Raw genomic sequence first — 72,089 nt, 5'->3', positions numbered from 1 at the left:
AATGACATTGGACAATTAAAATGAATTAAAATATTGATTATAACATATGAAACTAAACATTTCTTCAAGATTGCCACTTGATTTCATCTTAAACCTCATTGTATCTCGACGATTACAATCAGCGTTCAAATCTATCTTGATTCTTAAAAACACCTCAATCGAGAGGATAAACCAACCGCACTTCATCTACGGAAGAAAAGATTGATGCATATAGTTATGCACCTGAAAAACCCTCGGAAACTGAGTAAATGTTTGACACGTATCTGTTCTAGTTCCTTTGACATTGTTATTACCGAAGATCATTTTGCAATCCCTTTCCAAAGTAGCTAATTTTGTCACAGCTCCAGCAAGTCAACTCCGACTTTTCATCCGAAACAACTTTATTATAACCGCGATATATATGCGTACTCTTTATTGTTACTGGGGAACCTTTTATATTCCACAATATTACCATCAGCGATTAATCATTCTAAAAACACAATTCTCCTGAAACTACCTCGGTTTGATAACCGATGACCCAGATCAGTTAACTTTGAAAATGCTGACGAAGCAGCATGTTGTAGATGATCTTAATGGCCAAAAGTTTGATGATAAAGAAAGGAGTGTTAGGAACGCTCGATAGAAAATTTAGTACCGAAAAGCGGATTATGCGAAACTATGAAGAAAGCCGTGGACAAATCACAAAGAATAAGTTTGCCTTCAAAGAATCCAAATGATTCGGTGCCTGTTGAAATCGTTAGCAAACATCTTATTTCTCATTCTAAACCTTCACAGACAAATCTTCTTCATCATCCATTGATATTAGAAATTCTAAGATATTCTCGTATGTTCTATTATAAATATCCTCCATATTTTTGGCGATATTTTCACAACTATTCTTATCTGATATCATTTATCTCTCCGTAATATCTGCAACATAAAAGAAACTGTGTTAGTTTCTAAATTCTGAAACCTTCAATTTTAAAATATGAATGTTTTGAAGTAGTGTTGGGAACTGAAGCATGGATTAGTATAATATAATGACACTTGATCAACATCATTATATTACAGTAAGTCATGCTGAGTTTCTAATGAAGCATGATGATTCACAGTACCGTCATCATGTGCCATTTACATGACTCTTACATTCTATCTAATCTCTAAACATATCAAGAGAATATTTTTCTGGATGACTCGGTCTTCTCCAGGGTATTCTGGTAATTTAACAAATCAAAATCGTTCTATTACCATTTTCTTCTTAGAGCATTAGCTATGTTCATTCTAAATTTCATATCTACGAATTCCGGACCATTACTCGCTTGACTCGAAGTCGGGAAGAGAAAACGAAAGCATGAAGCTCCGAAAAATAATGAAGAATATAAACTCCGATAATAACCCCGAAATTACAAACCGTGTATATCGATGCAGATAGCAATATAGAGACACGGGAGAATTAGAAACACTATAAACACAAGAGTATAGTAGAAGTAAATAGATTCTTCTGGTGGTAGATGAAAAAAAAGAATGAAAGATATAAAAGTTAGGAGTATATCAAGAATCAGGACTAGATGGAGCATATTGATGAATGCTTTAAAGTAAGAATCAAGGGAGAAAGAATAGAAGGTGTGAGTCATGGAAAATAAGGAAACGAAGGGGTGAATTTATAGTGAAATATCCGACAGAGCAATCGAAACAGATTATTGCATACAATCAAAGAAGATCCTGATTTCCTTAATCACCAAAGAACCAAATCTTATTACGTAAGATTCTCTTTAAATCCCTTAAATCCCAGAAATCAATCATAACTACGTCATCGGTTAAGACGAATATATTTTACTCGTCTCGCTCTTTTACGATAGTCTCATTTATATTCTTCGCATAATCGAATCGTTTTATCTACATTACTCAATGATGATAAAACTCCATTATCACCTTATATTTGACATGAAAACCTTCTTATTGTTATCCATAACAACCTCTATCAAATTTCGGAGACGAAATTTCTTTAACGGGTAGGTACTGTAATGACCCAGAATTTTCCGACCAAATTATACTTATGAGATTAATATTTACATAAATTAAACCATACCAACATGATAAGCAATCCAAATTGTTGAGACTTGTGTTTTTGAAAAGAGTTTTACACAACGTTTGACCGTCCAATATGACCGATGATATCACGAACTATATAACATACGATAATTATACGTTTGTGTTTATATATGTCATAACCCGACCTTAACCATAAGGACGATTACAATAACATATGATTTCATTGCGAGGTATTGACCTCTATATGCGACATTTTTCAAAAACTGCATTCGTTTTTACAATACAAACCATAGCTTTTATTATAAATACAAGGTTTAAACAACTTAATAATGATTATCGTTTAGCGATAATCTTAGACTTACAAACTTTACATGTGATAATAACAATACGACCTCCAACATATTTTACATTACAAATCCTCCGATATGCAGTTTTATTTTTGACACAAATATGCATACTCAAGATCTTGCTTAAATTCAACATGTTGCAGCGGAAGCTTCTAATTATCACCTGAGAATGAACATGCTTAAAACATCAACATAAAGTTGGTGAGATATAGGTTTAATGCCGGCAGCAATATATATATATAGACCACAAGATTTCATATATAAACATTTTAATAAAAATATTCTAAGTGGTTGAGCACTTGGTAACCATACTTAACATTTAATCACGTCGCATATTCCCTTTATTATGAAATCTTACTACACCGTACCAAGTGTAGTCACGAAACGAAGTACTGTGCAACCGTTGAATACTGGTCATCCAGTCCGGTTGGGGTTGTCAGGCTCGATAGATCTATCAACAGGATTCGCGTTTACAATACCACTGTAAATAGTAGTTACCAAGCTACAGGGAAGTATGCCAGTGGTACAACTCAACGTAGAATATATTTTTCAGTTACTTGTGTCCATATCGTAAAATATAAAATACATGTATTCTAATCCCGAAATATTTAGAGTTTAAAAGTGGGACTATATACTCACTTTTGCCTTGAAGATATATATATTTTGACTTGGTCTCCGGTTGATATCACGAACCTATCCATATATAATATATCAATATATTTTCATTTTAAACAATCGTCACGTATATATACTTATAATACTTTTAATGTCTTCTTAGTCCGTAGTTAGCAATTCAATTTTAATGGTTCATATTTAGGTGTTCAATAAATAAATAAAACCCCCATCGAAATAAATAAAACCCCCATCGTATTTGTATTGGTCGGGATTAATCTTGACCCATGGTACCTATATTGTCAAGAAGACGTATTGCGTACAATCATGGGATCTTATGATTAATCTTCTCGTATAGTTTATGGGTGATCCTGAAATATATAAAATTAAATTATGAGTACATATATATAAAATATCATGTTATTTTAGAAAGATGTGATTTATTTAATTTTTCTCCAATTATTTTCGTGGCTAAACTAGTTTTGGATATCCGATCTTGTTTTAGTCATAGTTTCTTCGTTACAACTCCGTTTTCGTTGGTTCAACTTGCCACTTCCTTGGATCGAGTCCTTCTTTAAGAATATGAACTGTAAATACCTTAGTTTGTATTTGAAATCACAGGTCGTAGGTCAAACTTTGGTGAAACTTATGAAGTTGATCATTTTCCATCATGTAAACAACCTTAAATGATTATTTTTCTAAAAATACTTATACTTTGAGTTAAATCATGAAATTTTTATGTGTTAACATATTCATAGTAAATATCAATTTTCCAGAAAATAAGCCTCCAATTCAAAGTTCAAGATGGTTTTTAATTATCCAACCCAAAACAGCCCCCGGTTGTACTCCGACGACGTAAATTCAGTTTTTAAGGTGTTCTTTGAAAAACCAAGTTTTACCTTGTTAAGTTAGCATATCCTTATGATATATTACAGGTCTTGAAGTATTTTAAAAGTTAAGTTAGAAGGATCTATTTAGTTTGCAAACAAGTTTGAAAACATTCAAACTATGTTCTTGTTGTTAAAATTTTATACCATAAAATAAGATAACTATATATATATGAATCAAATAAGGTTATGAACAAAGTTACTACCTCAAGTTACTTGGACAAGGTTGCTGTAAAAGAGAAGTAAAAACCTAGAATCAAAAGAGTGGTGGAGTTGGATGAAAGATTGGAAGTAAACTTGTGTTCTTGGAAGGATTCTTGAAGTGTTTTTGTAAGGGTTTTCTTATGGTGATTAAGTGATGTTTTTGAAGCTAGATCTTCATGGTTGTGGGCTGAGATGGTTAAGGGTTTTAAGGATCTTGAAAGTGTGTTCCTAACTAGCAAAATGATGTAGCAAAATTGAAAATGGATGGAGTATATATGGTGGTGATGGTGGCGTGAATGATGAAGATCATGGACAAAATTTATGTTGTAATTTTGTGTAATTAGTCATACTATCATACAAAAGTAATTACCTTATACTTAAGGAATGAACAAGAGAGTTACCTTATACATAAGGCATGAAAAAGGGCTGGTTGGTGGTGATTTGATGTGTATATACCAATAGTAAATACGTATAGAAGCTAGGTATGATACGAGTACATATACTCTAAATATACGTATAGAAATCTTGTGAAAACGGAACGAGGATTCAAATATAGTTATCTTTTGTGAATATACTTATATTTTTTTTATGTATTTAAGTCCTTAAAAAGTGATTAAATACATTACATATACGATATATGTATAAACATTATAGGTTATAAGTATTTATATCAAAAAAACGTTACTTAAAGTTATCGTTTTGAAAACTTAAGTTAGTAGTTTCAAAATATACTTATAACTTATTGTTATTAATACAAAATGAGATATTAAAACATCCTTAGATTATGTTAAATATGTATATATACATATATATACACAAACGTATAATTATCATATGTTATATAGTTCGTGATATCATCGGTCAAACTAGACGGTCAAACGTTGTGTAAATCTCTTTTCAAAAACATAAGTCTCAACAATTTGGGTTGCTTATCATGTTGGTAAGGTTTAATTTATGTAAATATTAATCTTATAAGTATAGATCGATCGAAAAAGTCCGGGTCATTACAGTACCTACCCGTTAAATAAATTTCGTCCCGAAATTTTAAAATCGTACCTATTTTGCGTCATCGGGAAACAAATGCGGGTATTTTTGTTTCATTTGATCCTCTCGCTCCCATGTAAACTCGAGACCTCTTCGTGCATTCCAACGAACTTTAACGATCGGTATGTTGCTCTGCTTGAGCCGTTTAACTTCACGGTCCATGATCTCGATTGGTTCTTCTATGAATTGTAGTTTCTCGTCAACTTGAATTTCTTCAAGAGGAATGGTGAGGTCTTCCTTTGCAAGACACTTTTTAAGGTTCGAGACGTGAAATGTATTATGTACTCCGGCGAGTTGTTGCGGTAACTCGAGTCGATAAGCTACCGGTCCGATGCGTTCGATAATTTTGAACGGGCCTACATACCTTGGGTTTAGTTTACCCCTTTTTCCAAAACGTATTACACCTTTCCAAGGTGATACCTTTAGCATAACCATGTCACCGATCTGAAACTCTAATGGTTTCCTTCGGACATCGGCGTAGCTCTTTTGGCGACTACGGGCCGTTCTCAATCTCTCCTTGATTTGTACTATCTTTTCAGTAGTTTCATGTATGATCTCGGGACCAGTTAATTGTCGATCTCCTACTTCATTCCAGCAGATAGGAGATCTACACTTCCTTCCATACAGTGCTTCGAATGGTGCAGCTTTAATGCTCGCATGATAACTATTATTATACGAGAATTCTGCTAACGGTAAATACTTATCCCATCCGTTTCCAAAATCGATCACACATGCCCTGAGCATGTCTTCAAGAGTCTGAATTGTTCTTTCACTCTGCCCGTCAGTTTACGGATGATATGCGCTGCTCATATCTAAACGAGTTCCTAGGGCCTCTTGTAGTGATTGCCAGAACTTTGATGTAAATCTACTATCCCGATCGGATATAATGGAAATAGGTATTCCATGCCTTGAAACAATTTCTTTTATATACAATCGTAATAGTTTCTCCATTCTATCCGTTTCCTTTATAGGCAAGAAATGTGCAGACTTGGTGAGACGATCAACAATCACCCAAATGGTGTCGTATCCCCAGGCAGTCTTTGGTAACTTCGTGATGAAATCCATGGTAATACCGTCCCATTTCCATTCTGGGATTTCTGGTTGTTGAAGTAACCCTGACGGCTTCTGGTGTTCTGCTTTGACTTTGGAACAAGTTAAACATTCCCCAACATATGTTGCAACGTCTGTCTTTAAATTAGGCCACCAATAATGCGTCTTAAGATCTTGATACATCTTTCCAACTCCAGGATGTATCGAGTATCTTGTCTTATGTGCCTCATTCAATATCAACTTCCTTAATCCACCCAACTTCGGTACCCAAATACGATTTGCAAAATATCGAGTTCCATCTTCCCGTATAATGAGTTGCTTCTCATACTTCTTCATTATTTCATTTCCTATATTTTCTTTAGTAAGTGCTTCTCGTTGAGCCTCTTTGATTTGTGAGTTGAGATTCATGTGAATTTTTATGTTCATCGCTCGAACTCGAATTGGTTCTCGTTCCTTTCTGCTTAAAGCATCGGCCACCACGTTCGCCTTCCCGGGATGATAACGAATTTCACAATCATAGTCGTTTATCAGCTCGACCCACCTACGTTGCCTCATGTTCAACTGTTTCTGATCAAAAATATGTTGAAGACTTTTATGATCAGTAAACACAGTGCATCTAACCCCATATAAGTAGTGTCTCCATATCTTCAACGCAAACACGACTGCTCCCAGTTCTAGATCATGCGTCGTATAATTCCGCTCGTGAATCTTCAATTGTCGGGATGCGTATGCAATAACTTTCTTTCGTTGCATAAGAACACAACCAAAACCTTGTCGCGAAGCGTCACAATATATTTCAAAATCATCGTTCCCTTCAAGTAACGATAAAATAGGCGCCGTAGTTAACTTCTTCTTCAGTAATTGAAATGCGTTCTCCTGCTCCGAGGTCCATTCGTATTTCTTCCCTTTTTGCGTTAATGCTGTCAACGGCTTAGCTATTCGGGAAAAATCTTGAATAAACCTTCTATAATAACCGGCTAAACCCAAAAATTGGCGTATCTGCATTGGTGTTTTAGGAGTCTCCCATTTTTCAATGGCCTCAATTTTAGCTGGATCAACCTGAATTCCTTTGCTACTAACAACGTGACCAAGAAATTACACTTCTTTCAACAAGAAAGCACACTTAGAAAATTTAGCGTATAGCTGTTCTTTTCTCAACAACTCTAATATTAACCTTAAATGCTGCTCATGCTCTTGCTCACTCTTGGAATAGATAAGAATGTCATCAATGAAAACAATAACAAACTTATCTAAATATGGACTACAAACTCGATTCATGAGGTCCATGAATACAGCTGGCGCATTCGTCAATCCAAACGGCATGACCAAAAATTCGTAATGACCGTAACGTGTCCGAAAAACAGTTTTCGGTATATCTTCTTCTTTGACGCGTAATTGATGATAGCCCGATCTTAGGTCAATTTTCGAGTAAACACATGATCCTTAGAGTTGATCAAATAAGTCGTCAATTCTCGGTAGTGGATACCGATTTTTGATAGTTAACTTATTTAATTCACGATAATCTATACACATCCTAAAAGATCCATCTTTCTTTTTAACAAATAGAATCGGAGCTCCCCACGGTGAAGTACTTGGTCGTATGAATCCACGATCCAGTAATTCTTTTAACTGACTCTGAAGTTCTTTTAACTCGGACGGTGCAAGTCTATATGGAGCACGGGCACCTGGTGCAGCTCCTGGTACTAAATCTATTTGAAATTCTACAGATCTAAATGGAGGTAATCCCGGCAACTCTTCCGGAAAAACTTCAGGAAAATCTCTTGCCACAGGCACGTCGTTGATGCACTTCTCTCTTTCTTTCTTTTCGACTTTATTAACATGTGCTAGAATAGCATAACATCCCTTTTCTAAACACTTCTTGGCTTTCAAACAGCTAATGAGTTTTAGCTTTGAGTTACCCTTCTCTCCATAAATCATCACCGGCATTTTATCCTTACAAGGAATGCGAATTGCCTTCTTGGCACACACAACTTCAGCTCCTACTTTGGACATCCAGTCCATGCCGACTATTACATCAAAACTTCCTAATTCTACGGGTATCAAGTCAATTTTAAACGTTTCTCCGGCTAAATTTATTTTACAATCACCACAAATTTTATCGGCTTTAATTAGTTTACCATTAGCTAACTCAATCATGTACTTAGCATCTAGAGGTAATGATGAACAATTCAATTTAGTGTAAAAATTTCTACACACGTAACTTCTATCGGCACCAGTATCAAATATAATAGATGCTGATAAGTTATTAATGGTAAACGTACCTGATGATGTAGCGTGAGGGTACGAAATACTATTAAATTTTTAATACAAAATACTACAAAATATGACACAAGTTTTATTAATTTACGGATGGGATATACCTAAACCTTGCTACAACACTATAGGCAGTGTACCTAATCGTAGAGTAGTGTAGTTTTTAGTAAGTCCGGTTCGTTCCACAGGGAGCTGGTGAAGTTAACGCTATATTATTAAGTTTATTTGTAAAAATATATATATAAATAAGTAGTAGTATTATTATAAAATGGGGGTTTTACCGTTTAATGACCGGTTTGTCGATTTTAAGCGTAAAAATAAATGACAAAAATTAAAGTGCGTAAAATAAATTGCGATAAATAAAATGACAGAAAATAAAATTGCGAGTAATAAAATAACAGTAAATAAAGATACGATGAGAAATATAATAAAAGAATTATGCTTATTTAAACTTCCGTAATCATGATGTTTGACGTGTTGATTTTAATTTATTACCATGGGTTAATTGTCCTTTGTCCTGGTTTATTTGATACGTCTATCTGGTTTTTGTCCATAATAGTCCATCGGTCATAAATATAAAGTGCGAGTATCCTCGTCAAATTACCCTTATACCCGAAGTCAAATATTCCAACTGATTAAGGATTTAAACTGTGACGCAGTTATCACTTCTGTCAACAATTACACCAGTTATCACTGTATGTAATCCACCCCTGTTTTAATTAGTTTATGAATATTAATTCATCCACTTGATCAGAATGAATAATCAATTACCCAACCCAATTGATTAATTAAATGATTATAACAGATTCCATATAAACATCACTAAATAGGACAACCATAATCATTATTAATTATTAGGTTAATTAATTTGAAGATAGGTTCGACAGACTCCAATGAGTTGTCACTCAATTAGACAATACCCCCCATCTATTAATAGTCAATAGTCTAATTTCCACAAGTGTCGGTCTTTTGCCCAAACCTTAATTATGGTACAAAGTTCAATAACCCAATTTTAGTAATTAGCCCAACATCATGAGTACTTCATTTTAAATAAGCATAATAACGACTTAGCTACGAGACATTAATGTAAAAAGGTTGAACATAACTTACAATGATTAAAAATAGCGTAGCGTTACACGGACAGAATTTCGACTTACACACTCAAACGATCTCTATCATAAATCTTATTATTATCATAATTTAAAATTAAAATTAAGATTATTGTTATATCTGATTACATTAACATTATGATAGAGAATTATAAATATAGATATTGATATTTGATATAGAAAAATAAGAAAAAAAGATAGAAAGAAAAAAAGATCGAAAAAATATCTTTCATTACATCGTTACATATCGTTCTTTTATAGGAGAAATTATAAATTGAATTTTCATTTACGACCCCTGAACTATGCTCAATTAACAACTTTTTATTATTTAATATTATTCTTATTATGATTTATTTAAATATTATATTTTATTCTTGTGCATAGTTGACTCGTAATTTTTACACCGTTGCGTCGAGCGTTGAGAGTTGGTTCATGTCCCGGTTCCGGATTTTCGAACGTCCTTGCGTACGCTGAGATATTTTGTACTTTGCGTTTCGTAACTTGTACTCTTGTCATTTTTAGACGTTCCTTATCAATAAATTGAACCTTTTTAATTGTATCTTGTACTTTTGAGCTTTTTGGATGTTTTGGTCTTTCAAATCTTCGTTTTTGTCTTTAAATCTTCATTTTCGAGCGATTTGCGTCTTTCGTCTTCGCACTTATTTATTTAACTATTACAACTAAAAATAAGGAAATTACATTTAAAAACTTTACATATTGGAACGATATTGCTACTAAATATATGTTCATTTGGAGCACTATCAAATATCCCCACACTTGAGCGTTGCTTGTCCTCAAGCAATACAGAACTTGAAATAAAAACATACATGAATCACTTTTTTATTCATCACATTTTGTACATCAGTGATTTTGATATAGCGGTATAAACAATGACAGTAATGATGGTTAAAGGTGGGTGTGTCATCCACAGTTGCCTCGGGTTTAGGTCAACGACACTTGCAATCAAATAGCCGATTTACTTTCGGTTTCCAAAGCAAAGTGCACATTTGAAAGGTGGTTTACAGTCCCACATGACTATAAGAATTTAGATCCTTTAAGGAAATTGGATCTTTATGAAAACATTTGATCTTTTGAAAATTCAAGCTAGATTTTACCCTAGACAAGTTTTCTGATTTGATCCATCATCGGTGTTGCAAAATATATTTGTGGATCAATATTTTGGCTAAAACTTTTAGGTTCGTGTAATCCACTGCTATCCCGGTATCGGAAAGCACACATCCAGTTTACTTGTTCCGTATATTACCTTTCGGCAAACTACCGTCCGGTTGTAAAGGAAAGCGATGAACAAGAAACTGTTAAGGCAATGTCCCGTGACATGCAGATGATTATGGTCTTATTAACGTGTCGGATGCTAGAACTATCCTTGGTAGGAGCGATAGTAAAGATCATCCTATGATTTTTCGGTCTGGCACAAGGTCCTGTCTCCGACCATGCTATGCAACCACCGTTCTTACGGTTGACACCCGATTTGGTTCAGGTGACCTAATGAATTCCAGGTGAATTCCTAGGATTTTACGTTCAATGGTAATGAACGCATTGAAAATGGGTTTTCAGAAAACAAATCGGTTTGTATTTTTGATCAAAATATTTTCTCGTTCAAGCTCGAGTTTAGATATCATTGAATTCCATGAGTTTGAATTCTCAATCTTTAAGGTCAATCTCAAGGATTGAGTAATATCAGTCTTAAAAGCTGATTTTTAATCTTTAAGGAGATTATCCTTTCTGGGGATCTGATTCATTAGTCTTATCAAGCTAATTTGCACGGTGCCTCCCCATTGTACGAGATAAATCCTTCTCATGGTTAGGATAAATCTGACCACATGGCGACCCTGTTTGATGCTGAGGTCCGTGGATTTCCTGCTGATTTTAGAGATGACTTTTCTAGATTTTTCGTCAACCTACAGCTGGTCTGGACGACAACTTCATGACCTAAATCAAGAAGCGCGTGTCTTTTTCGGAAGACTTTACTTCCTTCAAATGATGGAATTGATTCATCGTGTAGATCCATCTTTCTTTCAAAAGTATTATAGTAAATCGGGTAAAACTGATTAGTATTATCCAAAACAAAAGTACCTGCAATAATCTTGTACAAAAATATGTGATAGATAGTTTTTAATTGAATAACTTGGTACATTCTCCCCACACTTAGTTTCTTTCTTTGCCTTTTTATTTTCTTTTATTTCATTTTAAATGAATTCAAGCATTTTAGGGTGTTTCTCAATTTATGTCCTTTCCGAGGTAACGATAATTTCGGTATTATCACCTAGTTTTCACCGTTCATAAATATGTATAAACATGATTTTAAATTCATTTAGTTGAAAATTTTTCAAATTTTCACAAAATTTGGCAAATAAACTAAGTGCAAACCCGAGAGAATTTATAACCCTTCCCCACACTTGAGATCATGCAATGCCCTCATTTGCATGAAATCAGACTATAATTATAAATTCATGAGGGTGATTAGCGTAGAAAAGTTATTAAAAATACCGAGTTTGCAAACATATTGTTGTTATCTCACATTTGATATTGTCGTCAAAATTATTAGCTTTTGCTGAACTTAATGCTAGTCTTTGAAAGTGCGCTGTTTTACCCTGTTTTGTACATAACATAAAATACAAACATATATATATATATATTTTTGAAGTTTGGTTTATAACCCCACTTTTCAAAAATTTATAAAGTATAATATTTTTGGCATACTTTAAATCAATAAAATTAAAAATAATGATAACAAAATTTGTCGCCCCGCCCTCGGGTAAAGTAATTTCGGCTCAACGACCTAGTCTTAAATTCACGACAAATTTTAGAAATCATTTTTTAAACTTAATGAATTAAAGTAAATTTTGTTTTTTTAAATCACAATAAAACATAAATTAAAATGCATATTAATTTCAAATAAAACCTAAAAAAAATAAAAATTCAGAATGGAGGGAGAAAACTAGTTCTTTAGTGTCTGCTAGCGGAAAAGACCAATCGAATTCCATTCTCGGAACTACACGAGAACAGAACAACTAACTCTAGATAGCATTTTCTTTTTAGAACATTTGAATCTCCCCACACTTAGGTAGCCGTGGTGTCGAAATTGTGATTAACTTCATCGTCAATTTCTCTTGGTCCATAATCAACTTGCATATCCGTGACTTTTTCTTTAAGCCATTGGTCGGATTCCTGTGTAATATCCACAATTTCAACTAGTTTCTCCTTTTCTTTAGGTGATAGATTGGATACTAAACGGTTACATAACTTAAAGTTCCCCTTGGTTCTAGCATCGCGAATCCGTTTAATAAGTTTCTTCATTGAACTATTAATAACGGGATCATTTAATTTCGTATCAACAACGGGGTTCTTTGTTATCATGTCATCATTAGGTGTTACTTCATTTTCCCCACACTTAGGCGTTTTATTATTGCTAAGCACTACCGTTGGAGTTGGTAAAACAACATGGTTATTACCAATCGTTTTTACTGGTTCAACGGTTTTAGTTGGTGGAGATTTAGACTTTCGAATCATAAAGGTGATAGATTTGTCACCACTTTTAAGTGTCATTCTTCCATTTCCTACATCAAATAACGCCCCGGTGGACGCAAAGAATGGTCGACCTAAAATTAGAGGAACGTTTGGGTCCTCTTCTATGTCAATGACAATGAATTCGACTAGAAACGTTAAATTGCCTACTTGAATGGGTAGGTTGTCAGCAATTCCAACTGGGTGCTTAATGGTTTGATCAAAGAGTCGAACACTCATATCCGTTGGACTTAACTTACCTACACCTAATCTCTTATATAAGGAAAGAGGCATAACACTTACACTCGCACCTAAATCTGCTAGTGCATCATACATGACACAATCACTAAGTAGACAAGGAACAATAAATTCACCCGGATCACCTACCCTAGGTGGAGGTTTTGGTGTAACTGTCTTCACCGGGTTTATATTTACGGCTTTTGTTTCTTGCACTTTCTTATTCTTTTTCTTCTTCTTCTTTCCAGAGGTATCACAATCTTTATTACCTATCACTTGCTCATACTCAACTCCTTTTCTTGGAAACGGGATGGGTGGTTTGTATGGTGCCACCACTGGCTTTACATACTCGGGTGGTGGTGGTGTAACTTCTTCATTGTTACTCTCATCTAAAACCTTCCCATCTTCTGATGCTGGTTTTTCAGAATTCGTTGACACCATATTAACATTCTCATTCCGAGGATTTACTTCAGTATTACTCGGTAGCTTTCCTTGTTCCCTCTCACTCATCATGCTAGCAAGAGTACCTACGTGTTTTTCTAGATTCAAAATGGAAGCTTGTTGAGTTCTTAATGACTGATCAAATCTCTCGTTCGTTTGGGTTTGAGTTTCAATAAATTGTGTTTGAGATTCAACTAGCTTGAATACCACGTCTTCCATATTTGACTTTTTCTCTTCAGTTTGTTGTTGTGGTTTATATAAGCCAGGTCTTTGTTGATTGAAAGTGTTGTTTTGAGTTGGTTGGTTATTCGGACCTTGTTGGTTATACGAGTTATTTTCGGGTCCTTTTGGATTGTAAAGAATGTTTTGATTTCGATTTAAGTTTAGCCTTGGCGGTTGATAATTATTTTGATAATTATTTCCCGGCCTTTGGTTCATATAGGAAACATTCTCTCGTTGTTCCATCGTTGGTTCAATGTGACAATCTTTCAATAAGTGTGGTCCACCGCATTGCTCACAACTGATTCGTATTGCGTGAATATCTTTATTCATCTTTTCCATTCGTCTTTCGAAAGCATCTATTTTTGCGGAAACGGAATCAAAGTCAGGGCTAGAATCGGCTCTAGCCACTTTAGATGATCGAAAGATATCTTTTTCTTGATGCCACTCATGTGAGTGGGAGGCTGTGTTATCAATAATTTTGTAAGCTTCAGTTGCGGTTTTCTTCATAATGGATCCACCAGCGGTTATGTCGATGTCTTTTCGTGTGGCGATGTCTACGCCTTTATAGAAGATTTGTACTATTTGAAAAGTATCTAATCCGTGTTGAGGACATCCTCTCAACATCCTTCCGAATCTTGTCCACGCCTCATATAATGTTTCATTTGGATTTTGCGCGAACGTAACAATTTCTCCTTGAAGTCTCACGGCTTTGGATGCCGGAAAGAATCGTTTAAGAAATTTTTCAACTAAAACATCCCATGTGTCAATCGCCCCTTCAGGTAACGATTCTAACCAATCTTTGGCTTCTCCCTTTAAAGTCCAGGGAAACAACATGAGATAGATCTGCTCATCTTCCACTTCTCGGATTTTGAATAGTGTACAAATTCTTTTAAACGTACGAAGGTGTTCGTTAGGATCTTCATTCGGTGCACCACTGAATTGGCATTGGTTAGTTACCATGTGTAGAATTTGTCCTTTGATTTCATAATCTGACGCATTAACTTCTGGTTTAATAATGGCATGACCTTGGCCCGTGCGTTTAGCCCTCATTCGATCTTCCATACTTAGAGGTTCTAGATTTTCCATGATTGGAAGTGTTGTATCTGAATCACTAGAGGTTTCTGATTTAATGGTTTCTTCCTCAACAATCTCTGTTTGAATGATTGGTGGTTCCGGAGGAATAATTAATGGATCAGGGTCTCGGAATTGTCCCTGAGTATTCTCCGGATTCTCAATTGTGATATTGGTTTCAAAAACTGGATTATCGGAAATTTGAGTTGAAGTACTCGGTCGACTTGATGACGAGTCTAAAGAAAAATCAACGGCAGCTATATTTGTTAAACGATGTCTTGATCGAGTTACAGGTGGTGAACGTACAAAAGGTGGTGAACGTCTTGCTCGGTGCATTCACTGAATATCCTATTAGTTTTTAAAAAGGAAAGAAAAATTATAATAAGTTATCCAATTAATAGACTTTTCTGATTTTGCCCACGTTTCGAATAGCCAAAAGATGCAGCAGAGGGGCAGGATTCGTTTGGTCTCAATATAATTGAGGACTGTTTGGCTCCAATAACCCGGTCCACGTACAAATCCAACTATTACTACGAACCAGAAAATTTTGATGTCTATCAATTTAACAACTTAAAATAAATTTTCGTAATTTTAAGAAATTTAGAGAAGAAGTAGAAAAAATTCTAAGTCCTAAAAACTAGAATGGCGAGAAATAAGAGAGAAATAGATTGCGCGCCGAAAAATGTCGAAAAATAAAAAATGGTTGAAAAATAAAAGGTGACGGAAAAATAAAAGAAACTTATCAAAACTTAAAAATACTTAACTAATTTAACCTTATTACTACAACTAACTTAAAATTATAATCGCAAATTGAAATTACTAATTGGAATGATAATTGATACATAGTAAAAGGTCTAAAAATATTAAAGCTTACAGGAAAAGACTAAATCCCAAATGGAAATAACTTAAAAAGAAACTAAAACTTAAAAAGGCGTCGCAAAATTCTAAAGCACCTAAATCTTAGTCTAAAGAAAAAAAAAAAAAAACACTTAAGGAATTCTACGGCAAAGCCTAAAAATCTAGGAGTAAAAATAACTATAGCAAAAACTAAGTTTAAAATTAAATATGAGCTAAAAATACAAAAGTTACGCTACAACGATTAAAAAGGTACAAAATATAAAAATATACAAAAAGTTGTAAAAAGTACAATTTTTATAAAAATATTATTTTATATTATTTATTTAATAAAACTATTAATTTTACAATTTAATAAAAACTTATTTAAACTAAATACATAAATAAAAATAAAACTTAAAACTAATAATAATAATAATAATAATTAGGTTTTAATAATAATAATAATTAAAAATAACCCGTGATTAGGGTTTTTTTTGTCCGTGTGTCAGAAGGCCTCCGCGAGTCGCGGCAAATAAAGAGGAAAACTCCGCGAGTCGCGGGGTTCAGGAATTCAGTTGACAGCTTTTGTTTTTACGCGTTTTTCTTTTTTTTTTTTTTTTTTTTTTTTTTTTTTTTTTTTTTTTTGTTTTTTAATTAAATAAAAGATATTAAAATTAAAACTTATATTTTTATAAACTAAAATAAAAATAAAGAAACTTTTAAAACTTAACTATTTAACAAAGTCTTAAAAATACATATATTTTTTTTTTTTTTCTTTTTTATATTTTTTTTTTTTTACAAATTTTTTTTTTTTTTTTTTTTTTTTTTTTTTTTTTTTTTTTAAAAAAAACGATTTTTTTTTTTTTTTTTAAAAAACGATTTTTTTTTACAAATTAATAATTTTTTTATAATTATAATTTTTTTTAAAACTTTTTTTTTTTAATTCATTTACTATTCATGAATAGTAAATGAAAATAAATTAATTAATTTACTATTCACATGAAAGCGACATGATAGCAATTATTAATTATAAGTTACATAATATACCCCTGAAGTATTTAATAAATACGACTTTTTTTTTTTAAAATTTACGTAAAGATTCTTAAATATTTTTATATTATTATATTCTATTTCAATATTATTATATTATTATATTCTATTTCAATATTATTATATTATTATATTTTATTTCAATATTATTATAATTAAAAATATAGCGTTTTAGCGTTCCCCGGCAGCGGCGCCAAAAACTTGATGATGTAGCGTGAGGGTACGAAATACTATTAAATTTTTAATACAAAATACTACAAAATATGACACAAGTTTTATTAATTTACGGATGGGATATACCTAAACCTTGCTACAACACTATAGGCAGTGTACCTAATCGTAGAGTAGTGTAGTTTTTAGTAAGTCCGGTTCGTTCCACAGGGAGCTGGTGAAGTTAACGCTATATTATTAAGTTTATTTGTAAAAATATATATATAAATAAGTAGTAGTATTATTATAAAATGGGGGTTTTACCGTTTAATGACCGGTTTGTCGATTTTAAGCGTAAAAATAAATGACAAAAATTAAAGTGCGTAAAATAAATTGCGATAAATAAAATGACAGAAAATAAAATTGCGAGTAATAAAATAACAGTAAATAAAGATACGATGAGAAATATAATAAAAGAATTATGCTTATTTAAACTTCCGTAATCATGATGTTTGACGTGTTGATTTTAATTTATTACCATGGGTTAATTGTCCTTTGTCCTGGTTTATTTGATACGTCTATCTGGTTTTTGTCCATAATAGTCCATCGGTCATAAATATAAAGTGCGAGTATCCTCGTCAAATTACCCTTATACCCGAAGTCAAATATTCCAACTGATTAAGGATTTAAACTGTGACGCAGTTATCACTTCTGTCAACAATTACACCAGTTATCACTGTATGTAATCCACCCCTGTTTTAATTAGTTTATGAATATTAATTCATCCACTTGATCAGAATGAATAATCAATTACCCAACCCAATTGATTAATTAAATGATTATAACAGATTCCATATAAACATCACTAAATAGGACAACCATAATCATTATTAATTATTAGGTTAATTAATTTGAAGATAGGTTCGACAGACTCCAATGAGTTGTCACTCAATTAGACAATACCCCCCATCTATTAATAGTCAATAGTCTAATTTCCACAAGTGTCGGTCTTTTGCCCAAACCTTAATTATGGTACAAAGTTCAATAACCCAATTTTAGTAATTAGCCCAACATCATGAGTACTTCATTTTAAATAAGCATAATAACGACTTAGCTACGAGACATTAATGTAAAAAGGTTGAACATAACTTACAATGATTAAAAATAGCGTAGCGTTACACGGACAGAATTTCGACTTACACACTCAAACGATCTCTATCATAAATCTTATTATTATCATAATTTAAAATTAAAATTAAGATTATTGTTATATCTGATTACATTAACATTATGATAGAGAATTATAAATATAGATATTGATATTTGATATAGAAAAATAAGAAAAAAAGATAGAAAGAAAAAAAGATCGAAAAAATATCTTTCATTACATCGTTACATATCGTTCTTTTATAGGAGAAATTATAAATTGAATTTTCATTTACGACCCCTGAACTATGCTCAATTAACAACTTTTTATTATTTAATATTATTCTTATTATGATTTATTTAAATATTATATTTTATTCTTGTGCATAGTTGACTCGTAATTTTTACACCGTTGCGTCGAGCGTTGAGAGTTGGTTCATGTCCCGGTTCCGGATTTTCGAACGTCCTTGCGTACGCTGAGATATTTTGTACTTTGCGTTTCATAACTTGTACTCTTGTCATTTTTAGACGTTCCTTATCAATAAATTGAACCTTTTTAATTGTATCTTGTACTTTTGAGCTTTTTGGATGTTTTGGTCTTTCAAATCTTCGTTTTTGTCTTTAAATCTTCATTTTCGAGCGATTTGCGTCTTTCGTCTTCGCACTTATTTATTTAACTATTACAACTAAAAATAAGGAAATTACATTTAAAAACTTTACATATTGGAACGATATTGCTACTAAATATATGTTCATTTGGAGCACTATCAGTACCCGTAACAAGCTCCGAGTCTTCACATGCCTCTCTAGCATTAATAATAAATGCTCTCTCACGTGCAGGTCCGATATTCTTCTCAGGATTCGGGCACTGTCTCTTATAGTGACCTTGTTTTCCACACCCATAACAAGTAATGGTAGCCAAAGCAGTTCTATTTGCATTGGTGGCAGGAGTCTTGGTACCATTTGTATTTGTAACGAGAGCCCTACAATCTTTAGCAAGATGACCCTTTCGATTACATTTGTTGCATACCACATTACAGTAGCCAGAGTGATGTTTGTGGCATCGGTTACATAAAGGATTTTGTCCTTTGTAACCAAAGCTTAAACCACTACCCGCACCTTGCGTGATTTCTTGTTTCTTAAAAGATTGTTGTTGGTTACCTCGATCATAATTTCCATTCAACTTTCTTTTGTTACCTGATACCTTCACATCAGTATTGGATACTTTCTTATCCATGATGACCTGATCCATTAGCTCATTTGCCATGGTTATAGCTTCATGAATTGTCTTAGGTTTCGATGCTGTAACATTTGCCTTGACCTTTTTGGGCAAACCATCTTTGTACATTTCAATCTTCCGTTCTTCGGTTGGAACCAATTCAGGACATAGCAAAACTAATTCCATGAATCGCTGATTGTAGTTGGTGATTTCAGTACCAACAACCTTCAGGCTTCGTAATTCATCTTCCAACTTCCTAACCTCGTTCCTTGGACAATACTCGTTGATTAACATTATTTTGAATTCTTCCCATGGAGTATCATAAGCTACATCTCCTCCTACAGCCTTCACATAATTTTTCCACCACGTGAGTGCACTATCTTGTAAAGTGCACGATGCATACTTGGTCATGTCCTTTTCAACACAACCACTAATTTTAAACACAGTCTCCATCTTTTCTATCCACCGAGTTAAACCGATCGGTCCTTCTGTTCCACTGAATGATGAGGGCTTGCAAGCTTGAAAAGTTTTGTAGGTGCATCCTACACGAGGATTTGGGTTAACTGCAGCAGCTCTTGCAGCCTCGACCCATAACATTCTGTCGTTCACTCGCTGGTTGATGAATTCCTCGACTTCTTGTTCCGTCATTCGATTCAATCGCGCCATATTCTTCTATAAGAATGAAAAGAAAATAATTATTCACATGGAATATTATAGATGTAGTGTATATTTACAGTACATTATAGCTTATTAATAATATGAACCAGGTATTATTATAAAAGCCTTTTCTTCTTATTAGCGTTTTATAATTATATCTAGGGTAGTACCTACCCGTTAATGTCCATACTTAATAGCTTAGTACAGAACCAATTACTACCATCTAAATAATACTTAACCATGGAAAATTATTGCATTTCATACTTCACTATTTTACATATGCTTATCTTACATCGAACATTAAGCAAACCACACTAATAATATTATACAAAATATTATATGATCCCATGGTTTAATACGGCAGCGCATCGTTTGGTCTATTTTCTAGGACGTTTAGGTTCAAAGAATCGCTTAACGCTTATCCTGGCTGTCTGCCTATATTTTGGCGGTGTCTCCCTATATTTTGGCTGTGGGGCTGAAGAACTGGATGCCGGGATAGAACGAATAGGAATAGCGGGAATAGGGGTGGTAGTGTCTAGTGGAGTTGGTGCCACATCATCCTCACTAAACTCGGGATTTGAATTTTCTAATTCATTAGCCTTTCGTTTCTTTCCTAGTTCGAACTTGTCTTTTGTAATTTCCTGTATTTCTTCCTCGGGTTCACTTTCCTCCTCGGGTTCACTTTCCTCCTCGGGTTCACTTTCCGGGTTCTCTATAGTCGGTTCATCCAGACTTACTAATGTATCCTAACGACTTATCAGTTAGACAAACTAATGCAAACCTGGTTCGCTAAGACCACCGCTCTGATACCACATGTCATAACCCGACCTTAACCATAAGGATGATTACAATAACATATGATTTCATTGCGAGGTATTGACCTCTATATGCGACATTTTTCAAAAACTGCATTCGTTTTTACAATACAAACCATAGCTTTTATTATAAATACAAGGTTTAAACAACTTAATAATGATTATCGTTTAGCGATAATCTTAGACTTACAAACTTTACATGTGATAATAACAATACGACCTCCAACATATTTTACATTACAAATCCTCCGATATGCAGTTTTATTTTTGACACAAATATGCATACTCAAGATCTTGCTTAAATTCAACATGTTGCAGCGGAAGCTTCTAATTATCACCTGAGAATGAACATGCTTAAAACGTCAACATAAAGTTGGTGAGATATAGGTTTAATGCCGGCAGCAATATATATATATATAGACCACAAGATTTCATATATAAACATTTTAATAAAAATATTCTAAGTGGTTGAGCACTTGGTAACCATACTTAACATTTAATCACGTCGCATATTCCCTTTATTATGAAATCTTACTACACCGTACCAAGTGTAGTCACGAAACGAAGTACTGTGCAACCGTTGAATACTGGTCGTCCAGTCCGGTTGGGGTTGTCAGGCCCGATAGATCTATCAACAGGATTCGCGTTTACAATACCGCTGTAAATAGTAGTTACCAAGCTACAGGGAAGTATGCCAGTGGTACAACTCAACGTAGAATATATTTTTCAGTTACTTGTGTCCATATCGTAAAACATAAAATACATGTATTCTCATCCCGAAATATTTAGAGTTTAAAAGTGGGACTATATACTCACTTTTGCCTTGAAGATATATATATTTTGACTTGGTCTCCGGTTGATATCACGAACCTATCCATATATAATATATCAATATATTTTCATTTTAAACAATCGTCACGTATATATACTTATAATACTTTTAATGTCTTCTTAGTCCGTAGTTAGCAATTCAATTTTAATGGTTCATATTTAGGTGTTCAATAAATAAATAAAACCCCCATCGAAATAAATAAAACCCCCATCGTATTTGTATTGGTCGGGATTAATCTTGACCCATGGTACCTATATTGTCAAGAAGACGTATTGCGTACAATCATGGGATCTTATGATTAATCTTCTCGTATAGTTTATGGGTGATCCTGAAATATATAAAATTAAATTATGAGTACATATATATAAAATATCATGTTATTTTAGAAAGATGTGATTTATTTAATTTTTCTCCAATTATTTTCGTGGCTAAACTAGTTTTGGATATCCGATCTTGTTTTAGTCATAGTTTCTTCGTTACAACTCCGTTTTCGTTGGTTCAACTTGCCACTTCCTTGGATCGAGTCCTTCTTTAAGAATATGAACTGTAAATACCTTAGTTTGTATTCGAAATCACAGGTCATAGGTCAAACTTTGGTGAAACTTATGAAGTTGATCATTTTCCATCATGTAAACAACCTTAAATGATTATTTTTCTAAAAATACTTATACTTTGAGTTAAATCATGAAATTTTTATGTGTTAACATATTCATAGTAAATATCAATTTTCCAGAAAATAAGCCTCCAATTCAAAGTTCAAGATGGTTTTTAATTATCCAACCCAAAACAGCCCCCGGTTGTACTCCGACGACGTAAATTCAGTTTTTAAGGTGTTCTTTGAAAAACCAAGTTTTACCTTGTTAAGTTAGCATATCCTTATGATATATTACAGGTCTTGAAGTATTTTAAAAGTTAAGTTAGAAGGATCTATTTAGTTTGCAAACAAGTTTGAAAACATTCAAACTATGTTCTTGTTGTTAAAATTTTATACCATAAAATAAGATAACTATATATATATGAATCGAATAAGGTTATGAACAAAGTTACTACCTCAAGTTACTTGGACAAGGTTGCTGTAAAAGAGAAGTAAAAACCTAGAATCAAAAGAGTGGTGGAGTTGGATGAAAGATTGGAAGTAAACTTGTGTTCTTGGAAAGATTCTTGAAGTGTTTTTGTAAGGGTTTTCTTATGGTGATTAAGTGATGTTTTTGAAGCTAGATCTTCATGGTTGTGGGCTGAGATGGTTAAGGGTTTTAAGGCTCTTGAAAGTGTGTTCCTAACTAGCAAAATGATGTAGCAAAATTGAAAATGGATGGAGTATATATGGTGGTGATGGTGGCGTGAATGATAAAGATCATGGACAAAATTTATGTTGTAATTTTGTGTAATTAGTCATACTATCATACAAAAGTAATTACCTTATACTTAAGGCATGAACAAGAGAGTTACCTTATACATAAGGCATGAACAAGGGCTGGTTGGTGGTGATTTGATGTGTATATACCAATAGTAAATATGTATAGAAGCTAGGTATGATACGAGTACATATACTCTAAATATACGTATAGAAATCTTGTGAAAACGGAACGAGGATTCAAATATAGTTATCTTTTGTGAATATACTTATATTGTTTTATGTATTTAAGTCCTTAAAAAATGATTAAATACATTACATATACGATATATGTATAAACATTATAGGTTATAAGTATTTATATCAAAAAAACGTTACTTAAAGTTATCGTTTTGAAAACTTAAGTTAGTAGTTTCAAAATATACTTATAACTTATTGTTATTAATACAAAATGAGATATTAAAACATCCTTAGATCATGTTAAATATGTATATATACATATATATACACAAACGTATAATTATCATATGTTATATAGTTCGTGATATCATCGGTCAAACTAGACGGTCAAACGTTGTGTAAATATCTTTTCAAAAACATAAGTCTCAACAATTTGGGTTGCTTATCATGTTGGTAAGGTTTAATTTATGTAAATATTAATCTTATAAGTATAGATCGATCGAAAAAGTCCGGGTCATTACAATATATGTATTTATATATATTTAACATGATCTAAGGATGGTTTAACATCTCATTGTGTACTAATGACAATGAGTTATAAGTATATTTTGAAACTACTAACTTAAGTTTTCAAAACGATAACTATACGTAACATTCTTTGATATATATACTTATAATCTATAATGCTTATACATGTATCGTATATATAATGTATTTAATCACTTTTTAAGGACTTAAATACATAAAACAATATAAGTATATTCACAAAAGATAGCTATATTTGAATTCTCGTTCCGTTTCCTCAAGATTTCTATACGTATATCTAGGGTATATGTACCCGTATCATACCCAGCTTCTATACGTATTTACTATTAGTATATACACATCAAATCAACATCCTAATCAACATTATTACTGCCCTAGATATGAGGTAACTAGAATTTGTCAAGTAGTATGAATTATTAGTAAGAAAACAAAATTAGGAATCCTTTTCTTTCTTTATAAACTAAAAACGTTTTTATAAATGAACACCATTTCTTCACTCCATTTTCTTATACCTACACCCTCATTTCTCTCTCAAAATACTCCTAACTTCATACTTGATCATCTCCAAGCATTTTCCCCATCATTTAGCTTCAATTACAAGCCTTAAACACCATAAGAAAACTCTTTCAAGAACATATCAAAATAACCACCCATTTGAAGAAGTTTACTTCCAACCTTTTGATCTAACTCCACCACTCTTTGATTCCAAGATTATTTCTTATCTTTTGCAGTAACTTTGTCCAAGTAACTTGAGGTAGTAACCTTGTTCATAATCTTATTCAATTCATATTCATATAGCTATCTTATTTTGTGGTATAAAATTTTAACAACAAGAACATAGTTTGAATGATTTCAAACTTATTCGCAAACTAAATAGATCCTTCTAACTTGACTTTTAAAATACTTCAAGACCTGTAATATATCATAATGATATGCTAACCTAACAAGATATAACTTGGTTTTACAAAGAAAATCTTAAAAACTGAATCTACATCGTCGGAGTGCAACCGGGGGCTGTTTTGGGTTGAATAATTAAAAACCATCTTGAACTTTGAATTGGAAGTTCATGTTCTAGAAAAATGATATTTCTTATGAATATGTTAACACATAAAAAATTTCATGGTTTAACTCAAAGTGTAAGTATTTTTAGAAAAATGATCATTAAATGTTGTTTTTATGATGGGAAATGATCACTTTCATAAGTTTCACCAAAGTTTGACCTATAACCTATGATTTCGAATACAAACTAAGGTATTTTCAGTTCATATTCTTAAAATTTGACTCGATCCAAGGAAGTGGCAAGTTGAACCAACAAAAACGGAGTTGTAATGAAGAAACTACGACTAAAACAAGATTGGGTATCCGAAGCTAGTTTAGCTACGAAAATATTTGGAGAAAAAGTAAATTAATCATATCTTTTCTAATTAATATGATATTTTATATATAATTACTTATGATTTGATTTTATATATTTCAGGACCACCCGTAAACAACACGAGAAGATTAATCATAAGACCTCATGATTGTACGCAACACGTCATTTGACAACACGGTACTTTATGTACACAACACGTCATTTGACAACATGGTACCATGGGTCGAGATTAATTCTGATCAATACGAATACGATGGGGTCTTTATTTATTTTATTTAAGCAACTAATTGTGGACCACTAACATCGGACTGCTAACCACGGACTAAGAAAATATTAAAAGTATATATATATGTAACGATTACTTAAAAAGAAAATATGTTGATATATTATATATATGGTTAGGTTCGTGATATCTATCGGAGACCAAGTCGAATTAAATACCTTCAAGGCAAAAGTGAGTTTCATTTGCTCCCTTTTTAATTGCTTTTGCAATATATATTTTTGGGCTGAGAATACATGCGCTGCTTTTATAAATATTTACAAAATAGACACAAGTACTTAAAAATATATTCTACGTTGAGTTGTACCACTGGCATATTTTCCTGTAGCTTGGTAACTACTATTTACATGGGTATTGTAAACGCGAATCCTGTTGATAGATCTATCGGGCCTGACAACCCCAACCGGACTGGACGACCAGTATTCAACGGTTGCACAGCACTTCGTTTTGGTGACTACACTTGGTACGGTGTAGTGAGATTTCATAATAAAGGGAATATGCGACGTTGATTAAATGTTAAGTATGGTTACCAAGTGCTCAACCACTTAGAATGCTTTACATACACTTGCGAGTGTATTATGTTTATGATTATGAAATCTTGTGGTCTATTAACATATTGAAATGATTGTTATGATAAACCTATGAACTCACCAACCTTTTGGTTGACACTTTAAAGCATGTTTATTCTCAGGTACGAATTAAGTCTTCCGCTGTGCATTTGCTCAATATAAGGACATTACTTGGAGCCGATCATCACAATGGGACCAAATGCTGATGACTTCGTCCAGGTGGATTAGGACGGGTCCTTTCAAATTGTCTATATGAAACTTATTTCATTTAATCAAGTCTTAACAAGTTTGATTGCTTAACACGTTGGAAACATTTAGTCATGTAAATATCAATCTCAACTAATATATATAAACATAGAAAAGTTCGGGTCACTACAGTTAACATGGTTATGCATGTTATGAAGGTTCAACAAGCAACACTTGATGAGTCAAGTACTTCATTTTAGTATTTGCGCAATATGGCGCATCATCGGCAGAAAAACTGCTGCAACACATGAACATTTGTGAATATTTTGAAAGCTGTTACCTTATAAAAGGTTATTTGTATGGAACTTTTACATCAACGTGATGATGTTGTGCTTTATGCGCGTTTGTATCAAAAGCAATTTTAATAAATAAAAGTAAGTTTTGCAATATTGTTGCGTATTTATTTTTCGCACAAATGATAAGTTTGCATGTTAAACCGCAATAATACTTAAAAGCGATGGAAAAGCCCGCAATAATGGAACACAAATTATGATTGAAGTGTTAGCGAAATGATGATACTTATACATATTATTTGCCTAAGTTTGAGTTTGCCCAACTTAGATGCTTCGTATTAACACATTTAGCATATGTTAAACGCATTTTTTTCCTAAGGATCGTTTCGGCGGACTTAGAAGATTCGTAATGTATATTAATTATACGATAAAAGATTGTTTCACAAAACTAAATATTTGTTATGTGCACAATAAAGAATATCGAAATTGCAAAGGACAAGTCTAGAAATTATGAATATAAATTGAAAAGCGCTATATAAATTTAAACATTTGCAACCGAGATTTAAAGGAAACTTCATTGATATTACGCAACAGAATTGCGTCAAAATATTTACAAAAAGATTACAATATAACTGTGGATTGATACGCAATACAAAATGCACAATAACTACAAGTTGAGATTCATGACGTCTTTCGCAGTCACATTTTCCTTGCGGCTGATCTCCAATAGCGCAGGAATTTCAATTTTTGCAACCTATGTCGCGCACTGGTTGTATGCTACAATTGCATCTTCCATTGGGCACACTTCCTCCAAAACAACTTCACGCAGTAGCTCGGCAAGGTTGGTGACTTAGCTTAGAAGGTCTAAAAACTTGTACCGTGTTTTAATTTTGGCAACCTGTAAAAAGTTGCGGAATTTATTCGTTACAGGCGCGGAATCCATTATCTTGTGGCCTAGCTCGGAAAAGTAAGTCACAAGTTTTTTGAACTGATATTCTGCATAATAAACTCTTTCGCTTGGTTCTGGCATAGTGGCAGACATCCTTGCAATTTGTTCCTGAGCTTCTTTAAGTGCGGCTTGCGTATTCTCAAGCTGTAAAGATAATTGCAGCTTGTCTTGCTCAAGTCTGCGAATAATTGCTTACTGTCTTGCGATTTCTAATCTTTCAGCTTCAATCGCTCTTGTCAGCGCATCGCGGCATTTTACGCCATCCACCAAAGAGCACACTGCATTAAAGTAGTTTTGTATATTCACATTTTCTGCAGCAAGATCGCCAAGTTTGCAGTAGTTGGATTTGATCTTCAGCTGTAGCATCGCTACCATTAAGGCTTGCCATAAAGTTGTCAATATGCATTGACTTGATTGGACTGTAGGGTGATGCAAAAATGTTTTGAAAATGAGGATCGCTAAAGTCATCAAGGGGGAGTTCTTAATTGATGAATTGATCCTCTGTCTCCTCTGCATCCTCCGTCAAATCAACAGTTTCAGCTGAAACTCATAAATAAACATTCTAGTAAAATACAAGGCAAATGCAAAAATAATTGCGCATAAGTGCTACGCAGAATTATTATTTACCTTTCCCTTTCCCTTTACCGGAAAATTCCTCCGCGATAGGCGAAATGCGTGGATGCTTGCGTCGAGATTCTTGCGCAGTAGACTCACTTGAGGTGGTGTTCTTGCATTTTCCCTTGTCAGCGTCTTCTGGGATAATCGCCAAATTGAGCAATGGCTCTTCAATGTCCACAGCTTCGCTGCCATCTTCTTTTAGGCGGCGGATGGCTTTAAAGCCAGCAACATCATCTAGCTACATTACGTCAGAAAGTTCAATTTCTGCAAAATAAATTAACTATTAGAAAATCTTGTGCGAATGTGAATGTGTTTCATGAACAAGTTTAAAGTTGTACTGCGTACCTTGATTTTCTGCGTTAAGTAATATTGCATAATAATTGCTCCATGGCCAATATACTGAAACCTTTCCCATGTATGTCAGAACATGGCCATATTGGCGAACTTCCAAGTGAATATTCTTGTTGTCTTCTTACAGTTCTTTAGCAATGTCACTAAGTTTACCACGCTCAAATGCGCTTTGGCCTAGATCCATCATCCAGGAGAGCCTACCTATGTGCTCACGCACAGCTTTTGCTTTGATGAAAAAGAAAAATTTACGCCAATTCCCAATGGATGCCGTGGGAGTTGTAATAACGCCTTGGCGTGAGTTGAAAGAAAACCACCCACTATCAACTGGAGTGATAGTATTAAAATTACGAAGCATTTCAAACAAAGGATGTCTGTTGATCGCCCTGTAATACATTTCAAATAGCACTATTTTAGTGCATAAGGGTGCAATTGGCGATGTTGTAGGAATTGCATACACCCAAAAAGAAGTCTGTTAGCGGAAATATGAGGTTTCCTTGGTACATAGCGGTTTCATAAACCGCAATCATCCCCTCTGGAGGATTGTTTGCCCTTGCATCCTTAGTAGGAGCGATTAGGAAGAATTGATCCAGTAATGGATAATTGATCTTTAACTGCTCAATCTTCTCATCTATCATATACGATGAGTAGTTGTTCGCAGTCATTGCGGATGAAGATTGGGAAGTAAAGGGGAAGGCCATGTTTATTTAAGAATGAATAGAAATTATTCGAAATAAAAGAAAAGTGATCAAGAGCATGAATTGCAAAACTCAAAATGAATGTTAAGCAGCGTTGAAATTATCGCAGCAAAGTTTTAATTGACAGCGAGGTGAATCAAAAAGCGTAAAGTGAAATGAAGCGGTAATTGGTCCTATTTATAGTGTTAATAGAGACGTTAAAGATTATTCGAAATGATTACAATCAACGGCTATAAATTTGCAGAAATACATCAACGGTTAGAAAAGAGCCGTTAGAAAATGCTGATAGGATGCGAACAGTTTGTCAGACGAATAATTTTATGCGTAACGGATAAATTTTTGTGGACCATTGGAAAAAACATTTTTAACTACATATTTTTGAGTTTATTATGCTATATATATATATATATATATATATATATATATATATATATATATATATATATATATATATATATATATATATATATATAGCCATTAAAAAAACCGCAGTTTATATATATGTATATATCTAGCCGTTAAAAAGAACAGCAGTTTATATTATGTGTATATATATATTATGTGTGTATGTATGTGTGTGTGTGTATATATATATATATATATATATATATATATATATATATATATATATATATATATATATATATATATATATATATATATATATGTATGTATGTATATATTTATGTATGTATGTATATGTATATATCATTGTTCTGTTCACTTTATTTGTGTTTATGCAGATGAATTTTTTTTTGTCTTCTTTTTCTGATGCTCGGTGCGGGGGTCGGTGCCCAAGATCCCGAACCTCCATGAAAATAAAAGAACAAAGGGTTACGAAAAATGATTAAAGCAACATGAAGATTAGATATTGATTTTGATCTCGATTTTAATACGAGTAATGTGGTAAGCCAGAATTGTCATATATTTTTTTAATTTGATAGCGAGTGTTGTTAGGAACCCGAGGTAACCAAAACATCATAAGAGTTGGGAGGAGGTACCTATGGAATACAAAGAATTAATCTGGCTTGAAATTCGAGTAAGTTTAATTAATTAGTACTTATAGATATACATACATATATATATATATATATATATATATATATATATATATATATATATATATATATTAGTACTTATAGATATACATATATATATATATATATATATATATATATATATATATATATATATATATATATATATTTAATAAATCTATTACTTTTTGTTGTAGAATTTCTTTAACATCAACACATGGCTTGACGGTGGGATTAAAGAAAATAAAGTTCGGGCTGGGATTCAGCAGATTTTCGCGAAAAGATGGAAAAATGCTAAAAGTGAACAAAAAGGGTATTTTGAACAAGTCTTTAATGATGATCCTGATAGTGTTCGCTCCCGACCACCACCGGACGTTGAACCGGAACTCTGGTATCCATTCATTGATTTTATGCTTACTAATGAAAAGTATCCGGAGCGTTGTAGGATTAATGCTATAAACAGGTCTAAAGTCAAATACCCAAGTTTGCATGGTAGCAAATCTATCGCCCAACGTTTGGTAAATTACTTAAACCTCCTTGTTATTAATGTTTTATATAATCGATAAAATGTTAGAAATTGGGTAATTTGATTTATATACATTTAAATTATTTTATTGTGTGTTTGTAGAAGGACCCCACTTTAAAAGGTCCGATCAAAAATTACAAGGACATGCACAGAAACAAGGATACCAAAGTGTGGATTGATGACAAACCAAAAGCGAACTACGTAAGTGATAAGTTTTTATAGATTTTAGTGTACTAATTATAAATTTTTATATGAAATATATATACATGTGTGTGCGTGTAGTAGTATTAATATATTTTTTTAACTTTGTAGAAACGCATGAAGGACATGAAAAAAGATTAACCAGAAAGAAGTGAGCAAAGCATAATGTTGGAGGTTTTGGGTGGACGAAGTGGCCACGAGCGCGGAGTGGGGAGGATTTTACCGTTTCGTTGACTAATTCTGCATCTTCAGTATCTACCGGTCGGAGTAGACAACCACCAATGCCCCCAAGCTACACACCGAGTGAAATTGCCGAAAACCTTGCTTATAATAATCTGGAAATCCCTCCCCATTTGCAACGTGGAGGGAATACTCTCGGTACTAGTACTCCCGGTTCATCCAATTTAAATGCTCACTCTAGCCAAAACAATGAGGAAGAAGTCTTTGATGGAGGATATGGTGGATATGGAGGTATGTAATTTGTTGTGTTTGTTTGAAGACAATAATGCTTTTGTTTGGATGTTTAATGTTAGTTTGTATTTGAAAACAATGATTCGGTAGGTTGTTCGATGTTTAAATGTTTGGATAATTATGTAATTGTGGTATTGAAACTTTTATTTAATATTATTGTGGCATTTTGTGAAATATAGCGTATTTGTAAAGCAGGTTTTGTGATTTTAAATGTGCCATTTTTTACAGCTGGAAAACAGCAGAAACAGCACCTGCTGTCCCAAAACAACAAGATTTTTCCGGACGACCGGAGTCGTTCGGAATTATTTTTCATTCATTATATATTTATCCACAAAAATAAGCATTATTTAATTATTATTTATTTATTTCCGGACGACCTGTCGTCTGGACAAGGGCGTCCACGAATATTTTTCAGTTTATTATATATTTATTAACAAAAATATGCATTATTTATTTATTATTTATTTCTGAATGACAAGTCATCCCCACTTGTCGTCTAAAAATGTCGTCCACGATAATCAGGTTTGAAAGTCAAAGTGGGGCCCATGATCGTCCAGGAAAAAGGCACCAGTCGTCCGGAAAAATATTATGGGACGAAGCTTCCCGGACGACTTTATGGGGACGACTTGTCGTCCGGGAATCCCTTTCGGGACGACCTGTCGTCCGGAATTCGCCAAAAAAACTCCTCCGGGAAAGGTGATTTTGTAATAGTGACAGAAGATATCTTTTACTCTCTATGAAATTGTCTTACTTTTAAGTGTCAAATGTCACTTTTGTCATTTACTTTACTTTCTAAAAAAATGTATGTTAGGGTATAATGGTAAAGTTGATTGTAGTGAAATATATGTAAAACAAACTATAATGAAAATGTAAACACTTATTCTTAGGCATATTATAATACTATATTGTCATTTGTGAGCTACTCCAAACAATGCTATGCTACAAGTTGTAGATAGTTGGAATACGTTTACAACTTACTCCCTCCGTCCCGTCCACGTTGCCGCCTTGCTGGGCTCCGATGACAGCAGCTCGCACACCATCCGCCCGGCTATTCGTTCCACATTTCGTACATTTACATCATATTGCTGGACGGAAGCTTTGGTCAAAATGACCGTTTGAAAATAAAATAAAAATTCAAAAAAAGGGTTGCGGCTAGTGCAGTGCAACGGATCTTTTTTTTTTTTTTTCATTTTTATACCCTATATAATCTACACCCCATTTATACATTTTACACAACCAAAAACTACACTTCATTTCAATCAAATTCATTCATTTCTACATTTTATACAATCCTTTTTTTTTACCAAACAATGATTTCCAAAAAAACCCCAAGCAAAGGCAAATCGAAACAATGGCCTCAAGTTTAAGACCCGAATGCAGTCGTTCGCGACATGATGTAAACGTTGCTTGATCAATCGCAACAAAATACCGGTTTTTTCGCTTTGTAAATGCTAATCCATTTAATGCATTTGCGGGTATGTTTCCAAATGTTCACACAACAAACTAAACATCAACAATACTACACTGACCAACACTATCAACAACATATTCCCTACAATATTAACCAACAATCTCAACCATTTCCCATTTTCACGAACCAACTGTAAGACCCTGTTTCTGTTTCAGTCCTTTTTTCAGTTGATTGAGACACTGTCCAGATTGGAGGACATCGTACAGCAATGAAGGGTTGGACGCCGTCCAAGTGTTGGGACACCGTCCAACAGAACTGACGGGCTAGCTGTGATAAATTGGGTTAATAAGGGGTATTTTGGTATTTTCACTTGAGGGTCAGTTTATGAGCCACAAAGCCAATCCATAGGCTATCTTATCCTCATTTCACCTCTTTTCACTCACACACTTATATCTAGAGAGAGAGGAAGGGTTTAGAGAGAGAGATCTTGATTTGGAGAAGAAGGAGTCGGATTCTCACCAAGGCTCGGGTTTTAAAGTTGTTCATCTCACTCCGAGCTACATTATGGTAGTATTAAAGAGTCAAATTTCAATTCTTTTATTTTAAAGCACATAAAACAGTAACCAAATTATATTTTTTTATTTCTTTATTTTTACTCCCACTCTTTTTATGTCTTTATAAAACTCCCAACGGCATGATGAAACACATAAGAAGCACATACAGTTAGCAGTTGTAGCATCAGACACCTCCCAAGCATGTTCTTCATGTCTTCTCCCTTTCTTCCATATCTTGTGTCATATCCACCTTTAAGTTTCTTTTGTTCTCCACTTTTTTTCTTTCCCCAAATTGCAACTACATATGTTTTCCTCATTAAGTTCAAACTCCGAATTTCATTTGTTCGAATTGAGGTTCAATGTTAGGGTTTGAGCTTGATTAGTTGTGAAACCCTTTTAGATGATGAAGTGGGTTTATGGTGACTAGTTATTCTTGTCATTTTGGCGGGTTTTGGGTTGGTTGACGTTTTGGCCATGTCTAGGCCTTGATATTGGGTTTAATCACTAGATTTAGTGATTATGGAAGTGTTGGAACCCTTTTGGGAGTATTTGGTTGACTAATTTTGAAATGGGTCAAAATTAGGGGTTGGTATCAATTTGGGCAAGACGAGTGTTTAACACTTGTGTTCTGGTTTAATTGGCGTATTAGGATCATTTTCACTTGTGTTAGTGATTATTGGTTAGTTTGGGCGCGGTTTGGTGCTTAAAAGTGCAATGGGTCGAAATTGTACTAAGTGTCGATTTGAGTTGGTTTGTAAATCCACTCTAAGTGTGTTGTTTGTTCTGTGATAATGGAATAGGTACTTTCCATCAGCGAGTTGCGGATTTCGGTTGCATTCATCAAGGCGATAAGGTGAGTGTTAATATCATATGTGCATATGTATGTGTAGGATGGGTGCGGGTCGGGTGGAGTGGTTCTTGGTTATAGAGTTCACTTCACATATAGGTAGATTTGATGGACTTGCGTATTGGTCCAATTGACACGGTTGTGCGTTGGTTGACCACCTTTGGCGAGGTGCACACTTTGTGAAAGGACCCGTTCATATACATTATAAACGATTCACAATAGTTGATTACATTGCGAGGTATTTGACCTCTATATGATACATTTTACAAACATTGCATTCGTTTTTAAAAGACAAACTTTCTTTACATCGAAAATTGACAGGCATGCATGCCATTTCATAATATCCACTATCCAACTATAAATTGATTTAATAATAATCTTTGATGAACTCAATGACTCGAATGCAACGTTTTTCGAAATATGCTATGAAAGACTCCAAGTAATATCTTTAAAATGAGCAAATGCACAGCGGAAGATTTCTTTAACACCTGAGAATAAACATGCTTTAAAGTGTCAACCAAAAGGTTGGTGAGTTTATTAGTTTATCATAATCATTTATTTCCATCATTTTAATAGACCACAAGAATTTCATTTCCAGTTCTCATAAATATACGTCCCATGCATAGAGACAAAAATAATCATTCATATGGTGAACACCTGGTAACCGACATTAACTAGATACATATAAGAATATCCCCTATCATTCCGGGATCCTCCTTCGGACATGATATAAATTTCGAAGTACTAAAGCATCCGGTACTTTGAATGGGGTTTGTTAGGCCCAATAGATCTATCTTTAGGATTCGCGTCAATTAGGGTGTCTGTTCCATAATTCTTAGATTACCTAACTTTAATAAAAAGGGGCATATTCGATTTCGATAATTCAACCATAGAATGTACTTTCAATTACTTGTGTCTATTTCGTCAAACATTTATAATAGCGCATGTATTCTCAGTCCCAAAAATATAAAGGGTAAAAAGGCAAATGAAACTCACCATACTGTATTTTGTAGTATAAATACATATAACGTCATTGAACAAGTGCAAGGTTGGCCTCGGATTCACGAACCTAAATTAATTATATATATTTATGTGTTGGTCAATATTTGTCTAACAAATTAGGTCAAGTCATAGTGTACCACAATCCTAATGCTCGAGACTAATATGCAAAAGTCAACAAAAGTAAATTTGACTCAAACTAATTTCCAAAAATCTATACATGATTAATATATAGTTTAAATATCGTCGTTTTATATTTTTAAATATTTTTAAAAGATTTATTAGAGTAAATAATATAATTTATTTATTAATAAATAAAATTTTATATTAAATTTATATAATAAAATATACTTTTATATATATTATGTAATAAAATTTATAGGGTTCATTTAATATCATAAAGATAATATGATAGATATTATTAAAGTAAGTTATACCACGTAGTAAAATATGTTTGTATCACATATTTATTTGATAAAATAATATCTATAATGATAGTAAGTAAAAGTTGTATTATTTTGTAATAATAATTATTATTATAAAAATATCAATATTTATAATTACTAAGATGACATTATGATAAAACGATAATTCTAATTATGATAACTTTAATATTTACGATAATTTTTAATATTATCTTTAAAATAATAATTCTATTTAAAATAATAATAATAATGATATTTTATAGTAACAATGACATTTCTATTAAAATGATAATTTTTGTTAAAATGATAGTTTTAATACTAACGATACTTTTAATAATAATAGTAATGACAAAAATAATAAGAATGATAATTTTATCTAAATCAATATCTTATAATATTTTAATTTCATCATGATACTCTTACTCATTATTTCCTAATCGTTTCGTTTAATAGCTTTTAATCGTCTTTTATATTGTGTTCATAATAATAATAATAATAGTAATCCAAATAATTAGGTGTTACAAATATTTGTTTTAATTACACTAATATTAATAATGATAGTTACTATAACATTATTAACGATAATACTAATAATTATCTTAATGATAATATAGTAAGAATAATAATAACAATAACCATTTTTAAATAATGATATATATATATTAATAATGATAATAATAATAATAATACTAATAATAATAATAATAATAATAATAATAATAATAATAATAATAATAATAATAATAATAATAATAATAATAATAATAATAATAATAACAATAATTGGATAATAATAATAATACTAATTATAACTTTAACGATAATAACGATAGTAATAATAAAAAAAAAAAAATTTTTAATGATAAATCCCTTTTATTGATAAAGATAATAATAATGATAATAATAAGATAAAACTAGAAAGACGATAAAAACGACGATAATAATAATCATTTTTAATAAAAATATCAAAAATTCAATTGGTTATAACTTCTAATCCATTCATCGAAACCATTCGATATCTAAAGGAAAAGTTCTTAATTTTTCGCTAGCTTTCCAAGGACATGCATATCTTATACCTTATCTCAACCTCAAGTGTAACTAATTCAAGATTCAACCTAACCTGTCTAAGGGCAATATCAAAAGTACAAGCATGCATAATCCTAAATACTCGAGCACTAGTCAGAGATACACTATTAGTATGTAAAAGTTAAATTATGAGTACTCACGTATCAATATTGAGATTCAATATTGCAGGAAAGGTACGTAGATGCAACGGAAATGATAAACACTATATTGACCTCACGAGCATACCCATGAACCATACTCAATCACCTCCATAGCTATAACCCATAATTTCCTTAATCCTATCCTACTCGAAAAATAATTTCGAAATCACTCGGACAGCACTCCGTCGTAATATTTTATGTATACTAATAATATCTTGAAATAATACGGAGTAAATATATATATGTAAATCGATTGAGAGAGTTTAGAGAAAAATATTTTCAAGTTTCTATGAAATAATGAAACCTATTGAATTCTATTTATAATAGATTTTTGAATTATTAAAGTGAATTATTAAAGTATGAATTATTAAAGTGAATTATTAAAGTATAAATTATTAAAGTGAATTATTAAAGTATGAATTATTAAAGTGAATTATTAAAGTATGAATTATTAAAGTGAATTATTAAAGTTAAAGTAAAGTAAAAATAAAGTAAAGGTAAACTTTAAGTATAGTAAAAGTATAAAACTATGTACGTATAATACGCGTATAAATATATATAATATTAATTTAAATCGTTATATATATTTAATAAAATAAAATATAAATATCGTTATCTTTATCATACTAGTTAAGTAATGAGTTGTCAAAAGTGGTTCTAGATATTTATAAAAGTTATATACGTTTTAATAATAAAGTTTTTTTTAAACTGAAAACGTTTTTGTACGTTTGAAACTAAATAGATCAATCGAGTCTTTATGAGATTCAATCTTCTACTATCCTTTGTCTAGTTCTCAATGATTGACAATTTGTTCTTATTTATAAATCACTTTACCATTTTTCGAATATTGTTAAAATGGAAAGATTTCTCAAATCAACGTGGGCCTTTCAACAGAGACTTGTAATCATAATTCAATATATCTGATAATTCAATCATTTGATCTTATCTTCTAATTCCATTGATAAACATTTTGAAACAGATACAATCATATAAAGTATTTAATCTAATATTTTGTTTACGTTTCAAGTTACAATATATATATACACATATACATATATAATCATATTCGTTTAATGGTTCGTGAATCGTTGGAACTTGGTCGAGGTTGAATGAATGTATGAACATAGTTTAAAATTCTTGAAATTTAACTTAACAAATATTTCTTATCGTGTCGGAAACATATAAAGATTAAAGTTTAAATTTGGTTGGAAATTTCCGGTGTCGGAAACATATAAAGATTAAAGTTTATATTTGGTTGGAAATTTCCGGGTTGTCACACTTTGTGTCTACGTTATCCCATGTGCTTGTGATGTGGATTACACAACCCCAATGGCGAAGGGTTGATATTGTGTTGTGGATTGGAATACCCCGATGATGTGGGTTGTGATTGGAGAAGTGGATCACGTGTGTATGCGGATTCACGATGACATGTGTAGTTCAGTCATCTTATCGGAAGTGAGTCTCGTGTAGTTCAGATTCACGATGACTCCTGTAGTTCGGCCATCTTATTGAGGTAGTGATCTCGTGTGGTTGCGGATTCACTAAGGCTCGTGTAATTCGGCCAACCTCGATGTTGTTGTGGTAATGAAGATAGTAGTCTCGTATGGTTGCGGATTTACTAAGGCTCGTGTAGTTCGGCTAATCTTCATTGTGGTAATTGACATTTGGTATTGGGTTAAGGGGTTAACCTTGGGCGTTTTACGCTTTATTGTGGTATATATATATATCGTCGTATTCTTGTGATGTAGCTAACCCTCCGGGTGTAGCTTCTTGGAGTTGTTCATATCATCGTTGGTGAACTTACTTTGTTGACTTCTTCGCTTGATGTATAGCACTCGTATGGTATGTGAATTTAGTTGGCCTTATACGTGGATGCTCCGGTGTGCGTTATTTGATTTATTGGTCTGCACAGCGTATCCATTTTTTGCATATATATATATATATATATATATATATATATATATATATATATATATATATATATATATATATATATAGTATATTCTCACTCGCTAAGCATTAACTTACCCTCTCGTTGTTTACATTTTTATAGATTTGCATGGATGCGGTGGCTCGGGTAAGCGTGAGAAACTAGTGGACTTTCCTAGTTGCTTAGAAGACGTGCTTTTGGATTGTTTAGGATTGGGTAGCGTATCCCCAATCACCATGCTCGGTCTATGTTTTGTATTAAAACTAAAATGGGTCAAAATGGTCACTTGTCGTAATGTGGGTCGATGTGGGCCCGGTAATGTAAAACTTGGTTTTTATTATGGAAAACCCTTAGTTTAATTATTATTAACATGTTGTGAAAACCGTTTAGTTTAAAAGTGTCGGGAAGCGGGTTTTTTGCCCACGTGTATTTGACAAACTGATCAGTAAATCACAGTTCATTTGTACGCCGTCCAAATAGCTTGGATGCCGTCCTGGTCTTCTCGTCTGGACGCTGTCCAGATAACTGGACGCCGTCCAGATGTGTTGTTTCAGAATTTTTTTTGGCGTGTTTTTGGACGGATAACGGGTTAGGTCGTTACAAGTGGTATCAGAGCATGGTCTAAGGGATTTAGGTGACTTGAGATAGGTGCCTAGACTTAGACTTTTGTGTTTGCTTATTTGTTGCGGGACTTGTAGGTGTACGGGTCAGAATGAGAACTTGGTTGGTGCCTTAGCGTGTAGGTGGACTAACTTGGATTTTGGCTTGTGTTGTGATATAATTCTTATGTATGTTATATCGCGTAGAATTTTTATTGTGTTGGTTTATATCATCGAGCGATACGGTCGTTGTACTAACAAGTTAATACGGCGTGTGTGCATAATAAGGACTTGCAAACCTTATTACGGGTGCAAATCGTGTCTAACAAGTGATGTACGATGAGTGTTTAGCAAGATGGGGCGGTGTTGTGCTTATGGATTTATATGTTCGTGGACTAATCGTTTTGCATTCTTTAGAATGATGACGCGAAATGAGATCGAGACGAATGACGTTAAGTTTAACGCTAGAGTTGCGGCTGCCATTGTGGAGCAAATGGGTACGTTTCGAGAAGAAATGGATAGGAAGTATTCCGAACTTCAAAGTAGTGTTGAAATGGAGCGTTGTCTTAAGAGCTTCATGAGGACTAAACCCTCGATGTATGACGGAAAACCGAATCCTTTAGTTAGCACAACATGGGTCTCGGATGACAAAGGGTGTTTTCGCACTATTGAATGCCCTCCCGAGAAAAAGACGAGACTCGCTACTAGGTTGTTGCGGGGTAGGGCGAAGGATTGGTTGGATGGTAAGATTTATCTTGTCCGTGGTGAACCGTTTATGGCATTATCGTGGGATGAGTTTAAGGAGGAATTCTTTGAGGAGTTCTGAACATCAGCTGACTTGTCGGAATTGCGTAGTGAGTTGCGAAATTTGTAACAGGGTTCCATGGATTTGAATACTCTCAAGACGACCTTTATGGCGAAGGCTCGTTTTTGCCCGGAGTATTTGGGGAATGATCGTTTGTTGATGGAAGATTTCTATCGAACTTTGAATGATGACTTAAAGAACAAAATTAGCAGAGGTCACGCGAAATCGTTTGCGGAATTATTCACCGTGGCTAGAGGTTTCGAGTCTTATTCGCGATCAAAGATTGGTGAACCTTCAAGTAAGAGAAGGGTTGTTTCGTATGGTGCTCCAAGTAAGGGTGCAAGTGTGAGCATGGGTGGTACACGGACGAGTATATCGGATTCTAGTGCGTCTAGATGTTACAATTGTGGTGTGAAGGGTCACAAGTTTTGGGAATGTTCGGTGCCAAAGGGTGATGGCACGGTGTGCTTCAATTTCCAAGAAGAAGGACATCGTAAGTCGGAGTGTCCCGAGTTAGCGGGGACGGGTGCAGAAAGGAGACGTTAAGGTACGTTTCGTTTTAATAAATATGTCCTTGATTATTTATTCTGTGCCGATTAAGTTCGGGTTTGTTAAATTCCTTGTGTTGTGCATAGTATTGTTATGGGTGACGTTCCTAATGGAATTACCCTACGGTGGCGTTTTGAATGATGGACGAAGGGCGTAAGACTTGGTGCAACCAAGCATTCCTTAGTGTTGAGAAATGTTTCTACCAAGCCATGGGTATGGGCTTGGGTGTTTGATCGTTAAGCGCGTGTTTGCTTTCGTGTTGAAGTTGATGAACCATGAGGTTCGACGGGTGGATAAAACCCTAAGGGTAGAGTGTTTGATCTCGATGTGAGTTGATAATGAAGTCTACGTGACGCGATGTTAGGTGCCTCTTTCATACTACTAGCGTGGTATTCGACTCTGATGATGTTGCGATTACATTGTACTTAGGGTACCGGAGAGAAACCCTTAGGTACATAAGTGACTAGGTGGAAATTTGATAGCTAGCGCAATCGGAGGATTGCAAGATTAAAGTTTGTGTAATTATGGTAAACTCTTCGTTCGAAGTATTTAAGGATAGGTTAAAATCCTTCGTGTGCTCAAGGCTGGAGCATGGTATTGAGATGTGGTTATGGAACGGAGTTCTAAGTGGGGGAGTTTGAACTCTCGCACGAAGATGTTCTAGTGTATTGATATGGGACGATGCTCGTATGGACTCGGAACTAGCGTTGAGACCTACGTTGGTCGATTATAGTAAGAGTACGATTTGGAATGAATTGTACTTATGGGTTTAAATTTAAATTATCATCGAGGTGGTAATGTGGTGAATCTCATTTAGAGATAATGGACGTGTTTGACGAGCGAGTGAGATTCCTCGATTAAGGGATGTGCGTGGCAGATTCTCTTATGGAGAATTATTGTCTTGTGCCTATGTGCGTTATGGGCTGTTCTTGCTCGACTGTGTTGGCGTTGAGTACGCGTACGTATGATGCGCATATGCGTATGATGGATTTACTTGGGTGGGTTAGTCGCGATGTTAAGACACCACCTGGCGGTTAGTGTTACGCGGTGTTAAGTACACTAATGAATATTCGTTTTGGGTGGATGGTTAGTGTAATCCGCTTGGATTCACTATAGTGTAGCAGTGCGTGATGTTACGCTACTCGTTGTGATTGAGGCCAAAAGAGCGTGTGTCGATGGTTAGTGTATTCCGTTAGGATTCACTATAATGTAGCAGTGCGCGATGTTACACTACTCGTCGTGATGGAGGCCTGAAGAGCGTGTGTGATTGGGGGGTTATGGCCATTGACTCGGTCCGCTAACTTCACCATGGGAGTAGTGTTATATCGGTAAGGTATAACGTATCGAGAAATGCGAGTACCGATGGGGAATGGGAGTACCATTCCTGTGTTGAGATTTGGGAAGTGGATCGCGTGTGGATGCGAATTCACGGTGACGCGTGTAGTTCGGTCATCTTATTGTGAAAGTGAGTCTCGTGTAGATCGGATTCACAATGACACGTGTGGATGCAGTCATTATATTGTGAAAGTGAGTCTCGTGTAGTTCGGATTCATAATGACACGTGTGGATGCGGTCATTATATTTGTGGAAGTGAGTCTCGTGTAGTTCGGATTCACAATGACACGTGTGGATGCGGTCGTTATATTGAGGAAGTGAGTCTCGTGTAGTTCGGATTCACAATGACACGTGTGGATGCGGTCATTCTTTTGGGATAGTGATTCTCGTGTAGTTCGGATTCACTAGGGCGCGTGTAGTTCGGCCAATCCCGATTGTTGTGCGGTGGAGGTAGTTAAGTCGCGTGTGGTGCGGATTCACTAAGGCGCGTGTAGTTTTCGGCCAGCCTTCATGTTGTTGGATGTGTGAACTATTGGTTGTTTTATACGCCAATGTTGGGGTCGTAAGGACCATGTTGTGTGAACTATTGGTTGTTTTATACACCGATGGTGGGGTCGTAAGGACCATGTTGTGTGAACTATTGGCTGTTTTATACACCGATGGTGGGGTCGTAAGGACCATGTTGTGTGAATTATTGGTTGTTTTATACACCGATGGTGGGGTCGTAAGGACCATGTTGTGTGAACTATTGGTTGTTTTATACGCCGATGGTGGGGTCGTGAGGACCATGTTGCGTGATTAGTGATGCGATAGCCGCGTTTCGTTCATATGTTGTTACGGGTATGACAATAGTCGATTTTGTACACCTTGGGATTAGCGTTGCCATAGTCGTTTGGACGCTATCGGTTTTAGCCGTTTTCTTATGATGTTGCGGTAGTTGCGTAATAGCCGTGTTTGCGCACTACAAGGGATGTTATGTGGTAAGTGTTATCCGTAAGGATTCACTTCCGTTTGGTCTTCTTTCGGTTTAGATGGTTGACCTTATTTTGGTATGTGGTTACTTTAGCATTGTACTTCGTAATGGTACGCTAGAGGGTTGATATCTCAGCTCGAGATTGGATGAGTTTTCCCGATGTGAGGGATTGAGCGAGGTTTTAGTGCTCGGATTGTGATTTGATAAATCGCGGGTGACGATTTCAGTTGTTAAAGGTGATTCATTGGGAAGAGTTGCCTAGGAAAGTCGGATTGGGACTTATGATTGAGGACCGTTGAGTGTGGTCCGTTCGGTTAAGTGGCACATATCGCGAGGACGCGATCATGTTTAAGTGGGGGAGAGTTGTAAGACCCTGTTTCTGTTTCAGTCCTTTTTAGTTGATTAGGACGCCGTCCAGATTGGAGGACGCCGTCCAGCAATGAAAGGTTGGATGTCGTCCAAGTGTTGGGGCGCTGTCCAACAGAACTGACGGGCCAGCTGTGATAAATTGAGTTAATAAGGGATATTTTGGTATTTTTACTTGAGGGTCGGTTTATGAAATGACCCGTTCATATCACAATAAATGCAGTACGTTATTTATTGGTCCCATAACGAGGTATTTGACCTCTATATGATATGTTTTAGAAATTATTACATTCGTTTCATAAAAAGCACACCATTATTATACATAATGCATGTTTTAAACAAGTGGGCGATTATTTAAGAAATAATCCCCATAATACATCGGTTTCCAAATACTACACACGTGACATAAAAGTTGAATATAATACATGACGAAGGTTTTATTGAATGCAACACTTCATTTAAACAAAAACATGAGACTCCATGCATAGCTTGCTCAGATAATGCAACAACGGAAGACTTTCTTAAGGACCTGAGAATAAACATGCATAAACAGTCAACACAAAGGTTGGTGAGATATATAGGTTTAGCATCGATATAAATATCGACCACAAGATTTCATAGTTATAAATATATCTACACTCGCAAGTGTATAAAAGTATTCTATAAGTTGTTGAGCGCTTCGGTAACCATACTTAACCATTAATGTGGCATATTCCCTTTATTATGAAATCTCCCTACACTGTACCAAGTGTAGTAAAAATGAAGTACTATGCAACCGTTTACGATACTAGAGCGACTAGCCCGGTTGGGGTTGTCAAACCCGATAGATCTATCAATAGGATTCGCGCTTACATGTTCTTACAACATGTAAATATTAGTTACCAAGCTATTAGGGAAGATATGCAATGTGGTACAACTCAACGTAGAATATATTTTTACTAGTGTCCATGGCGTAAAACATAAAATGCATGTATTCTAATCTCAAAATATTTTTAGAGTTTAAAAATGGGACTATATACTCACAGTAGTAAAAGTATATTAATAATAAGTTTTCAACTTATTAAAAATATGACCGTCGTCTTTGGATTCACGAACCTATAACAATAATAACGATTCAGATAATAATACGACATATGAATAAAATAAAGCAAGTTCATAGAATACTTATCTAATAATTTTTAACATTTTATGTTAGTAGTCCATTGTTAGTAGTCCTTTGTTAGTAGTCCAAAATAGTCCGAAAAGTCCAACAGTCCTATAATCGGTATATATATAATCTTAGAATTACCCCACGATGTATTGTATACGTATTGTCTTTGCATCAATCCAGAGACATATTGTATATGTATTGTCTTAGAATTTAGTAAGACGTATTGTGTACGTATTGTCTTAGGATTTATCAAAACGTGTTGTATACTTATTGTGTTAGGACTTACCAAGAATATTATTATACATATATACAATCACAGAATTAACCAATATTATAATATTTTGTTATACTACTGATAACATGTCCAAATATATATAGGATATAGGAAAAGTTAACAAGGATATGGTTAATATAGTTTTCATAATATAAATTTCGTCCATACAACGTTAATTTTTGCAGATTTTGTTTTGCTCGCCAAATATTCATTACAACTCCGTTTAAAGTGAATCAAATTGCTATGGATTCATTAAGAAGTTAATTTTACAAAACCATTTCGAAAAGTTCATCCCAAGTAGTAATTTTTAGAGGTTTACCCTCTTTTTGTGTCGGTGGACAGATTTGGAAAAATCCCGACATCCACCCAATATATGATTTTTGATAAAATACTTCCACTTTGTCTAAAATCATGAAAAAAATACTGGAAGTCTTATTTACATATAATAACATATTTCCAAAGTCTTAGCCTCAAACTCAAAGTCTAAGATAGGTTTTTAATTCCCAACCCAAAACAGCCCGCTTTTTACCGAATGGAGATTAAAGGATATATGTTAAGTTTCAAGGTGTTCTTCATATGTACAAGTTATAATTTCTTATATTAACTTAATATAACATCATGATACTTATAAATAAGTGTTATTAGAGTTAAGTTAGAAAGATTAGATTAGTTTTTCAAACAAGCTTGGTGTTCATCAAAACAAGTTCTAGTTTTTACAAGTTTTATAAGTATAATAAGATAGCAACTATACAAGGAATTAAACACGGATTTTGAGAAGTATTTTACCTTGATTATGAAGAGGAAAGTTGATGAGATTAAAGTATGATATGAGAGCATTCAAGTATGTGTTTTTAGTTTAAGAAAATGTGAAGTAAAAATGAGTTAAAATGGTCCTTATTTATAAGCTTAAAATTTTGGCTTTTAGTGAAAATATCTAAGATAAGTTAAATTGTATTAAGTCATGCATGTCATATTAAATTGATTAGGTCATGGATGACATATTACACAAATAATTGCAGATTTCTTTTGGTATATACCAATAGTAAATACTTCTAGAAGCTATGTATAATACGGGTAAAAATACCGTATGAATGCGAGTAGAATTCTTGAGGAAATTGAACGAAAATATGAGTATAGATATCCTTTATATGTATTGGTATATTATAAATTGTATTCAATACTTGTAAGGATGTATTTACACTCGTAATACATTATATGTAAATACATTTTAACATAAGTTAATTACGTCGTTTAAATAGTAATATATATATTGTTTGAAAACTCTTTAAATTAGTAGTATGAAAATATATATATAATACTTTGTTAATATACTTAATGAGATATTTAATTATCATATTTTCAAGTTAAATATATATAAATGCATATATATACACAATAATTAAACAATTAAACAATTAAATCAAGTTATGACGTTCGTGAATCGTCGGAATAAAACGGTGACCAAAAGCTTGTGTAAAACTCTTTCCGGAGGTTCAAGATTTATTAAAATTCATTGCTTATCAAGTCGGAATTATATAAAGATTAAGTTTAAATTTGGTCGGAAATTTTCGGGTCGTCACAGTACCTACCCGTTAAAGAAATTTCGTCCCGAAATTTGACCGAGGTCGTCATGGCTAACAATAAGAATGTTATTATGACGAATATAAGTTGATTCATAGGGTTTTATCATGATTGAGAAATACGGATAAAATAATTCGATTACTCGAAACGTATGAGTGAAGCTATCGTAAAAGAGTGAAATGAGAAAATAGGGATTCGTCTTATCTTTTGACGTCATCACGGTTGATCTCCGGATTAAAAAAAATCTTTGTAATCTATATAAGATTTGATTCTTCGGCGATTAAGGAAATTACGATCCTCTTCGATTTAATACAATAATCTGTCTCGATTTCTCTGTCGGATATTTTACTATAAATCAACCTCCTACGTTTCCTTATTTCCACATCTCCCATCTTTTATACTTTCTTCCTTTCTTTGTACTTCCAAAACTTTCGTCAATATGCTCCATCCAGTTTTAATTCTTGATATATTCTTGACAATCACATCTGTCATTCTTCTTTTTCATCTTCCACCAGAGGAATCCGTTAATTTCTACTATGCTCTTGGGTTTATAGTGTTCTTAGTTTTCCCATGTCTTTATATTGCTATACGCATCGATATACACGGTTTGTAATTTCTGCATTGTCTTCGTGGTTATATTTTTCCTTATATTTTGGAGTTTCATGCTTCCGTCTTCTTTTCCCAACTTCAAGTCAAGCGAATAATGGTCTAGAATTCATAGATATGAAATTCGGAATGAAAATAGCTAATGCTCTAAGATAGAAATTGTAATAGCACAATTTGACTTGTGAAATTACCAGAATCCAAAGGAAAAGATAGAACTATCAATAGAATATATTCTTGATATGTTTAGAGATTAGATTGAATGTAAGAGTCATGTAACATGTCACATGATGACGTTATGGTCTGTGAATCATTACGTTCCATTTAGAAACTCAGCATGACTTACTGTAATATAATCACGTTGATCAAGTGTCATTATATTATACTAACTCATGCTTCAGTTCCCAACATTACTTCAAAAACATTCATACTTTACACTCAGAGGTTTCTGATGTTTAGAAACTAAAACAGTTTTCTTTATGATGTGATATAGATAACGCGAAGGAATAAATGATTTCAGATAAGAATGGTTATGAAAATATCTTCAAAAATATAAAGGATATTTATAATGGAAGATACGATGATATCTTAAAATATTTAAGATAAGAGGATGATGAAGAATATTATCCGCAAGAGTTTTAGAGTAAGGAGTAAGGTATTTGCTAAGGATTTTAGCAGACACCGAATTATTTGGATTCTTTGAAGGTAGATTTCGTCCTTGTGATTTGTCCACAGCCTCCTTCAGGGTTTGCTCAATCCATTTTCCAGTTCCAAACATTCTCTTTTTATGTGCTTTGCTAACACAATATTCTTTATCATCAACTTTTGACTGTTACGGTTGTCTATAGTTTCTGCTGCTTCATTCAGTTTTTTCAAAACTTCATAGTACTGATTCGTAGGCTGAAGTGCTATTCCGGATTTCAAAATTATAATTCCAGAAAATAACGTTATATGTATATGCAGAAATGATGTGAGATTCAAGAATAATTATTGATGCTTCCTGGGGTTTGGTATGACAATTATTGTTACAAGATGTAGATGGGTACATGACAAGGTTTTATAGTGATCTTTCAGAGAGATTTGAGTCAAAGAGCAATAAAGTTTCTGGTAAGCTTACTACTAATGTGGTGGAATATAAAAGGTTCCTCAGTAATGATGGCGAAAAGACAACGTATATATCAAGGTTATAATAAGGCTACTCCGGATGAAAAGTCGAAGTTGTCTTTTTGGAGCTGTGACAAAATTCGCTATTTTGAAAAGGGATTGTAAAGTTATTTTGGGTAATAATAATGCTAAAGGATCTGATACGGATACGTGTTGAACCTTTGCTTAGGTTCAAGTGTCCTCCGAATGCATATCTATATGCATATATTCTTCGTATGTATCGTATGATTGGTTCATTCTCTCGACTGTTCCTTAGTTGAGATGTTTTCAAGAATTTTGAAGGGTTTAGACGCAGGTTGTCGTCATCAATATCCGTATAATGAATTCGTCGTGAATCTTGAATGATACAAATATCTTTATGAGTTCTGTTAATGAAAGTGATGTTCTAGTATAGTTTGAATTTAAAGTATGATTTTAAAGGATGTAGGAATTTATGATTGATGGCACTTCTTAAATCTTGACTTGGATTTTGATCTGTCAAAATCAGAATATGTAATTGAATTGGTATGGAAAATGGTTGTCTTGAATTTTGTGAAATGATGTATATTGCTATGAAAGGAGAGAGTATAATTAACGATTGTCGAAATATCATTGAAAATGTACAGTGTAACATATTAATGTGAACTTAAGTATTTCTCGGGTATTACCTACCCGTTAAAATAAAATTTCACAAGTAATATTTTGTACAAAAGAATTTTTATTACAGTCTTTATGAAAATATATGTATGTATATTTTCTTCAGATGTAATATGGATTTAATGAGTTAATATTATATTAATCTCATTTAGTTTACGGTTGGAACTAGAAATGAATAATCCCTAAAACTTTAGAGATTACATAATCGTCGCGGAATATTTCTTCAACGTAAATGATATAATGAATTAATACTTCATCACTCATTATTGTTGGTATCCCTCAGTGCCTGCGGTGCGTATGATGTTGATGCTCGTAATGCAGCTTGCGATGTTGAGGCTTGTGATGTTGTTGGTACTGCTGCTGCTGGTGCTGGTAGTGGTTTGATGTGAGTATAGATGATGAGAATTTGTTTTGTTTTGTATTGTGAAAGAAGATGTTTAAACTTTCTTGAATAAAAAGAGAGGTCAAGAGCTTTATAAAGGGAATGAAATGATGTAGGATGCACTTGCTAATAAAGTTTTGCTTTTCATGACAGTAATTTTTTTTTTTTACTAAATAATTCACCATGCAAGATACGGAGTAAAGGTTGGATAGCCTCAATAATATTAGTAATATTATACTCGTTGCGGCATATCCTGGAAAAGAGAGAGAAAATGGTGTTACGAACGGGTTCGCCGGTAAGTGCCTCATGTTCTTCACCAAGAAGGCAATGTGGTGGATGGAAGGGATCACCTTCTTCTTGTCTCCAATGATTAAGTAGACTACGAACTCATCCCCAATTCATCCAAAATAAATGATGGCTAATTGATTGATCCATTCTAGTCACACTGCTTTCGGAGCTCGAGTGAAACTCCATATCGGAATTCGAGGGACTTGAACTAGTGGAGAGTTCCATTTCGTACGATTGAATAAAGGATTTTTCTATATGAAATGATTTCCGGCTATCGGATGGTATTCTAATTACATAGAATATCTATATATATATATAGAGCAAAAGATTTCATAGATTACGGAGGAATTTACAGAATATGTTAGGCAAAGTTTACAGTAACAGATATGCTAAGATATGAATTAGCATATACGCTAAAATATGAATTTTGTCTATACACTATTTATGCAATTAATGCAGTAAGATGTGTCTAGACTAAGAATGATAAGCATGTAATTTTCTAAGGGTGATAAGCAGATGATTTCCGACTAGAAATGATAAGCAAAACTTTTGACATGTAGTTAAGGTCGAAGTCCAGACTCACTAATGCATCTTAATAACTATCCGTTAGACACACTAATGCAAGACATGGTTCACTAAGACCACCACTCTGATACCAACTAAAACGACCCGTTCATATCACTATAAATGCAGTACATTATTCATTGGTCCCATAGCGAGGTATTTGACCTCTATATGATACGTTTTAGAAATTATTGCATTCGTTTCATAAAAAGCACACCATTATTATACATAATGCATGTTTTAAAGAAGTGGGCGATTATTTAAGAAATAATCCCCATAATACATCGGTTTCCAAATACTACACACGTGACATAAAAGTTGAATATAATACATGACGAAGGTTTTATTGAATGCAACACTTCATTTAAACAAAAACATGAGACTTCATGCACAGCTTGCTCAGATAATGCAACAGCGGAAGACTTTCTTAAAGACCTGAGAATAAACATGCTTAAACAGTCAATACAAAGGTTGGTGAAATATATAGGTTTAGCATCGATATAAATATAGACCACAAGATTTCATAGTTATAAATATATGTACACTCGCAAGTGTATAAAAGTATTCTATAAGTTGTTGAGCGCTTCGGTAACCATACTTAACCATTAATGTGGCATATTCCATTTATTATGAAATCTCCCTACACTGTACCAAGTGTAGTAAAAACGTAGTACTATGCAACCGTTTACGATACTAGAGTGACTAGCCCAGTTGGGGTTGTTAAACCCGATAGATCTATCAATAGGATTCGCGCTTACATGTTCTTACAACATGTAAATATTAGTTACCAAGCTATTAGGGAAGATATGCAATGTGGTACAACTCAACGTATAATATATTTTAAGTACTTGTGTCTATGGCGTAAAACATAAAATGCATGTATTCTCATCCCAAAATATTTTTGGAGTTTAAAAATGGGACTATATACTCACAGTAGTAAAAGTATATTAATAATAAGTTTTCAACTTATTAAAAATATGACCGTCTTCCTTGGATTCACGAACCTATAACAATAATAACGATTCAGATAATAATACGAAATATGAATAAAATAAAGCAAGTTCATAGAATACTTATATAATAATTTTTAACATTTTATGTTAGTAGTCCATTATTAGTAGTCATTTGTTAGTAGTCCAAAATAGTCCGAAAAGTCCAACAGTCCAATAATCAGTATATATATAATCTTAGAATTACCCCCATGACATATTGTATATGTATTGTCTTTGCATCAACCCAGAGACGTATTGTATACATATTGTCTTAGAATTTACTAAGACGTATTGTGTACGTATTGTCTTAGGATTTATCAAAACGTATTGTATACTTATTGTGTTAGGACTTACCAAGAATATTATTATACATATATACAATCACAGAATTAACCAATATTATAATATTTTGTTATACTGCTGATAACATGTCCAAATATATAAAGGATATAGGAAAAGTTAACAAGGATATGGTTAATATAGTTTTTATAATAAAAATTTCGTCCATACAACGTTAATTTTAGCAGATTTTGTTTTGCTCGCCAAATATTCATTACAACTCCGTTTAAATAAAATCAAATTGCTATGGATTCATTAAGAAGTAAATTTTACAAAACCAATTCGAAAAGTTCATCCCAAGTAGTAATTTTTAGAGGTTTACCCTCTTTTTTTGTCGGTGGACAGATTTGGAAAAATCCCGACATCCAACCAATATATGATTTTTGATAAAATACTTCCACTTTGTCTAAAATCATGAAAAAAATACTGGAAGTCTTATTTACATATATTAATATATTTCCAAAGTCTTAGCCTCGAACTCAAAGTCTAAGATAGGTTTTTAATTCCCAACCCAAAACAGTCCGCTTTTTACCGAATGGAGATTAAAGGATATATGTTAAGTTTCAAGGTGTTCTTCATATGTACAAGTTATAAGTTCTTATATTAACTTAATATAACAACATAATACTTATAAATAAGTGTTATTAGAGTTAAGTTAGAAAGATTAGATTAGTTTTTCAAACAAGCTTGGTGTTCACCAAAACAAGTTCTAGTTTTTACAAGTTTTATAAGTATAATAAGATAGCAGCTATACAAGGAATTAAACAAGGATTTTGAGAAGTATTTTACCTTGATTATGAAGAGGAAAGTTGATGAGATTAAAGTATGATATGAGAGCATTCAAGTATATATTTTTAGTTTAAGAAAATGTGGAGTAAAAATGAGTTAAAATGGTCCTTATTTATAAGCTTAAAATTTTGGCTTTTCGTGAAAATATCTAAGATAAGTTAAATTGTATTAAGTTATGCATGACATATTAAATTGATTAGGTCATGGATGACATATTACACAAATAATTGCAGATTTCTATTGGTATATATCAATAGTAAATACTTTTAGAAGCTGTGTATAATACGGGTAAAAATACCGTATGAATGCGAGTAGAATTCTTGAGAAAATTGAACGGAAATATGAGTATACCTATCCTTTATATGTATTGGTATATTATAAAGTGTATTCAATACTTGTAAGGATGTATTTACACTCGTAATACATTATATGTAAATACATTTTAACATAAGTTAATTACGTCGTTTAAATAGTAATATATATATTTTTTGAAAACTCTTTAAATTAGTAGTATGAAAATATATATATAATACTTTGTTAATATACTTAATGAGATATTTAATTATCATATTTTCAAGTTAAATATATATAAATCCATATATATATACACAATAATTAAACAATTAAACAATTAAATCAAGTTATAACGTTCGTGAATCGTCAGAATAAAAGGGTGACCAAAAGCTTGTGTAAAACTCTTTCCGGAGGTTCAAGATTTATTAAAATTCATTGCTTATCAAGTCGGAATTATATAAAGATTAAGTTTAAATTTGGTCGGAAATTTCCGGGTCGTCACAGTTTATGAGCCACAAAACCGATCCATGGGCTATCTTATCCTCATTTCACCTCTTTTCACACACACACTTGTATCTAGAGAGAGAGGAAGGGTTTAGAGAGAGAGAGAGCTTGATTTGGAGAAGAAGAAGTCGGATTCTCACCAAGGCTCGGGTTTTAAAGTTGTTCATCTCGCTCCTAGCTACGTTGTGGTAGTATTGGTAAGTTCAAACTCCAAATTTCATTTGTTTGAATTGAGGTTCAATTGTAGAGTTTGAGCTTGATTAGTTGTGAAACCCTTTTAGATGATGAAGTTGGTTTATGGTGACCTGTTATTCTTGTCACTTGGCGGGTTTTGGGTTGGTTGACATTTTGGCCATGTCTAGGCCTTGATATTGGTTTAATTACCAGGTTTAGTGATTATGGAAGTGTTGGAACCCTTTTGGGAGTATTTGGTTGACTAATTTTTAAATGGGTCAAAATTAGGGTTTGGTGTCAATTTGGGCAAGACGAGTGTTTAACACTTGTGTTCGGGTTTAATTGGCGTATTAGGACCATTTTCACTTGTGTTAGTGATTATTGATTAGTTTGGGCGCGGTTTGGTGCTTGGAAGTGCAATGGGTCGAAATTGCACTAAGTGTCGATTTGAGTTGGTTTGTAAATCCACTCTAAGTGTGTTGTTTGTTCTGTGATAATGGAATAGGTACTTTCCATCGGCGAGTTGCGGATTTTGATTGCATTCATCAAGGCAATAAGGTGAGTGTTAATATCCTATGTGCATATGTATGTGTAGGATGGGTGCGGGTCAGGTGGAGTGGTTCTCGGTTATAGAGCTCATTTCACATATAGGTGGATTTGATGGACTTGCGTATAGGTCCAATTGACACGGTTGTGCATTTTGGTTGACCACCTTTGGCGAGGTGCACACTTTGTATCTACGTTATCACATGTGCTTGTGATGTGGATTACACAACCCCAATGGCGAAGGGTTGATATTGTGTTGTAGATTGGAATACCCCGATGATGTGGGTTGTGATTGGAGAAGTGGATCACATGTGGATGCGGATTCACGATGAAACGTGTAGTTCGGTCATCTTATCGGAAGTGAGTCTCGTGTAGTTCGGATTCACGATGACTCGTGTAGTTCGGTCATCTTATTGAGGTAGTGATCTCGTGTGGTTGCGGATTCACTAAAACTCGTGTAGTTTGGCTAACCTCGATGTTATTGTGGTAATGAAGATAGTAGTCTCGTGTGGTTACAGATTTACTAAGGCTCGTGTAGTTCGGCCAATCTTCATTGTGGTAATTGACATTTGGTATTGGGTTAAGGGGTTAACCTTGGGCGTTTTACGCTTTATTGTGGTATATATATATCGTTGTATTATTATGATGTAGCTAACCCTCCGGGTGTAGCTTGTTGGAGTTGTTCATATCGTCGTTGGTGAACTTACTTTGTTGACTTCTTCGCTTGATGTATAGCGCTCGTATGGTATGCGTATTTAGTTGGCCTTATACGTGGATGCTCCGGTATGCATTATTTGATTTATTTGTCTACATGGCGTATCCATTTTATGCATATATATGTATGTAGTATATTCTCACTCACTAAGCATTAGCTTACCCTCTCGTTTTTTACATTTCTATAGATTTGCATGGATGCGGTGGCTCGGGTAAGCGTGGGAAACTAGTGGACTTGCGTAGTTGCTTAGAAGACGTGCTTTTGGATTTTTTAGGATTGGGTAGCGTATCCCCAATCACCATGCTCGGTCTATGTTTTGTATTAAAACTAAAATGGGTCGAAATGGTCGCTTGTCGTAATATGGGTCGATGTGGGCCCGGTAATGTAAAACTAGGTTTTTATTATGGAAAACCCTTAGTTTAATTATTATTAACATGTTGTGAAAACCGTTTAGTTTAAAAGTGTCGGGAAGCGGGTTTTTCGCCCGCGTGTATTTGACAAACTGATCATTAAATCACAGTTCATTTGGACGCCGTCCAAATAGCTTGGACACCGTCCTGGTCTTCTCGACTGGACGCCGTCCAGATAACTGGACGCCGTCCAGATGTGTTGTTTCAGAAAAAAAAATTTTGGCGTGTTTTTGGACGGATAACGGGTTGGGTCATTACACCAACAATCTCAACAACAATCCCAACACACACCATATTATCCAAGACTTCATGACGAACAGGATGATGAAGAAGTTCCCAAAACTCTACGCCATGTCGAACCCGATGTCGAACCCGAAGACGAACCTGTGGCCGATGTTCGAGGGAAAAAAGTGAGGTGTCTAAAAGTTCCTTAGAGCGACTTGGAAATAAATGTAATGACCCGGATTTTTCCGATCATTCTATACTTATAAGACTAATATTTACATAAATTAAACCTTACCAACATGATAAGCGATCCCAATTTGTTGAGACTTATGTTTTTTTTTTTGAAAAGAGTTTTACACAACGTTTGACCGTCCAATTTGACCGATGATATCACGAACTATATAACACACGATAATTATACGATTATGTATGTATACATATCTATACATATTTAACTTGATTTAAGGATGGTTTAACATTTCATTGTGAACTAACAACAATGAGTTATAAGTATACTTTGAGACCACTAACTTAAGTTTTCAAAACGATAACTATATGTAACGTTCTTTGACATATATACTTACAATCTATAATGTGTTGGTGATTTATGTCACCAATATGATTTAAGTGTAATGGGATTAATTTGTAATCAAAATAATCTTGTTAAATATCGAACAAGTTTGGGGAAGTGTGGAGTGCACACTTGTTTGAACTTATCTTGATTATGACGGGGGTTCGGGGGCAGCGCCCCCGATAAGCGGGGTCCAAGGGGTGGCAACCCCTGGCGGGGTCCAAGGGGCTAACATTGCTTTATTAAAAATGTCTTAAAATTTTATTTTCGGCCCGGTTTGACACAAAATAAAAGCCCGGTTTTGAGCTTCTTTTACCGTATCATACCCAGCATCTATACGTATTTACTATTGGTAAATACACATCAAATCTACATCCTTATCAGCCTTAGATCTGCCCTAGATAAGAGGAAATCTTATTTGTAAGCTAGCATACATTATTACTCAAAAATTCAACACAAAAATTTGTCCTTGTTCCCTCAACAACCAGACTGTCCTATAAGTATCACCATTACCTTGGTTTTTCATTTCATTTTTACAACCATTTTTCTCTAACCAAAAACACACTCTTAGGAACTCTAAGTATTCTTCACAATCTCAGCAAATACTTATGAAGAACTAGCTTCAAGAACAACCTATAATCATCATAAGAAAGTTTAATCAAGATTATTTCCTATCTTTTCCAGTAGCCTTATCCAAGTAACTTGAGGTAGTAACCTTATTCATAATCTTATTCGATTCATATTTAAATAGCTATCTTATTTTGTGTTATAAAATTTTTAACAACAAGAACATAGTTTGAATGATTTCAAATCTGTTCGCAAACTAAATAGATCCTTCTAACTTAACTTTTAAAACAAAATCGGGTATCCGAAGCTAGTTTAGCTACGAAATTAATTAGAGTAAAACTAAACTAATCATATCTTTGCTAATTAATATGATATTTTATATATATTTACTTATGATTTGATTTTATATATTTCAGGACCACCCATAAACAACACGAGAAGATTAATCATAAGACCTCATGATTGTACGCAACACGTCATTTGACAACACGATACTTTATGTACGCAACACGTCATTTGACAACATGGTACCATGGGTCGAGATTAATTCTGATCAATATGAATACGATGGGGTCTTTATTTATTTTATTGAGCAACTAATTGTGGACTATTAACAACAGACTGCTAACTACGGACTAAGAAAATATTAAAAGTATTATAAGTATATATATATGTAACGATTACTTGAAAAGAAAATATGTTGATATATTATATATATATATGGTTAGGTTCGTGATATCAATCGGAGACCAAGTCGTGTTATATATCTTCAAGGCAAAAGTGAGTATATAGTCCCACTTTTAAACTCTAAATATTTCGGGATGAGAATACATGCATTTTATGATTTACGTTATGGACACAAGTGATTAAAAATATATTCTACGTTGAGTTGTACCACTGACATATTTCCCTGTAGCTTGGTAACTACTATTTACATAGGTATTGTAAACGCGAATCCTGTTGATAGATCTATCGGGCCTGACAACCCCAACCGGACTGGACGACCAGTATTCAACGGTTGCACAGTACTTCGTTTCGGTGACTACACTTGGTACGGTGTAGTAAGATTTCATAATAAAGGGAATATGCGACGTTGATTAAATGTTAAGTATGGTTATCATGTGCTCAACAACTTAGAATATTTTTGTTAAAACGTTTATATATGAAATCTTATGGTCTATATTTATAACGCTGCCGGCATTAAACCTATATCTCACCAACTTTATGTTGACGTTTTAAGCATGTTTATTCTCAGGTGATAACTAAAAGCTTTCGCTGCAACATGTTAAATTTAAGCAAGATCTTGAGTATGCATATTTGTGTCAAAAATAAAACTGCATATCGGAGAATTTGTAATGTAAAATACGTTGGAAATCGTGTTGTTATCATCACATGTAAAATTTGTAAGGCTAAGATTATCGCTAAACGATAATCATTATTATGTTGTTTAAACCTTGTATTTGTAATAAAAGCTATGGTTTGTATTGTAAAAACGAATGCAGTTTTTAAAAAACGTCGCATATAGAGGTCAATACCTCGCGATGAAATCATATGTTATTGTATTCGTCCTTATGGTTAAGGTCGGGTTATGACAATAAAAATTTTAGCCGAGCGTTAGGTGTATATTTTCGAACATCTGGATGCGGGAAACGACCAAACTTATAATTCATTTCGGGGTGATGTCCGAAGACAACATAATTCGTTATTTTCAGAGCAAAGGCGTGCGGATCAAATAAGTGGTAAATGGGTTAAAATTTAAAGAGATGTTAAGATTTTTATTGTTATTTAATCGAAACTTGATAAAATATGGCAAAGTGGTTGTTCGGGGGAGGACGTTATGAATACGGCCCGAAAACAATTCAAACAACAAACCAAGCGACAATTCACTTTTGAGGATGCATGGCTAGTTTTAAGGAATTACCCGAAGTTTATGGAAAGTGAAGGTATATCGGCTACCAACAAAAGAAAACAAGCCGATGATTTACCAATTCCAACCGAGGCTAATTCGAACCCGATGAATTACCGATGAACAAGCACGAGTAGTTTATTTGTAGTATTTTAATTTTATTTATGTTGCATTTTATTTAAATTATTGTAATGTTTTTTAATTTTTTAAATTATTGTAACTTTTTTTTTATTTTTAATGAAATTTTAGTTTTATATTAATACCTTTTATGTATAATTTAAATTAGAAAAAAATAAAAAGTAATTAAAAAATATGGAAGAAATGTGTAACTGTTGACAGTGTTTAGTCTTGGGTTTAATCCTGGGAAGGAAGTGCAGATGTGGCGCTGATGTGGCGTCTAGTCCTGGAGGACTAAGACGAAACCATTGGAAGAGGCCCCAATGGTTTCGTCTTAGTCCTCCAGGACTAGACGCCACATTAGCGCAACATCAGCACTTCCTTCTCAGGACTAAACCCAGGACTAAACACTTCCAACAGTTACACATTTCTTCCATATTTTTTAATTATTTTTTATTTTTTCTAGACAATATTTATGTAAATAAAACTCTAACTTTTATTATTAAAATTAAAAGTTACATTAAAATTTGAAAAATAAAATTACATTAAAATTAAAAAAACTATTCTTCGCCTTCTTCTTGAACTTGGACTTCTTCTTTGTCATTGGGAATGTATGAAGTTCCTACCTCGGCTTGATTGTTTAGATTAATTTTCAGATCATGTCGAATTCGATAATTAGGTGGAAGACTATACACGTGTTCTATAAGCATATCTCGTAATAGTCGATGAATGCCCACATCTCTTAATTTCGCGTCCATCCGCATATGCGCCTCGACTCTTTCTGGGAATGTTCCTCGTGCACATCGAATCGGACGATAATTCTCCTCAAGCCCACAAAATTCAGGACTGTTGTCCTCAGTTATCATATTATTTAATATGATACATGTTAACATAATCCTTCTAATTTTGCTAATGTAATACGGTCTTGCCGGATGTTGAACAATGGTCCATCGACCTTGTAGTACTCCAAATGCTCGTTCAATATCTTTTTTTTTGCCGATGCTTGATAAATGATATTGTATGTTGATAGAGTGAAAAAGATGGTGAATATGTGTGTTAAAAATGAAATTGATTGTATATATATATATAGTGTGAAAAAGAAAAAAATAAAATAAAAATAGCTCATTTGAGTACCATTGGAGGTTTTTTTTCTTTTTCTAATAGCTATTTTGTCGTCCACAAATGTGATTCAAAAGCACGATTTAGAGCACGCATGGGAGGGCGAACCCCTGGGCAGCTCGCTGCCATCGGCGCCCAGGAGGACGGTCGTCTGGGCAGCCTCCAGGGTGTAAAGACCCGTCCTAATCCATCTGGAAGAATATATTACATTTGGTTACATCGCGAGGTACTTGACCTCTATATGATACATTTTACAAACATTGCATTCGTTTTTAAAAGATAAACTTTCATTACATCGAAAGTTGACGGCATGCATACCATTTCATAATATATCCAACTATAGTTGACTTAATAATAATCTTGATGAACTCAACGACTCGAATGCAACGTCTTTTGAAATATGTCATGAATGACTCCAAGTAATATCTTTAAAACGAGCAAATGCACAGCGGAAGATTTCTTTCATACCTGAGAATAAACATGCTTTAAAGTGTCAACCAAAAGGTTGGTAAGTTCATTAGTTTAACATAAATAATCATTTCCATCATTTTAATAGACCACAAGATTTTCATTTTCAGTTCTCATAAATATACGTCCCATGCATAGAGACAAAAATATCATTCATATGGTGAACACCTGGTAACCGACATTAACAAGATGCATATAGAATATCCCCATCATTCCGGGACACCCATCGGACATGATAATTTCGAAGTACTAAAGCATTCCAAATTCCAGAATGGGGTTTGTTGGGCCCGATAGATCTATCTTTAGGATTCGCGTCAATTTGGGGGTATGTTCCCAAATTCTTAGGCTACCAAGCTAAAAAGGGGCATATTCGGCTTCGATCCATTCAATCATATAATGTAGTTTCAATTACTTGTGTCTATTTCGTAAAACATTTATAAAAATTGTGCATGTATTTTCAGCCCAAAAATATAAAGGGTAAAAAGGCAAATGAAACTCACTATACTGTATTTTGTAGTAAAAATATATATGACGACATTGAACAAGTGAACAATGCAGGGTTGGCCTCGGATTCACCAACCTATATCATATATATATATATATATATATATATATATATATATATATATATATATATATATTAACACACATAATAATATTTAAACAAGTTTATGTATTAATATTAATATGCTTGTTATATTAACAGTTCACACACTAGTTATTTATAATTATTACATGTTAGTGTTTAGAATATTCTGTAATGTACAATATTTTTATATTTTGTGTATCACTTAATTTTTATTATATAAAAGTAACATTATAAGAATATAAAAGTATGTTATATTAGTATAGATATGTAATGAATATATTTTATATGAAAAGTATTAGGTGTAATAATAATAATAATGATAATAATAATGATAAAGTGTAATAAGTAAATTATCTCAAAGAAGTAGCCCTTTAAAAAAATGCCCATATCCGGGTCTGAACACACGACGTCCCGCTAACCCGATAACATCCTTAACCATTATGCTATGTATTTCAATTTTGAAATAACACCCAACTTAAATTGTTTTTAACCTTTATTTCTGTATCCTCCTTCTTTTTCTAAAAAAAATGCCCGAGCCCAGGCTCGAACCCGAGACCTCTCACTAACCATACACAACAAACCAATGAACCACTCGATACTTTCTTGAAATAGCTAACGGTTTTAATCATATAACATATATTGAGCTGTTTGTTTTTCTTCTTGATCTTAAAACCCAAATTATCATCTTCATTAACATCACAGTCCATCATGTCTCATCACTTGTAACATGCCATAACCCAAAATAGAACAAGCATATATAATCATCAATACACCATATTGATGCCATCTTGTAACCTTACAAACGTGCAATATACCAAATACAGTACTACTATACTACGCATGTATATGTATCGCACTAAGTAGATTTCGTTTTATATTATTGTAATACTTGATGATAACCTTGCAAGTTGCAATATAAAACTTTAAAAAAATCTGTTTTACGTTCGAATATTATTTGGATCAAATGCTAAGTAACATAGAAATGAGTAGTCATGCCAGCAAAACTCAAAGTGACCTTGTAGGCTCCACCATCTTACAAATTTCCAAATTTTTATTTAGGAAATGTTTTGACAGAGTGTGCACCCTCAGGAGCACTGGTGGCACGTGCATTTGAAAAGTGGACGAATAATCACGATGAGCCTAAAGCATGCGTAACAAAACTTTTGGAAAAAAAACTTCTACTACCGCCACGAACATAACCGTCTTTTTCAGGCGAAAGCTTCATAGTTGTTGTACAGCTTAATGATACCGGGCCTAGCATCACCGATACCGGACTCTGATGAAGATGATCTCGTTTGCTTAATTCGTCACCGCATCTTAACGACGTTAAATCTCCCATTACAGAGAGGGAAAAACTTGAAGGAGATGACGTCGCCGTTGACGATGATGATGACCGGCGGTTTAAATCGAATCATATGGTCCGTATGGTGTTGAATGTTGAAGAATCTTCAGAATGATTATGTTTAGTTTTGGATACAAGAAGTATGAACACAGTAGAGATTGACTACATGTCGATGGGTTGGGTTTGAATATCAATTAGGAAATAGTTGCATGTAACCAACCGTAAAGTAGCAGCAAGAATAATAGTAGTATATCGAACATGGTTATTTTGATCGTACAGACAGAAAAACGAAATAAAGTATTGAGCAGGTGGTGTCGTTTTGGTGATCGAACAAGAAGATGTTTGTGGTTGTGACCAAAGTAGAAACAAGTAAAACGGTAGTGATATAAGTTGATGAGGGTGGTAGCTTAGTGGTTCAAAATAGCGGCAAATAGAAAGTTGGTTGTGGTTATGGCGATTGTATGGCGATATTCGAATGAAGATGGTGGGTTTAAAAATGTTCTATCCCATCTTTTTGTTAGTTCGTATATAAAGTTTGGTATTCTAAAAGCCGAATTCAATTCCAGAATATTTACAAAATGATTCTTATTCGTTTCCACATATATATATATAGCATCAACAAACATTTGTTAATACATGGCTTCATCCAGGAAATAGAATATATAAAAATATCAGAGATATAAAAAGATAAGTAGGTTGAAAGAATAATAAGTATAATATAAGTTACAAGTGATAGTTCAATCTACATGCTTGTTGAATTTTTATAGATAAAGGTAAAGATTAGCTGTCATGGAGTATTATATAATTTAAGAAAAGACATATAATAATTAAATAAGAAAGAAGGAAAAAAAACGTGTGCTATGACTTTAATACTTCCCATATTTGTAAGATTGTGCCGACACTATTTTCTAGAAGTGGGTTTCGTACTCGTTAATCAGTACCGGATAAAAGTATTCAGAAAGATCCCAAATTTTTATAATAATTATCTTTATTTATATCAGTCATTATGGTAAAAATAATTGGTCATTAATTGTTTAAAATTATTAAATAGAAATTAAATTAATTATTAGCCCCCAACCTCAAGTAAAATATAATAAGTGTTAAAACTTAACAAATAGGTTCTAAATATATATATAATAAAGCTATAAATTATATGACTTCTTTTTGGATCACCGTTTATTTAAAAAATCACATAAGTTCGAATTAAACTTCTCTAAATAATAATCGAAACGTCCATCGAGTATTACAATTATTAAATAATTATATTTGATATACCCTCTATATATATTTATTTTAATAACAATTTAATTATATCGTATATTATTATTTTAAGTTTTTATATATATATATACATATATTTATATTTAAATTTATATGTATACACATTTATTTACAAATAATGGTTCGTGAATTGTCGGGAATGGTCGAAGTTAAATGAATGCAAGAAAATAGTTCAAAAATTTTGAGACTCAACACTACAGACTTTGCTTATCGTTTCAAAAATATTAAATCGTATCGAGAGTTTGATTTAAAATTAGTCGAAATTTTCTGGGTCATCACACAGGGTGTAACCGTTGGGAGCTCTATAAGAATAAACTCTAATTATTATAAAATATACTAATCCTCATAAAATTATCACTATTTACCACCAGCCCTATAAACATCCCTATTTTGGGGTGAAATGATAATTTAACTTCTTCTTTTTTCCAATATATATATTTTTTTCCTTTTTTCTACTATTTTTTTGACTCCCTTTTCATTCATTTAAAAACGTTCAATTAACAACCAGAAACCCCAACCGTTAATCGGCCGAAACTATCCCGCAAAGAAGCGCGAGTTTTTTTCCTCATTTAATTCTAAATTGGATGTTATCACAAATAGTATTATCACAGTCACCAAATCGGATTCACACACACGAGCAAAACAAGACGATGCAACTCATAATCAAATGCCACTATCACCCACCGCTTTCAACATTTTTTTGTCCCTCTTATCCAGTTTTATCAATTTACCTTCGACTTGTGCATACTACATCGCACTACCCGTTCCATTTTCATATTCATACGCCAAATTGTAATAACAGGGTATGATTTGAATGTTCGGATTGATTCTTGAATCGTGTATTCACTTTCTCTATAAAGTATTTCGACCCAATGATTGCCTTATGTGACGCCCCGTACTAAATCAACATGTACGGACCATCAACAACAGGATCATTACAAGGTCAAACACTATATGCGTTTTCAAAACAAGTTTGCATTCATGATAAAAGGTGACGTCATAACTAACGTCGAATGTTTTACAACCAAAAGTATGCTCCTATGAATAGAAGCAAAGATAATAGTACGTGACCCTTAGGTCATTACAAATCATTGTTTCAAATGTAATAAAGTTTGAATGCAAAATAAAATGTTTCATGCAGTGACATCTCTATAAAAGCACAGCAGAGTCTACAAGGTATTACTAGTACAACAGCGGAAGCAAGCAACCTTAAGCACCTGAGAAAAACATGCTTTAAAACGTCAACACAAAGGTTGGTGAGCTATAGTTTAAGTATAACAGTAATGTAAGGTAGGCCACGTGATTTGAGTGCTACAAAGAGCGTTTCAAAACAGTATGTAAAGTATATGTTTAACCGTGGGCACTTGGTAACTAACTTAACGTTTATAACCCCCTGAAAGTACACTTGGGGAGTGCGTATGTATTACGAAGTATTAAACACCCGTTAAATGCTAGCGCTACTAGCCCGAGTGGGGATGTCAAACCCTATGGATCCATATCTAAGATTCGCGTTCACCGGTTCAAAGACCAATGACTAAACGTTACCGAGCTAAGGGAAAAGTTTACGCCGTTGTATAACCCACACATATATAAAGTTTAAGTACTCGTACCTAGTATGTAAAATGTAAAATGCGCATGTATTCTCAATTCCCAAAATAGTTAAAGTAAAAAGGGATGCTATAAATCACAGTGGTAAAGTAGTAGTAAAGTCGATTCGGGAAAGTAAGCAAGTATGTAGGTCCGGAAAGTCCTCAAACTAAGTCAAAAGTTACTAAGTCAGTAAATCGTCCCAATAGGTTTAAATGTATGTAAATTAGGTCTTAAGGGTCATCATCATTCATCATTAAGTCAAAAGTGTAAAGTAAGTTTTAAGTCAAGATTAGGGTTTAGAACAAAGGCTGAATTCGTTTGGTCACCATGGCCTCTATACAAACTGAAATGAGGCGAGACTAGTAGTCATGGCTCCGTATATGAGTTCTTTAGTTGCTATAAAAATTCCAGAACCAAACTCATCTTCGTTTGACCGTGGCGACAGTTTAAGTGCGAGTAGGTCAGAATTTTAAGCACAACGTTAAAAGGACATAGTGACGATCGGAGGGCTATATATCATAAACCGTAACTCGAATTAAGATGAGTCTTAAACGAAAAATTATCTACTCGAATAGAGCTAGATGAAAATCAACTTTACAGTAGCCCAGGTATTCTGATCAGACATGAAAAACAGTAGGTAGAGTGTTCCGGTGGGTTCTTGGTGCGTGATGCTCATCACGGTTCTCATCCTTGATGCATATAGCTTCAAATGTACAACTCGTTGATATGTTTGCATCACCTTAACCAAGGTTTGACCATCATAACACTAGTGTAAGTCTAAGATGAGTAGCACAACTCATTTAAGTGTTGCAAGTAGTTTGATGAACCAAAGTTACATCAAGATCTTAGATCCGACACATACATGAACCCTAAAAGTGATATTAACCAAGTATTGACTATCATGACACAAGTGTAATGTGACAACCCGGAAATTTCCAACCAAATTTAAACTTTAATCTTTATATGTTTCCGACACGATAAGCAATATTTGTTAAGTTAAATTTCAAGAATTTTAAACAATGTTCATACATTCATTCAACCTCGACCAAGTTCCAACGATTCACGAACCATTAAACGAATATGATTATATATTTATATGTGTATATATATTATAACTTGAAACGTAAACAAAATATTAGATTAAATACTTTATATGATTGTATCTGTTTCAAAATGTTTATCAATGGAATTAGAAGATAAGATCAAATGATTGAATTATCAGATATATTGAATTATGATTACAAGTCTCTGTTGAAAGGCCCATGTTGATTTGAGAAATCTTTCCATTTTAACAATATTTGGAAAATGGTAAAGTGATTTATAAATAAGAATAAATTGTCAATCATTGAGAACTAGACAAAGGATAGTGGAAGATTGAATCTCATAAAGACTCGATTGATCTATTTAGTTTCAAACGTACAAAAACGTTTTCAGTTAAAAAGAACTTTATTATTAAAACGTATATAACTTTTATAAATATCTAGAACTACTTTTGACAACTCATTACTTAACTAGTATGATAAAGATAATAATATTTATATTTTATTTTATTAAATATATATAACGATTTAAATTAATATTATATATATTTATACGCGTATTATACGTACATAGTTTTATACTTTTACTATACTTAAACTTTACCTTTACTTTATTTTTACTTAACTTTAACTTTAATAATTCACTTTAATAATTCATACTTTAATAATTCACTTTAATAATTCATACTTTAATAATTCACTTTAATAATTCATACTTTAATAATTTACTTTAATAATTCATACTTTAATAATTCACTTTAATAATTCAAAAATCTATTATAAATAGAATTCAATAGGTTTCATTATTTCATAGAAACTTGAAAATATATTTCTCTAAACTCTCTCAATCGATTTACATATATATTTACTCCGTATTATTTCAAGATATTATTAGTATACATAAAATATTACGACGGAGTGCTGTCCGAGTGGTTTCGAAATTGTTTTTCGAGTAGGATAGGATTAAGGAAATTATGGGTTATAGCTATGGAGGTGATTGAGTATGGTTCATGGGTATGCTCGTGAGGTCAATATAGTGTTTATCATTTCCGTTGCGTCTACATACCTTTCCTGCAATATTGAATCTCAATATTGATACGTGAGTACTCATAATTTAACTTTTACATACTAATAGTGTATCCCTGACTAGTGCTCGAGTATTTAGGATTATGCATGCTTGTACTTTTGATATTGCCCTTAGACAGGTTAGGTTGAATCTTGAATTAGTTACACTTGCGGTTGAGATAAGGTATAAGATATGCATGTCCTTGGAAAGCTAGCGAAAAATTAAGAACTTTTCCTTTAGATATCGAATGGTTTCGATGAACGGATTAGAAGTTATAATCAATTGAATTTTAGATATTTTTATTAAAAATGATTATTATTATCGTCGTTTTTATCGTCGTTCTAGTTTTATCTTATTATTTATGATTATTATTATCTTTATCAATAAAAGGAATTTATCATTAAAAATTGTTATTTTTTTTTATTATTACTATCGTTATTATCGTTAAAGTTAGAATTAGTATTATTATTATTATCCAATTATTATTATTATTATTATTATTATTATTATTATTATTATTATTATTATTATTATTATTATTATTATTATTATTATTATTATTATTATTATTATTATTATTATTATCATTATTAATATATATATATATCATTATTTAAAAATGGTTATTGTTATTGTTATTATTATTAGTATTAGTATTATTATTATTATCATTATTAATATATATATCATTATTTAAAAATGGTTATTGTTATTGTTATTGTTATTATTATTATTACTATATTATCATTAAGATAATTATTAGTATTATCGTTAATAATGTTATAGTAACTATCATTATTAATATTAGTGTAATTAAAACAAATATTTGTAACACCTAATTATTTTGATTACTATTATTATCATTATTATGAACACGATATAAAAGACGATTAAAAGATATTAAACGAAACGATTAGGAAATAATGAGTAAGAGTATCATGATGAAATTAAAATATTATAAGATATTGATTTAGATAAAATTATCGTTCTTATTATTTTTATCATTACTATTATTATTAAAAGTATCGTTAGTATTAAAACTATCATTTTAACAAAAATTATCATTTTAATAGAAATGTCATTGTTACTATAAAATATTATTATTATTATTATTATTATTATAAATAGAATTATTATTTTAAAGATAATATTAAAAATTATCGTAAATATTAAAGTTATCATAATTAGAATTATCGTTTTATCATAATGTCATCTTAGTAATTATAAATATTGATATTTTTATAATAATAATTTTTTATTACAAAATAATACAACTTTTACTTACTATCATTATAGATATTATTTTATCAAATAAATATGTGATACAAACATATTTTACTACGTGTAATAACTTACTTTAATAATACCTATCATATTATCTTTATGATATTAAATTAACCCTATAAATTTTATTACTTAATATATATAAAATATATTTTATTATATAAATTTAATATAAAATTTTATTTATTAATAAATAAATTATATTATTTACTCTAATAAATCTTTTAAAAATATTTAAAAATATAAAACGACGATATTTAAACTATATATTAATCATGTATAGATTTTTTGGAAATTATTTTGAGTCAAATTTACTTTTGTTGACTTTTGCATATTAGTCTCGAGCATTAGGATTGTGGTACACGATGACTTGACCTAATTTGTTAGACAAATATTGACCAACACATAAATATATATAATTAATTTAGGTTCGTGAATCCGAGGCCAACCTTTCACTTTTTCAATGACGTTATATGTATTTTTACTAAGAAATACAGTATGGTGAGTTTCATTTGCCTTTTTACCCTTTATATTTTTGGGACTGAGAATACATGCGCTTTTATAAATGTTTGATGAAATAGACACAAGTAATTGAAACTACATTCTATGGTTGAATTATCGAAATCGAATATGCCTCTTTTTATTAAAGTCTGGTAATCTAAGAATTAGGGAACAGACACCCTAATTGACGCGAATCCTAAAGATAGATCTATTGGGCCTAACAAACCCCATCCAAAGTACCGGATGATTTAGTACTTCAAAATTTATATCATGTCTGAAGGAGGATCCCGGAATGATAGGGGATATTCTTATATGTATCTAGTTAATGTCGGTTACCAGGTGTTCACCATATGAATGATTATTTTTGTCTCTATGCATGGGACGTATGTTTATGAGAACTGGAAATGAAATTCGTGTGGTCTATTAAAATGATGGAAATAAATGATTATGATAAACTAATGAAATCACCAACCTTTTAGTTGACACTTTAAAGCATGTTTATTCTCAGGCGTTAAAGAAATCTTCCGCTGTGCATTTGCTCATTTTAAAGATATTACTTGGAGTCTTTCATAGCATATTTCGAAGAACGTTGCATTCGAGTCATTGAGTTCATCAAAGATTATTATTAAATTAATTTATAGTTGGATAGTGGATATTATGAAATGGTATGCATGCCTGTCAATTTTCGATGTAAAGAAAGTTTGTCTTTTAAAAACGAATGCAATGTTTGTAAAATGTATCATATAGAGGTCAAATACCTCGCAATGTAATTAACTATTGTGAATCGTTTATAATGTATATGAACGGGTCCTTTCATGTAAGTCTAAGACATGTAGCACAACTCACTTAAGAGTTGTATGAAGTTTGATGAACTAAAGTTTCATTAAAATCTTAGATCCAACACATACAAGAGTTATACAAGTAATATTAATCTACAAACTTGGAAATAAACTTAAGTAAACAAGATCTTAAGTTGTAGAACATAGTTCTTAGTTAGATCTTGAAGATCCTAGACCCAAAAGTCTAGATCTAAAGTTCTTAAGTTAAATCCAACACAAGTATATTAAGTTGTAACTAGAAAGTTAAACTTTCATGTCTTGAACTTACAAAGTTTCAAGAATAATAAGATCAAGATTAACTAGTAAATACTTGACCAAGAACTATAATCACGAATTTAAACTTGTACAAGAGAAGGAAAATAAACTAGATCTACAAGTGTTATGTCATGTTTGTGTCATACTTAGGAAGATTCAAATGAAAGTTTGAATCTTAGGTTTTAAGTCTACAAACATGAAAACAAAGAAGATTATAAAACTTATGAACTTTTTAGTCTTGAAAACACTTAAATGTAGAACTAGAAACTAACAAGTTTGAGTTCTTGTTCTTGGTTCCTCATCAACAAAAGAAGTAACCAAGATCCATGAAGATTCAAGCTAAGAAACTTGATCTATACAACAAACAAGTAACAAACTTTAAACAAACAATTAATTAAACATGAAATCATGATGATGATGAGTGTTGGTTACGGTTTTGGAAACAAGAAAAGGAGAAGAAAAAGTTTATTACTTACTAAGTTCTAGAGAGAATAAGAGAGAGAAATTGAGAGAGTTTGAAGTGTTGTATGTATGTGTGAAATGAGGAGTAATACTAGTAATAAGTAAACAAAATAAAAGAAATGGAACTCCTCCTCACTCCTTGCAAAGCCGACGGTATACTAGGCCAAAAAAGGAAGTCAAAAACAAACTTTCATGCATGGGATAATGTAGAATGCTAGGAAGGAGTATAAGTTAAAGTGCATGGAAGAAAGGTGTAGCATGCTTGAAGTATTTTGTCCCTTAATTAGTTTAATTAACCTTGATTAACCTTAATGTAATACTAGCTAAAATGTTGGGATCACAAGTCCATTAAAGGTGTAGAGTGGGCTTACTAGTCCAAGTCCACTAATTAAAGGCCCAAGTCCAAGTAAGTATGCATTTAACTAAATAAAGCCCAAGTAATTAACCACTAACCTTAGTTAATTAAAAATAATTAATAATAAATAATCATGAACGTAAATAATATTCAAAAATATTATTTGTGAAAAGTACGCGTGTCACAAAGACTAGTCGGGCCAAGTAATGTTAAACACGATAACAAGTAAATGTATAAAAATACATTTATTTAAACTCAAGTATTAATAATAATTATTAATAAGTAAAGGTTGGAAAATCCATGGTCGTTACACCTTGGTTTCAAGAAATCTTTACAGGGATAAGACAAGAACGCAATTAGTATTTTTGACAATGAAATCTTCCGCTGTGCATTTGCTCATTTTAAAGATATTACTTGGAGTCTCTCATAGCATATTTCGAAGAACGTTGCATTCGAGTCATTGAGTTCATCGAAGATTATTATTAAATTAATTTATAGTTGGATAGTGGATATTATGAAATGGTATGCATGCTTGTCAATTTTCGATGTAAAGAAAGTTTATCTTTTAAAAACGAATGCAATGTTTGTAAAATGTATCATATAGAGGTCAAATACCTCGCAATGTAATCAACTATTGTGAATCGTTTATAATGTATATGAACGGGTCCTTTTAGTTGGTATCAGAGCGATGGTCTTAGCGAACCAGGTCTGCATTAGTGTGTCTAACTGATAAGTCGATATGATGCATTAGTGAGTCTGGACTTCGACCGTGTCTGCATGTCAAAAGTTTTGCTTATCATTTTGTGTCGAAAATTAACTACTTATCATCCTCAGGAAATTACCTGCTTATCATTTTTAGTCTAAGACACGTCTTGCTGCATTGATTGCATGAATAGTGTATAGACAAAAATTCATATCTTAGCATATCTGCTAAATCATATCTTATCGTATCTGTTACTTTAAACTTTGCCTGACATATCCCGCAAAGTCCTCCGTAATCTACGAAATCTTTTGATCTATATATATATATATATATATATATATATATATATATATATATATATATATATATATATATATATATATATATATATATATATTCTATGTAATTAGAATACCATCCGTTAGCCAAAATCATTTCATATCGAAAAAAAAATCCTTTATCCAATCGTACGAAATGGAATTCGTCATCAGTTCAAGTCACTCAGATTCCGAAATGGAATCCCATTCAAGCTCTGAAAGCAGTGTGACCGGAATATATCAACCAATCAGTCATCACCTATTCTGGATGAATTGGGGATGGGTTCGTAGCCTCCTCAATCATTGGAGACAAGAAGAAGGTGATCCCTTCCATCCACCACATTGCCCTCTTGACGAAGAACCTGAAGCACTTACCGGCGAACCTGTCCGAAGCACCATTTTCTCGCTCATTTCCAGAGTATCTCGTCACGATTATATATTACATCAAATTTTAGATTTTATTTATCCGCTCGTCCTAACCGACAATCACCCCGGTGTAATAGAAGAAGTCAATGAGCTTCGCGCTCAGGTAGTGGCTTTGGAGAATATAGTGCAGAGATTACAAACACCAGCAGCAGCATCAGCAGCATAACTAGTACCACCATCATCAACGCCAACAGTACCATTACCACCTCCAACCACAACCGCGTCGTAAACCTCAACTTCACAATCTATCC

Source organism: Rutidosis leptorrhynchoides, chromosome 11 (genome assembly GCF_046630445.1).
Source record: "Rutidosis leptorrhynchoides isolate AG116_Rl617_1_P2 chromosome 11, CSIRO_AGI_Rlap_v1, whole genome shotgun sequence".
In the NCBI taxonomy this organism is placed as follows: domain Eukaryota; kingdom Viridiplantae; phylum Streptophyta; class Magnoliopsida; order Asterales; family Asteraceae; genus Rutidosis; species Rutidosis leptorrhynchoides.
This window is presented reverse-complemented; position numbering follows the sequence as displayed.